We start from the raw sequence: 72,089 nt of genomic DNA, 5'->3' as shown, positions 1-72,089 counted from the left end.
GCTAGATGCTGCAGCTTCTAACAGAGATGGTTTCTTTGGAGTGACACATGTGTTTGTTGAACTGAGCTGAACAGCCCAATATGGAACAAACACAGCCTGTATACACCTTGAAAAACCTAAGTAGCAGGAAGTTTTCCTTTCAAAAATTCATTCAATTCTCACAGGGAAACAATGTGACTTTTGATCTGGCTTCCATGACAGATGGTTTTCTTTCTAGAGAAACATGTGTTCATTCAATTCACGTGAGTAGGCCTATTTGAAACAAAGACAGCCAATCTCCACTTTGAATCATCTAAGTTGAAGGTGGAGTTCCTATCAAAAATTACTCAATTCTCATAGGGAAACAATGTGCTAGATGATGAAGCTTTTAACACAGATGTTCTTCTTTGCAGTGATACATGGGTTTTTCAACTGAGGTGACTATGCCCCTTAGGACAACATGAGCTAATCTCCAACGTTCAAAATCTAAGTTGTAGGAGGAACACCTTTCAAAAAGTAACTCAATTTTCACTTGGAAACAAGGTGATAGATGGTACAGTCTGAAACATAGATGGTTTTCTTTAGAGTAGTACAGCTGTTTCTTCAACTCAGCTGAATAGGTGTATTTGGCACAAAGACAGCATATCTCAAGCATGAAAAGCATAAGTTGGAGGACGGATTACTTTCAGAAACTCATTTAGTTCTCACCGGGAAACAATGTGCTAGATGCTGCAGCTCTCACACATATGGTCTTCTTTGAAGTGATACATGTGTTTCTTCAACTGATCTGAATAGGGCTATTTGGAACAACCAGAGCCTACCTCCACCTCGAAAAGTCTAAGTTGCAAGAGTAATTCCTTTCAAAACTGACTCAATTCCAACAAGCAAACAATGTGCTCAATTCCGCAGCTTCTAACATAGATGGTTATCTTTGCAGTGGTATATGTGTTTCTTCAATCTGCTGAATAGGCCTATTTGGAATAAAGAGCGCCTACCACGACCTTGATATCCTCAAGTAGCATGAAGTTTTCCTTTCAAACAGTAGCTCAATTCTCACACAAATAAAAAACAATGTGATAGATGATCGTGCCTCTAACTCAGATGGTTTTCTGTCAATTGATACCTGTGTTTCTTCACCTCAGCTGAATAGGCTTATTTGGAACAATCAGAGCCATCCTCCATAGCAGGACATTTTCCTTTCAAAATCTAACTCCCTTTTCACAGGAAAACAATGTGCTAGGTTATCCTTCTTCTCACACAGATGTTTTTCTGCCTGTTGATACATGTGCTTCTTCAAATGAGGTGAGGATGACTACTTGGAACAAAGAAAGTCAAACGTCTTTTGGGAAAATCGAAGTTATGGGAGGAATTCCTTTCAAAAACGTACTCAATTCTCAGAGTGAAACAGTCTGCCAGATTCTGCAGCTTCTAACATAGACGGTTTTCCTTAGAGTGATCCAAGTGTTTCTTCAAGTGACCTGAACAGGGCAATTGGGAACAAACACAGCCTAACTTAACCATCAATTACCGAAGTAGCAGGAAGCTTTCTTCTCAAAAACTAATTCAATTCTCACTCTGAAACAATGTGCTTGATGATCCTGCTTCTAGCACAGATGATTTTCTTTCGATTGATACATACATTTCTTCAACTATGCTGAATAGGCCTATTTGGAACAACCCGAATCTATCTCCAGAAAGAAAATCCGAAGATGCAGGGAGTATTATATTCACAAATTCACTCAATTCTCACAAGGAACCAAGTGCTAGATGCACTGGCTTTGAACACAGATGGTACTCTTTGGAGAGATACATGTATTCCATCCACTCTAATCAATAGGCCTACAGGTGAGAAACTAAGCCTACATCTACTTAGAGAAACATAAGTAACAGGAAGTATTCCTTTCTAAACCTAACTCAATTCTCACAGGGAACCAATGTGCTAGATGCTGCAGCTTTCAACATAGATGGTTGTCTTGGAAGTGATATATGTCTTTCTTCAGGTCTGCTCAGTAGGCCTACTGGAAATAAAAAGAGCCTATCACTATCTTGAAATTCCTAAGTAGAAGGAACTTTTACTTTCAAAAAATAACTCAATTCTCACAGGGAATCAGTGTGATAGATGCCCCTGCTTCTAACACAGATGGTTTCCCTTTGAGAGATACATGTGTTTTTTCAACCCAGCCGAATAGGGATATTTGGAACGAAGAGAGACTAGCTCCAGCTGGAAAAACCTAAGTTGCAGGAAGTATTGCTATCAGAATATAACTGCATTCTCACAGGGAATCAATGTGCTAAATGCTGCAGCTTCTAACACAGATGGCCTTTTTTGCAGGGACATATGTGTTTCTTCCACTGAGCTGAATATGCCTATTTGAACATGCTAAGTAGCAGAAGGTTTTTCTTGGAAAAAATAACTGAAATCTAATAGGGAAACAGTAAGCTCAATGATCCTGCATCTAGGAACGGCGGGTTTTTTTCAATTGATATATGTGTTCTTTCAACTCAGCTGAATAGAGATATTTGGCACAAAGAGAGGTTAACTGCACCTTGAAAAACCTACGTTTCAGGATCGATTAATTTCAGAAATGAACTAAGTTCTCAGACAGAGACAATGTGCTAGGTACTCCTGCCTCTAATGTGGATTATTTTCTTTTGAGAGATTCATGTGTGTCATCACATCTTCTCAATAGGCATACTGGTAACAAAGTAAGCTCATCTCCACCTTGAGAAACCTAAGCTGCAGGAAGTACTCCTTTCTAAAATTAACTCAATATTCAGAGGGAAACATGGAGCTAGATGCTGCAGCTTCTAACCAAAATGATTTTCTTTGGTATGATACATGTGTTTCTTCACCTCAGCTACATAGTCCTCTATGGAACAAAAAGAGCCTATATCCACCTTGAAAAACATAAGTTGTAGGAAGTATTACTTTCAGAAAGTAACTCAGGTCTCATAGGGAAACCATGTGCTTGATGCTGCAGCTTCTAACACAGATGGCTTTCTTTGTTGTTCAACATCCGTTTCTCAACTAAGCTGAACAGGACTACATGGAACAAACAGATCATATCTACTCCTTGAAAATCCTAAGAAGCAGGAGGTTTTCCTTTCAAAAACTAATTCAATTCTGACAGGGAAATTAGGTGCTGGAAGATCCTGCTTCTAACACAGGTGGTTTTCTTTGGAGAGATACATGTGTTTCTTCATCTCATCTAAATAGGAATATTTGGAACAAGAGCTTACCTCCACCTTGAAAAACATAAGTTGCAAGAAGTATCACTTTAAGAAACTCACTCAATTCTGCAAGGAAAACAATGTACTAGATGTTGCAACTTCTAATATAGATGATTTTCTTTGCATGATACATGTGGTTCTTCAACTGTGCTTAAGAGGCCTAATTGGAAGAAAGTGAAGCGCCTCCTTGTCAAACCTAATGAGCAGGAAGTATTTCCATCAGAAACTGAATTCTCCTAAGGCAACAATGTGGTATGTGGTACAGCTTCTAACAGAGATGGTTTCTTTGGAGTGATACATGTGTATTTTCAACTGAGCTGAATAGAGCTTCTTGGAACAAACAGAGCCTAGGTCCGCCACGAACATTCCAGGGAGCAGGAGTTTTGCTTTCAATAAGTACATCACTTCTCACTGGGAAACAATGTGCTCCATGATTCTGCTTCTAACACAGATTGTTTTCTTTCGAGAGATACATGTGTTTCTTCAACTCAACAGTATAGGCCTACTTGAAACAAACAGAGCCTATCTCCACCTACAGAAAGCAAAGTTACAGGCAGTTTACGTTCCTAAACTAACTCATTTCTCACAGGCAAACCATGTGTTAGATACTGCAGCTTGTCACACACGTGGTCTTCTTTTTAGTGATACATGTGTTTCTTCAACTGAGATGAATAGGCCTATTTTGAACAAAGAGAGGCAACATTCACCTTGAAACGCTCAAGTTTCCGGCGCTTTTCCTTTCAAAAACTAACTCGATTCTCACAGGGAGCAGTGTGTCCGATGCTCAAATAGTTCACACAGATGGTTTTCTTTCGAGACATACATGTGTTACATCAACTCTGCTGCACACACATACTTCTAACAAAACCAGCCTTTCTACTCCTTGAGATACCTATGTTGCAGAAGTATTCCCTTCTAAAAAGAAATCAATTCTCACTGGGAAACAATTTGCTAGCTTTTCCAGCTTCTAACAAACATGGCTTTCTCGGCAGTGATATATGTGTTTCTTCAACTCTGATGAATAGGCCTATTTGGAACAAGAAAGCCAATCCCCACCTTGAGAAACCTAACTTGCAAGAAGTATTGCTTTCAGAAAGAATCTCAGTTCTCACAGGGAAACAATGTGCTAGATGCTGCAGCTTCTAACAGAGATGGTTTCTTTGGAGTGACACATGTGTTTGTTGAACTGAGCTGAACAGCCCAATATGGAACAAACACAGCCTGTATACACCTTGAAAAACCTAAGTAGCAGGAAGTTTTCCTTTCAAAAATTCATTCAATTCTCACAGGGAAACAATGTGACTTTTGATCTGGCTTCCATGACAGATGGTTTTCTTTCTAGAGAAACATGTGTTCATTCAATTCAGGTGAGTAGGCCTATTTGAAACAAAGACAGCCAATCTCCACTTTGAATCATCTAAGTTGAAGGTGGAGTTCCTATCAAAAATTACTCAATTCTCATAGGGAAACAATGTGCTAGATGATGAAGCTTTTAACACAGATGTTCTTCTTTGCAGTGATACATGGGTTTTTCAACTGAGGTGACTATGCCCCTTAGGACAACATGAGCTAATCTCCAACGTTCAAAATCTAAGTTGTAGGAGGAACACCTTTCAAAAAGTAACTCAATTTTCACTTGGAAACAAGGTGATGGATGGTACAGTCTGAAACATAGATGGTTTTCTTTAGAGTAGTACAGCTGTTTCTTCAACTCAGCTGAATAGGCCTATTTGGCACAAAGACAGCATATCTCAAGCATGAAAAGCATAAGTTGGAGGAAGGATTACTTTCAGAAACTCATTTAGTTCTCACCGGGAAACAATGTGCTAGATGCTGCAGCTCTCACACATATGGTCTTCTTTGAAGTGATACATGTGTTTCTTCAACTGATCTGAATAGGGCTATTTGGAACAACCAGAGCCTACCTCCACCTCGAAAAGTCTAAGTTGCAAGAGTAATTCCTTTCAAAACTGACTCAATGCCAACAAGCAAACAATGTGCTCAATTCCGCAGCTTCTAACATAGATGGTTATCTTTGCAGTGGTATATGTGTTTCTTCAATCTGCTGAATAGGCCTATTTGGAATAAAGAGCGCCTACCACGACCTTGATATCCTCAAGTAGCATGAAGTTTTCCTTTCAAACAGTAGCTCAATTCTCACACAAATAAAAAACAATGTGATAGATGATCGTGCCTCTAACTCAGATGGTTTTCTGTCAATTGATACCTGTGTTTCTTCACCTCAGCTGAATAGGCTTATTTGGAACAATCAGAGCCATCCTCCATAGCAGGACATTTTCCTTTCAAAATCTAACTCCCTTTTCACAGGAAAACAATGTGCTAGGTTATCCTTCTTCTCACACAGATGTTTTTCTGCCTGTTGATACATGTGCTTCTTCAAATGAGGTGAGGATGACTACTTGGAACAAAGAAAGTCAAACGTCTTTTGGGAAAATCGAAGTTATGGGAGGAATTCCTTTCAAAAACGTACTCAATTCTCAGAGTGAAACAGTCTGCCAGATTCTGCAGCTTCTAACATAGACGGTTTTCCTTAGAGTGATCCAAGTGTTTCTTCAAGTGACCTGAACAGGGCAATTGGGAACAAACACAGCCTAACTTAACCATCAATTACCGAAGTAGCAGGAAGCTTTCTTCTCAAAAACTAATTCAATTCTCACTCTGAAACAATGTGCTTGATGATCCTGCTTCTAGCACAGATGATTTTCTTTCGATTGATACATACATTTCTTCAACTACGCTGAATAGGCCTATTTGGAACAACCCGAATCTATCTCCAGAAAGAAAATCCGAAGATGCAGGGAGTATTATATTCACAAATTCACTCAATTCTCACAAGGAACCAAGTGCTAGATGCACTGGCTTTGAACACAGATGGTACTCTTTGGAGAGATACATGTATTCCATCCACTCTAATCAATAGGCCTACAGGTGAGAAACTAAGCCTACATCTACTTAGAGAAACATAAGTAACAGGAAGTATTCCTTTCTAAACCTAACTCAATTCTCACAGGGAACCAATGTGCTAGATGCTGCAGCTTTCAACATAGATGGTTGTCTTGGAAGTGATATATGTCTTTCTTCAGGTCTGCTCAGTAGGCCTACTGGAAATAAAAAGAGCCTATCACTATCTTGAAATTCCTAAGTAGAAGGAACTTTTACTTTCAAAAAATAACTCAATTCTCACAGGGAATCAGTGTGATAGATGCCCCTGCTTCTAACACAGATGGTTTCCCTTTGAGAGATACATGTGTTTTTTCAACCCAGCCGAATAGGGATATTTGGAACGAAGAGAGACTAGCTCCAGCTGGAAAAACCTAAGTTGCAGGAAGTATTGCTATCAGAATATAACTGCATTCTCACAGGGAATCAATGTGCTAAATGCTGTAGCTTCTAACACAGATGGCCTTTTTTGCAGGGACATATGTGTTTCTTCCACTGAGCTGAATATGCCTATTTGAACATGCTAAGTAGCAAAAGGTTTTTCTTGGAAAAAATAACTGAAATCTAATAGGGAAACAGTAAGCTCAATGATCCTGCATCTAGGAACGGCGGGTTTTTTTCAATTGATATATGTGTTCTTTCAACTCAGCTGAATAGAGATATTTGGCACAAAGAGAGGTTAACTGCACCTTGAAAAACCTACGTTTCAGGATCGATTAATTTCAGAAATGAACTAAGTTCTCAGACAGAGACAATGTGCTAGGTACTCCTGCCTCTAATGTGGATTATTTTCTTTTGAGAGATTCATGTGTGTCATCACATCTTCTCAATAGGCATACTGGTAACAAAGTAAGCTCATCTCCACCTTGAGAAACCTAAGCTGCAGGAAGTACTCCTTTCTAAAATTAAGTCAATATTCAGAGGGAAACATGGAGCTAGATGCTGCAGCTTCTAACCAAAATGGTTTTCTTTGGTATGATACATGTGTTTCTTCACCTCAGCTACATAGTCCTCTATGGAACAAAAAGAGCCTATATCCACCTTGAAAAACATAAGTTGTAGGAAGTATTACTTTCAGAAAGTAACTCAGGTCTCATAGGGAAACCATGTGCTTGATGCTGCAGCTTCTCACACAGATGGCTTTCTTTGTTGTTCAACATCCGTTTCTCAACTAAGCTGAACAGGACTACATGGAACAAACAGATCATATCTACTCCTTGAAAATCCTAAGAAGCAGGAGGTTTTCCTTTCAAAAACTAATTCAATTCTGACAGGGAAATTAGGTGCTGGAAGATCCTGCTTCTAACACAGGTGGTTTTCTTTGGAGAGATACATGTGTTTCTTCATCTCATCTAAATAGGAATATTTGGAACAAGAGCTTACCTCCACCTTGAAAAACATAAGTTGCAAGAAGTATCACTTTAAGAAACTCACTCAATTCTGCAAGGAAAACAATGTACTAGATGTTGCAACTTCTAATATAGATGATTTTCTTTGCATGATACATGTGGTTCTTCAACTGTGCTTAAGAGGCCTAATTGGAAGAAAGTGAAGCGCCTCCTTGTCAAACCTAATGAGCAGGAAGTATTTCCATCAGAAACTGAATTCTCCTAAGGCAACAATGTGGTATGTGGTACAGCTTCTAACAGAGATGGTTTCTTTGGAGTGATACATGTGTATTTTCAACTGAGCTGAATAGAGCTTCTTGGAACAAACAGAGCCTAGGTCCGCCACGAACATTCCAGGGAGCAGGAGTTTTGCTTTCAATAAGTACATCACTTCTCACTGGGAAACAATGTGCTCCATGATTCTGCTTCTAACACAGATTGTTTTCTTTCGAGAGATACATGTGTTTCTTCAACTCAACAGTATAGGCCTACTTGAAACAAACAGAGCCTATCTCCACCTACAGAAAGCAAAGTTGCAGGAAGTTTACGTTCCTAAACTAACTCATTTCTCACAGGCAAACCATGTGTTAGATACTGCAGCTTGTCACACACGTGGTCTTCTTTTTACTGATACATGTATTTCTTCAACTGAGATGAATAGGCCTATTTTGAACAAAGAGAGGCAACATTCACCTTGAAACGCTCAAGTTTCCGGCGCTTTTCCTTTCAAAAACTAACTCGATTCTCACAGGGAGCAGTGTGTCCGATGCTCAAATAGTTCACACAGATGGTTTTCTTTCGAGAGATACATGTGTTACATCAACTCTGCTGCACACACATACTTCTAACAAAACCAGCCTTTCTACACCTTGAGATACCTATGTTGCAGAAGTATTCCCTTCTAAAAAGAAATCAATTCTCACTGGGAAACAATTTGCTAGTTTTTGCAGCTTCTAACAAACATGGCTTTCTCTGCAGTGATATATGTGTTTCTTCAACTCTGATGAATAGGCCTATTTGGAACAAGAAAGCCAATCCCCACCTTGAGAAACCTAACTTGCAAGAAGTATTGCTTTCAGAAAGAATCTCAGTTCTCACAGGGAAACAATGTGCTAGATGCTGCAGCTTCTAACAGAGATGGTTTCTTTGGAGTGACACATGTGTTTGTTGAACTGAGCTGAACAGCCCAATATGGAACAAACACAGCCTGTATACACCTTGAAAAACCTAAGTAGCAGGAAGTTTTCCTTTCAAAAATTCATGCAATTCTCACAGGGAAACAATGTGACTTTTGATCTGGCTTCCATGACAGATGGTTTTCTTTCTAGAGAAACATGTGTTCATTCAATTCACGTGAGTAGGCCTATTTGAAACAAAGACAGCCAATCTCCACTTTGAATCATCTAAGTTGAAGGTGGAGTTCCTATCAAAAATTACTCAATTCTCATAGGGAAACAATGTGCTAGATGATGAAGCTTTTAACACAGATGTTCTTCTTTGCAGTGATACATGGGTTTTTCAACTGAGGTGACTATGCCCCTTAGGACAACATGAGCTAATCTCCAACGTTCAAAATCTAAGTTGTAGGAGGAACACCTTTCAAAAAGTAACTCAATTTTCACTTGGAAACAAGGTGATAGATGGTACAGTCTGAAACATAGATGGTTTTCTTTAGAGTAGTACAGCTGTTTCTTCAACTCAGCTGAATAGGCCTATTTAGCACAAAGACAGCATATCTCAAGCATGAAAAGCATAAGTTGGAGGAAGGATTACTTTCAGAAACTCATTTAGTTCTCACCGGGAAACAATGTGCTAGATGCTGCAGCTCTCACACATATGGTCTTCTTTGAAGTGATACATGTGTTTCTTCAACTGATCTGAATAGGGCTATTTGGAACAACCAGAGCCTACCTCCACCTCGAAAAGTCTAAGTTGCAAGAGTAATTCCTTTCAAAACTGACTCAATGCCAACAAGCAAACAATGTGCTCAATTCCGCAGCTTCTAACATAGATGGTTATCTTTGCAGTGGTATATGTGTTTCTTCAATCTGCTGAATAGGCCTATTTGGAATAAAGAGCGCCTACCACGACCTTGATATCCTCAAGTAGCATGAAGTTTTCCTTTCAAACAGTAGCTCAATTCTCACACAAATAAAAAACAATGTGATAGATGATCGTGCCTCTAACTCAGATGGTTTTCTGTCAATTGATACCTGTGTTTCTTCACCTCAGCTGAATAGGCTTATTTGGAACAATCAGAGCCATCCTCCATAGCAGGACATTTTCCTTTCAAAATCTAACTCCCTTTTCACAGGAAAACAATGTGCTAGGTTATCCTTCTTCTCACACAGATGTTTTTCTGCCTGTTGATACATGTGCTTCTTCAAATGAGGTGAGGATGACTACTTGGAACAAAGAAAGTCAAACGTCTTTTGGGAAAATCGAAGTCATGGGAGGAATTCCTTTCAAAAACGTACTCAATTCTCAGAGTGAAACAGTCTGCCAGATTCTGCAGCTTCTAACATAGACGGTTTTCCTTAGAGTGATCCAAGTGTTTCTTCAAGTGACCTGAACAGGGCAATTGGGAACAAACACAGCCTAACTTAACCATCAATTACCGAAGTAGCAGGAAGCTTTCTTCTCAAAAACTAATTCAATTCTCACTCTGAAACAATGTGCTTGATGATCCTGCTTCTAGCACAGATGATTTTCTTTCGATTGATACATACATTTCTTCAACTATGCTGAATAGGCCTATTTGGAACAACCCGAATCTATCTCCAGAAAGAAAATCCGAAGATGCAGGGAGTATTATATTCACAAATTCACTCAATTCTCACAAGGAACCAAGTGCTAGATGCACTGGCTTTGAACACAGATGGTACTCTTTGGAGAGATACATGTATTCCATCCACTCTAATCAATAGGCCTACAGGTGAGAAACTAAGCCTACATCTACTTAGAGAAACGTAAGTAACAGGAAGTATTCCTTTCTAAACCTAACTCAATTCTCACAGGGAACCAATGTGCTAGATGCTGCAGCTTTCAACATAGATGGTTGTCTTGGAAGTGATATATGTCTTTCTTCAGGTCTGCTCAGTAGGCCTACTGGAAATAAAAAGAGCCTATCACTATCTTGAAATTCCTAAGTAGAAGCAACTTTTACTTTCAAAAAATAACTCAATTCTCACAGTGAATCGGTGTGATAGATGCCCCTGCTTCTAACACAGATGGTTTCCCTTTGAGAGATACATGTGTTTTTTCAACCCAGCCGAATAGGGATATTTGGAACGAAGAGAGACTAGCTCCAGCTGGAAAAACCTAAGTTGCAGGAAGTATTGCTATCAGAATATAACTGCATTCTCACAGGGAATCAATGTGCTAAATGCTGTAGCTTCTAACACAGATGGCCTTTTTTGCAGGGACATATGTGTTTCTTCCACTGAGCTGAATATGCCTATTTGAACATGCTAAGTAGCAGAAGGTTTTTCTTGGAAAAAATAACTGAAATCTAATAGGGAAACAGTAAGCTCAATGATCCTGCATATAGGAACGGCGGGTTTTTTTCAATTGATATGTGTGTTCTTTCAACTCAGCTGAATAGAGATATTTGGCACAAAGAGAGGTTAACTGCACCTTGAAAAACCTACGTTTCAGGATCGATTAATTTCAGAAATGAACTAAGTTCTCAGACAGAGACAATGTGCTAGGTACTCCTGCCTCTAATGTGGATTATTTTCTTTTGAGAGATTCATGTGTGTCATCACATCTTCTCAATAGGCATACTGGTAACAAAGTAAGCTCATCTCCACCTTGAGAAACCTAAGCTGCAGGAAGTACTCCTTTCTAAAATTAACTCAATATTCAGAGGGAAACATGGAGCTAGATGCTGCAGCTTCTAACCAAAATGATTTTCTTTGGTATGATACATGTGTTTCTTCACCTCAGCTACATAGTCCTCTATGGAACAAAAAGAGCCTATATCCACCTTGAAAAACATAAGTTGTAGGAAGTATTACTTTCAGAAAGTAACTCAGGTCTCATACGGAAACCATGTGCTTGATGCTGCAGCTTCTAACACAGATGGCTTTCTTTGTTGTTCAACATCCGTTTCTCAACTAAGCTGAACAGGACTACATGGAACAAACAGATCATATCTACTCCTTGAAAATCCTAAGAAGCAGGAGGTTTTCCTTTCAAAAACTAATTCAATTCTGACAGGGAAATTAGGTGCTGGAAGATCCTGCTTCTAACACAGGTGGTTTTCTTTGGAGAGATACATGTGTTTCTTCATCTCATCTAAATAGGAATATTTGGAACAAGAGCTTACCTCCACCTTGAAAAACATAAGTTGCAAGAAGTATCACTTTAAGAAACTCACTCAATTCTGCAAGGAAAACAATGTACTAGATGTTGCAACTTCTAATATAGATGATTTTCTTTGCATGATACATGTGGTTCTTCAACTGTGCTTAAGAGGCCTAATTGGAAGAAAGTGAAGCGCCTCCTTGTCAAACCTAATGAGCAGGAAGTATTTCCATCAGAAACTGAATTCTCCTAAGGCAACAATGTGGTATGTGGTACAGCTTCTAACAGAGATGGTTTCTTTGGAGTGATACATGTGTATTTTCAACTGAGCTGAATAGAGCTTCTTGGAACAAACAGAGCCTAGGTCCGCCACGAACATTCCAGGGAGCAGGAGTTTTGCTTTCAATAAGTACATCACTTCTCACTGGGAAACAATGTGCTCCATGATTCTGCTTCTAACACAGATTGTTTTCTTTCGAGAGATACATGTGTTTCTTCAACTCAACAGTATAGGCCTACTTGAAACAAACAGAGCCTATCTCCACCTACAGAAAGCAAAGTTGCAGGAAGTTTACGTTCCTAAACTAACTCATTTCTCACAGGCAAACCATGTGTTAGATACTGCAGCTTGTCACACACGTGGTCTTCTTTTTACTGATACATGTATTTCTTCAACTGAGATGAATAGGCCTATTTTGAACAAAGAGAGGCAACATTCACCTTGAAACGCTCAAGTTTCCGGCGCTTTTCCTTTCAAAAACTAACTCGATTCTCACAGGGAGCAGTGTGTCTGATGCTCAAATAGTTCACACAGATGGTTTTCTTTCGAGAGATACATGTGTTACATCAACTCTGCTGCACACACATACTTCTAACAAAACCAGCCTTTCTACACCTTGAGATACCTATGTTGCAGAAGTATTCCCTTCTAAAAAGAAATCAATTCTCACTGGGAAACAATTTGCTAGCTTTTGCAGCTTCTAACAAACATGGCTTTCTCTGCAGTGATATATGTGTTTCTTCAACTCTGATGAATAGGCCTATTTGGAACAAGAAAGCCAATCCCCACCTTGAGAAACCTAACTTGCAAGAAGTATTGCTTTCAGAAAGAATCTCAGTTCTCACAGGGAAACAATGTGCTAGATGCTGCAGCTTCTAACAGAGATGGTTTCTTTGGAGTGACACATGTGTTTGTTGAACTGAGCTGAACAGCCCAATATGGAACAAACACAGCCTGTATACACCTTGAAAAACCTAAGTAGCAGGAAGTTTTCCTTTCAAAAATTCATGCAATTCTCACAGGGAAACAATTTGACTTTTGATCTGGCTTCCATGACAGATGGTTTTCTTTCTAGAGAAACATGTGTTCATTCAATTCACGTGAGTAGGCCTATTTGAAACAAAGACAGCCAATCTCCACTTTGAATCATCTAAGTTGAAGGTGGAGTTCCTATCAAAAATTACTCAATTCTCATAGGGAAACAATGTGCTAGATGATGAAGCTTTTAACACAGATGTTCTTCTTTGCAGTGATACATGGGTTTTTCAACTGAGGTGACTATGCCCCTTAGGACAACATGAGCTAATCTCCAACGTTCAAAATCTAAGTTGTAGGAGGAACACCTTTCAAAAAGTAACTCAATTTTCACTTGGAAACAAGGTGATGGATGGTACAGTCTGAAACATAGATGGTTTTCTTTAGAGTAGTACAGCTGTTTCTTCAACTCAGCTGAATAGGCCTATTTGGCACAAAGACAGCATATCTCAAGCATGAAAAGCATAAGTTGGAGGAAGGATTACTTTCAGAAACTCATTTAGTTCTCACCGGGAAACAATGTGCTAGATGCTGCAGTTCTCACACATATGGTCTTCTTTGAAGTGATACATGTGTTTCTTCAACTGATCTGAATAGGGCTATTTGGAACAACCAGAGCCTACCTCCACCTCAAAAAGTCTAAGTTGCAAGAGTAATTCCTTTCAAAACTGACTCAATGCCAACAAGCAAACAATGTGCTCAATTCCGCAGCTTCTAACATAGATGGTTATCTTTGCAGTGGTATATGTGTTTCTTCAATCTGCTGAATAGGCCTATTTGGAATAAAGAGCGCCTACCACGACCTTGATATCCTCAAGTAGCATGAAGTTTTCCTTTCAAACAGTAGCTCAATTCTCACACAAATAAAAAACAATGTGATAGATGATCGTGCCTCTAACTCAGATGGTTTTCTGTCAATTGATACCTGTGTTTCTTCACCTCAGCTGAATAGGCTTATTTGGAACAATCAGAGCCATCCTCCATAGCAGGACATTTTCCTTTCAAAATCTAACTCCCTTTTCACAGGAAAACAATGTGCTAGGTTATCCTTCTTCTCACACAGATGTTTTTCTGCCTGTTGATACATGTGCTTCTTCAAATGAGGTGAGGATGACTACTTGGAACAAAGAAAGTCAAACGTCTTTTGGGAAAATCGAAGTCATGGGAGGAATTCCTTTCAAAAACGTACTCAATTCTCAGAGTGAAACAGTCTGCCAGATTCTGCAGCTTCTAACATAGACGGTTTTCCTTAGAGTGATCCAAGTGTTTCTTCAAGTGACCTGAACAGGGCAATTGGGAACAAACACAGCCTAACTTAACCATCAATTACCGAAGTAGCAGGAAGCTTTCTTCTCAAAAACTAATTCAATTCTCACTCTGAAACAATGTGCTTGATGATCCTGCTTCTAGCACAGATGATTTTCTTTCGATTGATACATACATTTCTTCAACTACGCTGAATAGGCCTATTTGGAACAACCCGAATCTATCTCCAGAAAGAAAATCCGAAGATGCAGGGAGTATTATATTCACAAATTCACTCAATTCTCACAAGGAACCAAGTGCTAGATGCACTGGCTTTGAACACAGATGGTACTCTTTGGAGAGATACATGTATTCCATCCACTCTAATCAATAGGCCTACAGGTGAGAAACTAAGCCTACATCTACTTAGAGAAACATAAGTAACAGGAAGTATTCCTTTCTAAACCTAACTCAATTCTCACAGGGAACCAATGTGCTAGATGCTGCAGCTTTCAACATAGATGGTTGTCTTGGAAGTGATATATGTCTTTCTTCAGGTCTGCTCAGTAGGCCTACTGGAAATAAAAAGAGCCTATCACTATCTTGAAATTCCTAAGTAGAAGGAACTTTTACTTTCAAAAAATAACTCAATTCTCACAGTGAATCGGTGTGATAGATGCCCCTGCTTCTAACACAGATGGTTTCCCTTTGAGAGATACATGTGTTTTTTCAACCCAGCCGAATAGGGATATTTGGAACGAAGAGAGACTAGCTCCAGCTGGAAAAACCTAAGTTGCAGGAAGTATTGCTATCAGAATATAACTGCATTCTCACAGGGAATCAATGTGCTAAATGCTGTAGCTTCTAACACAGATGGCCTTTTTTGCAGGGACATATGTGTTTCTTCCACTGAGCTGAATATGCCTATTTGAACATGCTAAGTAGCAGAAGGTTTTTCTTGGAAAAAATAACTGAAATCTAATAGGGAAACAGTAAGCTCAATGATCCTGCATATAGGAACGGCGGGTTTTTTTCAATTGATATGTGTGTTCTTTCAACTCAGCTGAATAGAGATATTTGGCACAAAGAGAGGTTAACTGCACCTTGAAAAACCTACGTTTCAGGATCGATTAATTTCAGAAATGAACTAAGTTCTCAGACAGAGACAATGTGCTAGGTACTCCTGCCTCTAATGTGGATTATTTTCTTTTGAGAGATTCATGTGTGTCATCACATCTTCTCAATAGGCATACTGGTAACAAAGTAAGCTCATCTCCACCTTGAGAAACCTAAGCTGCAGGAAGTACTCCTTTCTAAAATTAACTCAATATTCAGAGGGAAACATGGAGCTAGATGCTGCAGCTTCTAACCAAAATGATTTTCTTTGGTATGATACATGTGTTTCTTCACCTCAGCTACATAGTCCTCTATGGAACAAAAAGAGCCTATATCCACCTTGAAAAACATAAGTTGTAGGAAGTATTACTTTCAGAAAGTAACTCAGGTCTCATACGGAAACCATGTGCTTGATGCTGCAGCTTCTAACACAGATGGCTTTCTTTGTTGTTCAACATCCGTTTCTCAACTAAGCTGAACAGGACTACATGGAACAAACAGATCATATCTACTCCTTGAAAATCCTAAGAAGCAGGAGGTTTTCCTTTCAAAAACTAATTCAATTCTGACAGGGAAATTAGGTGCTGGAAGATCCTGCTTCTAACACAGGTGGTTTTCTTTGGAGAGATACATGTGTTTCTTCATCTCATCTAAATAGGAATATTTGGAACAAGAGCTTACCTCCACCTTGAAAAACATAAGTTGCAAGAAGTATCACTTTAAGAAACTCACTCAATTCTGCAAGGAAAACAATGTACTAGATGTTGCAACTTCTAATATAGATGATTTTCTTTGCATGATACATGTGGTTCTTCAACTGTGCTTAAGAGGCCTAATTGGAAGAAAGTGAAGCGCCTCCTTGTCAAACCTAATGAGCAGGAAGTATTTCCATCAGAAACTGAATTCTCCTAAGGCAACAATGTGGTATGTGGTACAGCTTCTAACAGAGATGGTTTCTTTGGAGTGATACATGTGTATTTTCAACTGAGCTGAATAGAGCTTCTTGGAACAAACAGAGCCTAGGTCCGCCACGAACATTCCAGGGAGCAGGAGTTTTGCTTTCAATAAGTACATCACTTCTCACTGGGAAACAATGTGCTCCATGATTCTGCTTCTAACACAGATTGTTTTCTTTCGAGAGATACATGTGTTTCTTCAACTCAACAGTATAGGCCTACTTGAAACAAACAGAGCCTATCTCCACCTACAGAAAGCAAAGTTGCAGGAAGTTTACGTTCCTAAACTAACTCATTTCTCACAGGCAAACCATGTGTTAGATACTGCAGCTTGTCACACACGTGGTCTTCTTTTTACTGATACATGTATTTCTTCAACTGAGATGAATAGGCCTATTTTGAACAAAGAGAGGCAACATTCACCTTGAAACGCTCAAGTTTCCGGCGCTTTTCCTTTCAAAAACTAACTCGATTCTCACAGGGAGCAGTGTGTCTGATGCTCAAATAGTTCACACAGATGGTTTTCTTTCGAGAGATACATGTGTTACATCAACTCTGCTGCACACACATACTTCTAACAAAACCAGCCTTTCTACACCTTGAGATACCTATGTTGCAGAAGTATTCCCTTCTAAAAAGAAATCAATTCTCACTGGGAAACAATTTGCTAGCTTTTGCAGCTTCTAACAAACATGGCTTTCTCTGCAGTGATATATGTGTTTCTTCAACTCTGATGAATAGGCCTATTTGGAACAAGAAAGCCAATCCCCACCTTGAGAAACCTAACTTGCAAGAAGTATTGCTTTCAGAAAGAATCTCAGTTCTCACAGGGAAACAATGTGCTAGATGCTGCAGCTTCTAACAGAGATGGTTTCTTTGGAGTGACACATGTGTTTGTTGAACTGAGCTGAACAGCCCAATATGGAACAAACACAGCCTGTATACACCTTGAAAAACCTAAGTAGCAGGAAGTTTTCCTTTCAAAAATTCATGCAATTCTCACAGGGAAACAATGTGACTTTTGATCTGGCTTCCATGACAGATGGTTTTCTTTCTAGAGAAACATGTGTTCATTCAATTCACGTGAGTAGGCCTATTTGAAACAAAGACAGCCAATCTCCACTTTGAATCATCTAAGTTGAAGGTGGAGTTCCTATCAAAAATTACTCAATTCTCATAGGGAAACAATGTGCTAGATGATGAAGCTTTTAACACAGATGTTCTTCTTTGCAGTGATACATGGGTTTTTCAACTGAGGTGACTATGCCCCTTAGGACAACATGAGCTAATCTCCAACGTTCAAAATCTAAGTTGTAGGAGGAACACCTTTCAAAAAGTAACTCAATTTTCACTTGGAAACAAGGTGATGGATGGTACAGTCTGAAACATAGATGGTTTTCTTTAGAGTAGTACAGCTGTTTCTTCAACTCAGCTGAATAGGCCTATTTGGCACAAAGACAGCATATCTCAAGCATGAAAAGCATAAGTTGGAGGAAGGATTACTTTCAGAAACTCATTTAGTTCTCACCGGGAAACAATGTGCTAGATGCTGCAGTTCTCACACATATGGTCTTCTTTGAAGTGATACATGTGTTTCTTCAACTGATCTGAATAGGGCTATTTGGAACAACCAGAGCCTACCTCCACCTCAAAAAGTCTAAGTTGCAAGAGTAATTCCTTTCAAAACTGACTCAATGCCAACAAGCAAACAATGTGCTCAATTCCGCAGCTTCTAACATAGATGGTTATCTTTGCAGTGGTATATGTGTTTCTTCAATCTGCTGAATAGGCCTATTTGGAATAAAGAGCGCCTACCACGACCTTGATATCCTCAAGTAGCATGAAGTTTTCCTTTCAAACAGTAGCTCAATTCTCACACAAATAAAAAACAATGTGATAGATGATCGTGCCTCTAACTCAGATGGTTTTCTGTCAATTGATACCTGTGTTTCTTCACCTCAGCTGAATAGGCTTATTTGGAACAATCAGAGCCATCCTCCATAGCAGGACATTTTCCTTTCAAAATCTAACTCCCTTTTCACAGGAAAACAATGTGCTAGGTTATCCTTCTTCTCACACAGATGTTTTTCTGCCTGTTGATACATGTGCTTCTTCAAATGAGGTGAGGATGACTACTTGGAACAAAGAAAGTCAAACGTCTTTTGGGAAAATCGAAGTCATGGGAGGAATTCCTTTCAAAAACGTACTCAATTCTCAGAGTGAAACAGTCTGCCAGATTCTGCAGCTTCTAACATAGACGGTTTTCCTTAGAGTGATCCAAGTGTTTCTTCAAGTGACCTGAACAGGGCAATTGGGAACAAACACAGCCTAACTTAACCATCAATTACCGAAGTAGCAGGAAGCTTTCTTCTCAAAAACTAATTCAATTCTCACTCTGAAACAATGTGCTTGATGATCCTGCTTCTAGCACAGATGATTTTCTTTCGATTGATACATACATTTCTTCAACTACGCTGAATAGGCCTATTTCGAACAACCCGAATCTATCTCCAGAAAGAAAATCCGAAGATGCAGGGAGTATTATATTCACAAATTCACTCAATTCTCACAAGGAACCAAGTGCTAGATGCACTGGCTTTGAACACAGATGGTACTCTTTGGAGAGATACATGTATTCCATCCACTCTAATCAATAGGCCTACAGGTGAGAAACTAAGCCTACATCTACTTAGAGAAACATAAGTAACAGGAAGTATTCCTTTCTAAACCTAACTCAATTCTCACAGGGAACCAATGTGCTAGATGCTGCAGCTTTCAACATAGATGGTTGTCTTGGAAGTGATATATGTCTTTCTTCAGGTCTGCTCAGTAGGCCTACTGGAAATAAAAAGAGCCTATCACTATCTTGAAATTCCTAAGTAGAAGGAACTTTTACTTTCAAAAAATAACTCAATTCTCACAGGGAATCAGTGTGATAGATGCCCCTGCTTCTAACACAGATGGTTTCCCTTTGAGAGATACATGTGTTTTTTCAACCCAGCCGAATAGGGATATTTGGAACGAAGAGAGACTAGCTCCAGCTGGAAAAACCTAAGTTGCAGGAAGTATTGCTATCAGAATATAACTGCATTCTCACAGGGAATCAATGTGCTAAATGCTGTAGCTTCTAACACAGATGGCCTTTTTTGCAGGGACATATGTGTTTCTTCCACTGAGCTGAATATGCCTATTTGAACATGCTAAGTAGCAAAAGGTTTTTCTTGGAAAAAATAACTGAAATCTAATAGGGAAACAGTAAGCTCAATGATCCTGCATCTAGGAACGGCGGGTTTTTTTCAATTGATATATGTGTTCTTTCAACTCAGCTGAATAGAGATATTTGGCACAAAGAGAGGTTAACTGCACCTTGAAAAACCTACGTTTCAGGATCGATTAATTTCAGAAATGAACTAAGTTCTCAGACAGAGACAATGTGCTAGGTACTCCTGCCTCTAATGTGGATTATTTTCTTTTGAGAGATTCATGTGTGTCATCACATCTTCTCAATAGGCATACTGGTAACAAAGTAAGCTCATCTCCACCTTGAGAAACCTAAGCTGCAGGAAGTACTCCTTTCTAAAATTAACTCAATATTCAGAGGGAAACATGGAGCTAGATGCTGCAGCTTCTAACCAAAATGGTTTTCTTTGGTATGATACATGTGTTTGTTCACCTCAGCTACATAGTCCTCTATGGAACAAAAAGAGCCTATATCCACCTTGAAAAACATAAGTTGTAGGAAGTATTACTTTCAGAAAGTAACTCAGGTCTCATAGGGAAACCATGTGCTTGATGCTGCAGCTTCTCACACAGATGGCTTTCTTTGTTGTTCAACATCCGTTTCTCAACTAAGCTGAACAGGACTACATGGAACAAACAGATCATATCTACTCCTTGAAAATCCTAAGAAGCAGGAGGTTTTCCTTTCAAAAACTAATTCAATTCTGACAGGGAAATTAGGTGCTGGAAGATCCTGCTTCTAACACAGGTGGTTTTCTTTGGAGAGATACATGTGTTTCTTCATCTCATCTAAATAGGAATATTTGGAACAAGAGCTTACCTCCACCTTGAAAAACATAAGTTGCAAGAAGTATCACTTTAAGAAACTCACTCAATTCTGCAAGGAAAACAATGTACTAGATGTTGCAACTTCTAATATAGATGATTTTCTTTGCATGATACATGTGGTTCTTCAACTGTGCTTAAGAGGCCTAATTGGAAGAAAGTGAAGCGCCTCCTTGTCAAACCTAATGAGCAGGAAGTATTTCCATCAGAAACTGAATTCTCCTAAGGCAACAATGTGGTATGTGGTACAGCTTCTAACAGAGATGGTTTCTTTGGAGTGATACATGTGTATTTTCAACTGAGCTGAATAGAGCTTCTTGGAACAAACAGAGCCTAGGTCCGCCACGAACATTCCAGGGAGCAGGAGTTTTGCTTTCAATAAGTACATCACTTCTCACTGGGAAACAATGTGCTCCATGATTCTGCTTCTAACACAGATTGTTTTCTTTCGAGAGATACATGTGTTTCTTCAACTCAACAGTATAGGCCTACTTGAAACAAACAGAGCCTATCTCCACCTACAGAAAGCAAAGTTACAGGAAGTTTACGTTCCTAAACTAACTCATTTCTCACAGGCAAACCATGTGTTAGATACTGCAGCTTGTCACACACGTGGTCTTCTTTTTACTGATACATGTATTTCTTCAACTGAGATGAATAGGCCTATTTTGAACAAAGAGAGGCAACATTCACCTTGAAACGCTCAAGTTTCCGGTGCTTTTCCTTTCAAAAACTAACTCGATTCTCACAGGGAGCAGTGTGTCCGATGCTCAAATAGTTCACACAGATGGTTTTCTTTCGAGAGATACATGTGTTACATCAACTCTGCTGCACACACATACTTCTAACAAAACCAGCCTTTCTACACCTTGAGATACCTATGTTGCAGAAGTATTCCCTTCTAAAAAGAAATCAATTCTCACTGGGAAACAATTTGCTAGTTTTTGCAGCTTCTAACAAACATGGCTTTCTCTGCAGTGATATATGTGTTTCTTCAACTCTGATGAATAGGCCTATTTGGAACAAGAAAGCCAATCCCCACCTTGAGAAACCTAACTTGCAAGAAGTATTGCTTTCAGAAAGAATCTCAGTTCTCACAGGGAAACAATGTGCTAGATGCTGCAGCTTCTAACAGAGATGGTTTCTTTGGAGTGACACATGTGTTTGTTGAACTGAGCTGAACAGCCCAATATGGAACAAACACAGCCTGTATACACCTTGAAAAACCTAAGTAGCAGGAAGTTTTCCTTTCAAAAATTCATGCAATTCTCACAGGGAAACAATGTGACTTTTGATCTGGCTTCCATGACAGATGGTTTTCTTTCTAGAGAAACATGTGTTCATTCAATTCACGTGAGTAGGCCTATTTGAAACAAAGACAGCCAATCTCCACTTTGAATCATCTAAGTTGAAGGTGGAGTTCCTATCAAAAATTACTCAATTCTCATAGGGAAACAATGTGCTAGATGATGAAGCTTTTAACACAGATGTTCTTCTTTGCAGTGATACATGGGTTTTTCAACTGAGGTGACTTTGCCCCTTAGGACAACATGAGCTAATCTCCAACGTTCAAAATCTAAGTTGTAGGAGGAACACCTTTCAAAAAGTAACTCAATTTTCACTTGGAAACAAGGTGATAGATGGTACAGTCTGAAACATAGATGGTTTTCTTTAGAGTAGTACAGCTGTTTCTTCAACTCAGCTGAATAGGCCTATTTGGCACAAAGACAGCATATCTCAAGCATGAAAAGCATAAGTTGGAGGAAGGATTACTTTCAGAAACTCATTTAGTTCTCACCGGGAAACAATGTGCCAGATGCTGCAGCTCTCACACATATGGTCTTCTTTGAAGTGATACATGTGTTTCTTCAACTGATCTGAATAGGGCTATTTGGAACAACCAGAGCCTACCTCCACCTCGAAAAGTCTAAGTTGCAAGAGTAATTCCTTTCAAAACTGACTCAATGCCAACAAGCAAACAATGTGCTCAATTCCGCAGCTTCTAACATAGATGGTTATCTTTGCAGTGGTATATGTGTTTCTTCAATCTGCTGAATAGGCCTATTTGGAATAAAGAGCGCCTACCACGACCTTGATATCCTCAAGTAGCATGAAGTTTTCCTTTCAAACAGTAGCTCAATTCTCACACAAATAAAAAACAATGTGATAGATGATCGTGCCTCTAACTCAGATGGTTTTCTGTCAATTGATACCTGTGTTTCTTCACCTCAGCTGAATAGGCTTATTTGGAACAATCAGAGCCATCCTCCATAGCAGGACATTTTCCTTTCAAAATCTAACTCCCTTTTCACAGGAAAACAATGTGCTAGGTTATCCTTCTTCTCACACAGATGTTTTTCTGCCTGTTGATACATGTGCTTCTTCAAATGAGGTGAGGATGACTACTTGGAACAAAGAAAGTCAAACGTCTTTTGGGAAAATCGAAGTCATGGGAGGAATTCCTTTCAAAAACGTACTCAATTCTCAGAGTGAAACAGTCTGCCAGATTCTGCAGCTTCTAACATAGACGGTTTTCCTTAGAGTGATCCAAGTGTTTCTTCAAGTGACCTGAACAGGGCAATTGGGAACAAACACAGCCTAACTTAACCATCAATTACCGAAGTAGCAGGAAGCTTTCTTCTCAAAAACTAATTCAATTCTCACTCTGAAACAATGTGCTTGATGATCCTGCTTCTAGCACAGATGATTTTCTTTCGATTGATACATACATTTCTTCAACTATGCTGAATAGGCCTATTTGGAACAACCCGAATCTATCTCCAGAAAGAAAATCCGAAGATGCAGGGAGTATTATATTCACAAATTCACTCAATTCTCACAAGGAACCAAGTGCTAGATGCACTGGCTTTGAACACAGATGGTACTCTTTGGAGAGATACATGTATTCCATCCACTCTAATCAATAGGCCTACAGGTGAGAAACTAAGCCTACATCTACTTAGAGAAACGTAAGTAACAGGAAGTATTCCTTTCTAAACCTAACTCAATTCTCACAGGGAACCAATGTGCTAGATGCTGCAGCTTTCAACATAGATGGTTGTCTTGGAAGTGATATATGTCTTTCTTCAGGTCTGCTCAGTAGGCCTACTGGAAATAAAAAGAGCCTATCACTATCTTGAAATTCCTAAGTAGAAGCAACTTTTACTTTCAAAAAATAACTCAATTCTCACAGTGAATCGGTGTGATAGATGCCCCTGCTTCTAACACAGATGGTTTCCCTTTGAGAGATACATGTGTTTTTTCAACCCAGCCGAATAGGGATATTTGGAACGAAGAGAGACTAGCTCCAGCTGGAAAAACCTAAGTTGCAGGAAGTATTGCTATCAGAATATAACTGCATTCTCACAGGGAATCAATGTGCTAAATGCTGTAGCTTCTAACACAGATGGCCTTTTTTGCAGGGACATATGTGTTTCTTCCACTGAGCTGAATATGCCTATTTGAACATGCTAAGTAGCAGAAGGTTTTTCTTGGAAAAAATAACTGAAATCTAATAGGGAAACAGTAAGCTCAATGATCCTGCATCTAGGAACGGCGGGTTTTTTTCAATTGATATGTGTGTTCTTTCAACTCAGCTGAATAGAGATATTTGGCACAAAGAGAGGTTAACTGCACCTTGAAAAACCTACGTTTCAGGATCGATTAATTTCAGAAATGAACTAAGTTCTCAGACAGAGACAATGTGCTAGGTACTCCTGCCTCTAATGTGGATTATTTTCTTTTGAGAGATTCATGTGTGTCATCACATCTTCTCAATAGGCATACTGGTAACAAAGTAAGCTCATCTCCACCTTGAGAAACCTAAGCTGCAGGAAGTACTCCTTTCTAAAATTAACTCAATATTCAGAGGGAAACATGGAGCTAGATGCTGCAGCTTCTAACCAAAATGATTTTCTTTGGTATGATACATGTGTTTCTTCACCTCAGCTACATAGTCCTCTATGGAACAAAAAGAGCCTATATCCACCTTGAAAAACATAAGTTGTAGGAAGTATTACTTTCAGAAAGTAACTCAGGTCTCATACGGAAACCATGTGCTTGATGCTGCAGCTTCTAACACAGATGGCTTTCTTTGTTGTTCAACATCCGTTTCTCAACTAAGCTGAACAGGACTACATGGAACAAACAGATCATATCTACTCCTTGAAAATCCTAAGAAGCAGGAGGTTTTCCTTTCAAAAACTAATTCAATTCTGACAGGGAAATTAGGTGCTGGAAGATCCTGCTTCTAACACAGGTGGTTTTCTTTGGAGAGATACATGTGTTTCTTCATCTCATCTAAATAGGAATATTTGGAACAAGAGCTTACCTCCACCTTGAAAAACATAAGTTGCAAGAAGTATCACTTTAAGAAACTCACTCAATTCTGCAAGGAAAACAATGTACTAGATGTTGCAACTTCTAATATAGATGATTTTCTTTGCATGATACATGTGGTTCTTCAACTGTGCTTAAGAGGCCTAATTGGAAGAAAGTGAAGCGCCTCCTTGTCAAACCTAATGAGCAGGAAGTATTTCCATCAGAAACTGAATTCTCCTAAGGCAACAATGTGGTATGTGGTACAGCTTCTAACAGAGATGGTTTCTTTGGAGTGATACATGTGTATTTTCAACTGAGCTGAATAGAGCTTCTTGGAACAAACAGAGCCTAGGTCCGCCACGAACATTCCAGGGAGCAGGAGTTTTGCTTTCAATAAGTACATCACTTCTCACTGGGAAACAATGTGCTCCATGATTCTGCTTCTAACACAGATTGTTTTCTTTCGAGAGATACATGTGTTTCTTCAACTCAACAGTATAGGCCTACTTGAAACAAACAGAGCCTATCTCCACCTACAGAAAGCAAAGTTGCAGGAAGTTTACGTTCCTAAACTAACTCATTTCTCACAGGCAAACCATGTGTTAGATACTGCAGCTTGTCACACACGTGGTCTTCTTTTTACTGATACATGTATTTCTTCAACTGAGATGAATAGGCCTATTTTGAACAAAGAGAGGCAACATTCACCTTGAAACGCTCAAGTTTCCGGCGCTTTTCCTTTCAAAAACTAACTCGATTCTCACAGGGAGCAGTGTGTCTGATGCTCAAATAGTTCACACAGATGGTTTTCTTTCGAGAGATACATGTGTTACATCAACTCTGCTGCACACACATACTTCTAACAAAACCAGCCTTTCTACACCTTGAGATACCTATGTTGCAGAAGTATTCCCTTCTAAAAAGAAATCAATTCTCACTGGGAAACAATTTGCTAGCTTTTGCAGCTTCTAACAAACATGGCTTTCTCTGCAGTGATATATGTGTTTCTTCAACTCTGATGAATAGGCCTATTTGGAACAAGAAAGCCAATCCCCACCTTGAGAAACCTAACTTGCAAGAAGTATTGCTTTCAGAAAGAATCTCAGTTCTCACAGGGAAACAATGTGCTAGATGCTGCAGCTTCTAACAGAGATGGTTTCTTTGGAGTGACACATGTGTTTGTTGAACTGAGCTGAACAGCCCAATATGGAACAAACACAGCCTGTATACACCTTGAAAAACCTAAGTAGCAGGAAGTTTTCCTTTCAAAAATTCATGCAATTCTCACAGGGAAACAATGTGACTTTTGATCTGGCTTCCATGACAGATGGTTTTCTTTCTAGAGAAACATGTGTTCATTCAATTCACGTGAGTAGGCCTATTTGAAACAAAGACAGCCAATCTCCACTTTGAATCATCTAAGTTGAAGGTGGAGTTCCTATCAAAAATTACTCAATTCTCATAGGGAAACAATGTGCTAGATGATGAAGCTTTTAACACAGATGTTCTTCTTTGCAGTGATACATGGGTTTTTCAACTGAGGTGACTATGCCCCTTAGGACAACATGAGCTAATCTCCAACGTTCAAAATCTAAGTTGTAGGAGGAACACCTTTCAAAAAGTAACTCAATTTTCACTTGGAAACAAGGTGATGGATGGTACAGTCTGAAACATAGATGGTTTTCTTTAGAGTAGTACAGCTGTTTCTTCAACTCAGCTGAATAGGCCTATTTGGCACAAAGACAGCATATCTCAAGCATGAAAAGCATAAGTTGGAGGAAGGATTACTTTCAGAAACTCATTTAGTTCTCACCGGGAAACAATGTCCTAGATGCTGCAGTTCTCACACATATGGTCTTCTTTGAAGTGATACATGTGTTTCTTCAACTGATCTGAATAGGGCTATTTGGAACAACCAGAGCCTACCTCCACCTCAAAAAGTCTAAGTTGCAAGAGTAATTCCTTTCAAAACTGACTCAATGCCAACAAGCAAACAATGTGCTCAATTCCGCAGCTTCTAACATAGATGGTTATCTTTGCAGTGGTATATGTGTTTCTTCAATCTGCTGAATAGGCCTATTTGGAATAAAGAGCGCCTACCACGACCTTGATATCCTCAAGTAGCATGAAGTTTTCCTTTCAAACAGTAGCTCAATTCTCACACAAATAAAAAACAATGTGATAGATGATCGTGCCTCTAACTCAGATGGTTTTCTGTCAATTGATACCTGTGTTTCTTCACCTCAGCTGAATAGGCTTATTTGGAACAATCAGAGCCATCCTCCATAGCAGGACATTTTCCTTTCAAAATCTAACTCCCTTTTCACAGGAAAACAATGTGCTAGGTTATCCTTCTTCTCACACAGATGTTTTTCTGCCTGTTGATACATGTGCTTCTTCAAATGAGGTGAGGATGACTACTTGGAACAAAGAAAGTCAAACGTCTTTTGGGAAAATCGAAGTCATGGGAGGAATTCCTTTCAAAAACGTACTCAATTCTCAGAGTGAAACAGTCTGCCAGATTCTGCAGCTTCTAACATAGACGGTTTTCCTTAGAGTGATCCAAGTGTTTCTTCAAGTGACCTGAACAGGGCAATTGGGAACAAACACAGCCTAACTTAACCATCAATTACCGAAGTAGCAGGAAGCTTTCTTCTCAAAAACTAATTCAATTCTCACTCTGAAACAATGTGCTTGATGATCCTGCTTCTAGCACAGATGATTTTCTTTCGATTGATACATACATTTCTTCAACTACGCTGAATAGGCCTATTTGGAACAACCCGAATCTATCTCCAGAAAGAAAATCCGAAGATGCAGGGAGTATTATATTCACAAATTCACTCAATTCTCACAAGGAACCAAGTGCTAGATGCACTGGCTTTGAACACAGATGGTACTCTTTGGAGAGATACATGTATTCCATCCACTCTAATCAATAGGCCTACAGGTGAGAAACTAAGCCTACATCTACTTAGAGAAACATAAGTAACAGGAAGTATTCCTTTCTAAACCTAACTCAATTCTCACAGGGAACCAATGTGCTAGATGCTGCAGCTTTCAACATAGATGGTTGTCTTGGAAGTGATATATGTCTTTCTTCAGGTCTGCTCAGTAGGCCTACTGGAAATAAAAAGAGCCTATCACTATCTTGAAATTCCTAAGTAGAAGGAACTTTTACTTTCAAAAAATAACTCAATTCTCACAGTGAATCGGTGTGATAGATGCCCCTGCTTCTAACACAGATGGTTTCCCTTTGAGAGATACATGTGTTTTTTCAACCCAGCCGAATAGGGATATTTGGAACGAAGAGAGACTAGCTCCAGCTGGAAAAACCTAAGTTGCAGGAAGTATTGCTATCAGAATATAACTGCATTCTCACAGGGAATCAATGTGCTAAATGCTGTAGCTTCTAACACAGATGGCCTTTTTTGCAGGGACATATGTGTTTCTTCCACTGAGCTGAATATGCCTATTTGAACATGCTAAGTAGCAGAAGGTTTTTCTTGGAAAAAATAACTGAAATCTAATAGGGAAACAGTAAGCTCAATGATCCTGCATCTAGGAACGGCGGGTTTTTTTCAATTGATATATGTGTTCTTTCAACTCAGCTGAATAGAGATATTTGGCACAAAGAGAGGTTAACTGCACCTTGAAAAACCTACGTTTCAGGATCGATTAATTTCAGAAATGAACTAAGTTCTCAGACAGAGACAATGTGCTAGGTACTCCTGCCTCTAATGTGGATTATTTTCTTTTGAGAGATTCATGTGTGTCATCACATCTTCTCAATAGGCATACTGGTAACAAAGTAAGCTCATCTCCACCTTGAGAAACCTAAGCTGCAGGAAGTACTCCTTTCTAAAATTAACTCAATATTCAGAGGGAAACATGGAGCTAGATGCTGCAGCTTCTAACCAAAATGGTTTTCTTTGGTATGATACATGTGTTTCTTCACCTCAGCTACATAGTCCTCTATGGAACAAAAAGAGCCTATATCCACCTTGAAAAACATAAGTTGTAGGAAGTATTACTTTCAGAAAGTAACTCAGGTCTCATAGGGAAACCATGTGCTTGATGCTGCAGCTTCTCACACAGATGGCTTTCTTTGTTGTTCAACATCCGTTTCTCAACTAAGCTGAACAGGACTACATGGAACAAACAGATCATATCTACTCCTTGAAAATCCTAAGAAGCAGGAGGTTTTCCTTTCAAAAACTAATTCAATTCTGACAGGGAAATTAGGTGCTGGAAGATCCTGCTTCTAACACAGGTGGTTTTCTTTGGAGAGATACATGTGTTTCTTCATCTCATCTAAATAGGAATATTTGGAACAAGAGCTTACCTCCACCTTGAAAAACATAAGTTGCAAGAAGTATCACTTTAAGAAACTCACTCAATTCTGCAAGGAAAACAATGTACTAGATGTTGCAACTTCTAATATAGATGATTTTCTTTGCATGATACATGTGGTTCTTCAACTGTGCTTAAGAGGCCTAATTGGAAGAAAGTGAAGCGCCTCCTTGGCAAACCTAATGAGCAGGAAGTATTTCCATCAGAAACTGAATTCTCCTAAGGCAACAATGTGGTATGTGGTACAGCTTCTAACAGAGATGGTTTCTTTGGAGTGATACATGTGTATTTTCAACTGAGCTGAATAGAGCTTCTTGGAACAAACAGAGCCTAGGTCCGCCACGAACATTCCAGGGAGCAGGAGTTTCCCTTTGAATAAGTACATCACTTCTCACTGGGAAACAATGTGCTCCATGATTCTGCTTCTAACACAGATTGTTTTCTTTCGAGAGATACATGTGTTTCTTCAACTCAACAGTATAGGCCTACTTGAAACAAACAGAGCCTATCTCCACCTACAGAAAGCAAAGTTGCAGGAAGTTTACGTTCCTAAACTAACTCATTTCTCACAGGCAAACCATGTGTTAGATACTGCAGCTTGTCACACACGTGGTCTTCTTTTTAGTGATACATGTATTTCTTCAACTGAGATGAATAGGCCTATTTTGAACAAAGAGAGGCAACATTCACCTTGAAACGCTCAAGTTTCCGGCGCTTTTCCTTTCAAAAACTAACTCGATTCTCACAGGGAGCAGTGTGTCCGATGCTCAAATAGTTCACACAGATGGTTTTCTTTCGAGAGATACATGTGTTACATCAACTCTGCTGCACACACATACTTCTAACAAAACCAGCCTTTCTACACCTTGAGATACCTATGTTGCAGAAGTATTCCCTTCTAAAAAGAAATCAATTCTCACTGGGAAACAATTTGCTAGTTTTTGCAGCTTCTAACAAACATGGCTTTCTCTGCAGTGATATATGTGTTTCTTCAACTCTGATGAATAGGCCTATTTGGAACAAGAAAGCCAATCCCCACCTTGAGAAACCTAACTTGCAAGAAGTATTGCTTTCAGAAAGAATCTCAGTTCTCACAGGGAAACAATGTGCTAGATGCTGCAGCTTCTAACAGAGATGGTTTCTTTGGAGTGACACATGTGTTTGTTGAACTGAGCTGAACAGCCCAATATGGAACAAACACAGCCTGTATACACCTTGAAAAACCTAAGTAGCAGGAAGTTTTCCTTTCAAAAATTCATGCAATTCTCACAGGGAAACAATGTGACTTTTGATCTGGCTTCCATGACAGATGGTTTTCTTTCTAGAGAAACATGTGTTCATTCAATTCACGTGAGTAGGCCTATTTGAAACAAAGACAGCCAATCTCCACTTTGAATCATCTAAGTTGAAGGTGGAGTTCCTATCAAAAATTACTCAATTCTCATAGGGAAACAATGTGCTAGATGATGAAGCTTTTAACACAGATGTTCTTCTTTGCAGTGATACATGGGTTTTTCAACTGAGGTGACTATGCCCCTTAGGACAACATGAGCTAATCTCCAACGTTCAAAATCTAAGTTGTAGGAGGAACACCTTTCAAAAAGTAACTCAATTTTCACTTGGAAACAAGGTGATGGATGGTACAGTCTGAAACATAGATGGTTTTCTTTAGAGTAGTACAGCTGTTTCTTCAACTCAGCTGAATAGGCCTATTTGGCACAAAGACAGCATATCTCAAGCATGAAAAGCATAAGTTGGAGGAAGGATTACTTTCAGAAACTCATTTAGTTCTCACCGGGAAACAATGTGCTAGATGCTGCAGCTCTCACACATATGGTCTTCTTTGAAGTGATACATGTGTTTCTTCAACTGATCTGAATAGGGCTATTTGGAACAACCAGAGCCTACCTCCACCTCGAAAAGTCTAAGTTGCAAGAGTAATTCCTTTCAAAACTGACTCAATGCCAACAAGCAAACAATGTGCTCAATTCCGCAGCTTCTAACATAGATGGTTATCTTTGCAGTGGTATATGTGTTTCTTCAATCTGCTGAATAGGCCTATTTGGAATAAAGAGCGCCTACCACGACCTTGATATCCTCAAGTAGCATGAAGTTTTCCTTTCAAACAGTAGCTCAATTCTCACACAAATAAAAAACAATGTGATAGATGATCGTGCCTCTAACTCAGATGGTTTTCTGTCAATTGATACCTGTGTTTCTTCACCTCAGCTGAATAGGCTTATTTGGAACAATCAGAGCCATCCTCCATAGCAGGACATTTTCCTTTCAAAATCTAACTCCCTTTTCACAGGAAAACAATGTGCTAGGTTATCCTTCTTCTCACACAGATGTTTTTCTGCCTGTTGATACATGTGCTTCTTCAAATGAGGTGAGGATGACTACTTGGAACAAAGAAAGTCAAACGTCTTTTGGGAAAATCGAAGTCATGGGAGGAATTCCTTTCAAAAACGTACTCAATTCTCAGAGTGAAACAGTCTGCCAGATTCTGCAGCTTCTAACATAGACGGTTTTCCTTAGAGTGATCCAAGTGTTTCTTCAAGTGACCTGAACAGGGCAATTGGGAACAAACACAGCCTAACTTAACCATCAATTACCGAAGTAGCAGGAAGCTTTCTTCTCAAAAACTAATTCAATTCTCACTCTGAAACAATGTGCTTGATGATCCTGCTTCTAGCACAGATGATTTTCTTTCGATTGATACATACATTTCTTCAACTACGCTGAATAGGCCTATTTGGAACAACCCGAATCTATCTCCAGAAAGAAAATCCGAAGATGCAGGGAGTATTATATTCACAAATTCACTCAATTCTCACAAGGAACCAAGTGCTAGATGCACTGGCTTTGAACACAGATGGTACTCTTTGGAGAGATACATGTATTCCATCCACTCTAATCAATAGGCCTACAGGTGAGAAACTAAGCCTACATCTACTTAGAGAAACATAAGTAACAGGAAGTATTCCTTTCTAAACCTAACTCAATTCTCACAGGGAACCAATGTGCTAGATGCTGCAGCTTTCAACATAGATGGTTGTCTTGGAAGTGATATATGTCTTTCTTCAGGTCTGCTCAGTAGGCCTACTGGAAATAAAAAGAGCCTATCACTATCTTGAAATTCCTAAGTAGAAGGAACTTTTACTTTCAAAAAATAACTCAATTCTCACAGTGAATCGGTGTGATAGATGCCCCTGCTTCTAACACAGATGGTTTCCCTTTGAGAGATACATGTGTTTTTTCAACCCAGCCGAATAGGGATATTTGGAACGAAGAGAGACTAGCTCCAGCTGGAAAAACCTAAGTTGCAGGAAGTATTGCTATCAGAATATAACTGCATTCTCACAGGGAATCAATGTGCTAAATGCTGTAGCTTCTAACACAGATGGCCTTTTTTGCAGGGACATATGTGTTTCTTCCACTGAGCTGAATATGCCTATTTGAACATGCTAAGTAGCAGAAGGTTTTTCTTGGAAAAAATAACTGAAATCTAATAGGGAAACAGTAAGCTCAATGATCCTGCATCTAGGAACGGCGGGTTTTTTTCAATTGATATATGTGTTCTTTCAACTCAGCTGAATAGAGATATTTGGCACAAAGAGAGGTTAACTGCACCTTGAAAAACCTACGTTTCAGGATCGATTAATTTCAGAAATGAACTAAGTTCTCAGACAGAGACAATGTGCTAGGTACTCCTGCCTCTAATGTGGATTATTTTCTTTTGAGAGATTCATGTGTGTCATCACATCTTCTCAATAGGCATACTGGTAACAAAGTAAGCTCATCTCCACCTTGAGAAACCTAAGCTGCAGGAAGTACTCCTTTCTAAAATTAACTCAATATTCAGAGGGAAACATGGAGCTAGATGCTGCAGCTTCTAACCAAAATGGTTTTCTTTGGTATGATACATGTGTTTCTTCACCTCAGCTACATAGTCCTCTATGGAACAAAAAGAGCCTATATCCACCTTGAAAAACATAAGTTGTAGGAAGTATTACTTTCAGAAAGTAACTCAGGTCTCATAGGGAAACCATGTGCTTGATGCTGCAGCTTCTCACACAGATGGCTTTCTTTGTTGTTCAACATCCGTTTCTCAACTAAGCTGAACAGGACTACATGGAACAAACAGATCATATCTACTCCTTGAAAATCCTAAGAAGCAGGAGGTTTTCCTTTCAAAAACTAATTCAATTCTGACAGGGAAATTAGGTGCTGGAAGATCCTGCTTCTAACACAGGTGGTTTTCTTTGGAGAGATACATGTGTTTCTTCATCTCATCTAAATAGGAATATTTGGAACAAGAGCTTACCTCCACCTTGAAAAACATAAGTTGCAAGAAGTATCACTTTAAGAAACTCACTCAATTCTGCAAGGAAAACAATGTACTAGATGTTGCAACTTCTAATATAGATGATTTTCTTTGCATGATACATGTGGTTCTTCAACTGTGCTTAAGAGGCCTAATTGGAAGAAAGTGAAGCGCCTCCTTGGCAAACCTAATGAGCAGGAAGTATTTCCATCAGAAACTGAATTCTCCTAAGGCAACAATGTGGTATGTGGTACAGCTTCTAACAGAGATGGTTTCTTTGGAGTGATACATGTGTATTTTCAACTGAGCTGAATAGAGCTTCTTGGAACAAACAGAGCCTAGGTCCGCCACGAACATTCCAGGGAGCAGGAGTTTCCCTTTGAATAAGTACATCACTTCTCACTGGGAAACAATGTGCTCCATGATTCTGCTTCTAACACAGATTGTTTTCTTTCGAGAGATACATGTGTTTCTTCAACTCAACAGTATAGGCCTACTTGAAACAAACAGAGCCTATCTCCACCTACAGAAAGCAAAGTTGCAGGAAGTTTACGTTCCTAAACTAACTCATTTCTCACAGGCAAACCATGTGTTAGATACTGCAGCTTGTCACACACGTGGTCTTCTTTTTAGTGATACATGTATTTCTTCAACTGAGATGAATAGGCCTATTTTGAACAAAGAGAGGCAACATTCACCTTGAAACGCTCAAGTTTCCGGCGCTTTTCCTTTCAAAAACTAACTCGATTCTCACAGGGAGCAGTGTGTCCGATGCTCAAATAGTTCACACAGATGGTTTTCTTTCGAGAGATACATGTGTTACATCAACTCTGCTGCACACACATACTTCTAACAAAACCAGCCTTTCTACACCTTGAGATACCTATGTTGCAGAAGTATTCCCTTCTAAAAAGAAATCAATTCTCACTGGGAAACAATTTGCTAGTTTTTGCAGCTTCTAACAAACATGGCTTTCTCTGCAGTGATATATGTGTTTCTTCAACTCTGATGAATAGGCCTATTTGGAACAAGAAAGCCAATCCCCACCTTGAGAAACCTAACTTGCAAGAAGTATTGCTTTCAGAAAGAATCTCAGTTCTCACAGGGAAACAATGTGCTAGATGCTGCAGCTTCTAACAGAGATGGTTTCTTTGGAGTGACACATGTGTTTGTTGAACTGAGCTGAACAGCCCAATATGGAACAAACACAGCCTGTATACACCTTGAAAAACCTAAGTAGCAGGAAGTTTTCCTTTCAAAAATTCATTCAATTCTCACAGGGAAACAATGTGACTTTTGATCTGGCTTCCATGACAGATGGTTTTCTTTCTAGAGAAACATGTGTTCATTCAATTCACGTGAGTAGGCCTATTTGAAACAAAGACAGCCAATCTCCACTTTGAATCATCTAAGTTGAAGGTGGAGTTCCTATCAAAAATTACTCAATTCTCATAGGGAAACAATGTGCTAGATGATGAAGCTTTTAACACAGATGTTCTTCTTTGCAGTGATACATGGGTTTTTCAACTGAGGTGACTATGCCCCTTAGGACAACATGAGCTAATCTCCAACGTTCAAAATCTAAGTTGTAGGAGGAACACCTTTCAAAAAGTAACTCAATTTTCACTTGGAAACAAGGTGATGGATGGTACAGTCTGAAACATAGATGGTTTTCTTTAGAGTAGTACAGCTGTTTCTTCAACTCAGCTGAATAGGCCTATTTGGCACAAAGACAGCATATCTCAAGCATGAAAAGCATAAGTTGGAGGAAGGATTACTTTCAGAAACTCATTTAGTTCTCACCGGGAAACAATGTGCTAGATGCTGCAGCTCTCACACATATGGTCTTCTTTGAAGTGATACATGTGTTTCTTCAACTGATCTGAATAGGGCTATTTGGAACAACCAGAGCCTACCTCCACCTCGAAAAGTCTAAGTTGCAAGAGTAATTCCTTTCAAAACTGACTCAATGCCAACAAGCAAACAATGTGCTCAATTCCGCAGCTTCTAACATAGATGGTTATCTTTGCAGTGGTATATGTGTTTCTTCAATCTGCTGAATAGGCCTATTTGGAATAAAGAGCGCCTACCACGACCTTGATATCCTCAAGTAGCATGAAGTTTTCCTTTCAAACAGTAGCTCAATTCTCACACAAATAAAAAACAATGTGATAGATGATCGTGCCTCTAACTCAGATGGTTTTCTGTCAATTGATACCTGTGTTTCTTCACCTCAGCTGAATAGGCTTATTTGGAACAATCAGAGCCATCCTCCATAGCAGGACATTTTCCTTTCAAAATCTAACTCCCTTTTCACAGGAAAACAATGTGCTAGGTTATCCTTCTTCTCACACAGATGTTTTTCTGCCTGTTGATACATGTGCTTCTTCAAATGAGGTGAGGATGACTACTTGGAACAAAGAAAGTCAAACGTCTTTTGGGAAAATCGAAGTTATGGGAGGAATTCCTTTCAAAAACGTACTCAATTCTCAGAGTGAAACAGTCTGCCAGATTCTGCAGCTTCTAACATAGACGGTTTTCCTTAGAGTGATCCAAGTGTTTCTTCAAGTGACCTGAACAGGGCAATTGGGAACAAACACAGCCTAACTTAACCATCAATTACCGAAGTAGCAGGAAGCTTTCTTCTCAAAAACTAATTCAATTCTCACTCTGAAACAATGTGCTTGATGATCCTGCTTCTAGCACAGATGATTTTCTTTCGATTGATACATACATTTCTTCAACTATGCTGAATAGGCCTATTTGGAACAACCCGAATCTATCTCCAGAAAGAAAATCCGAAGATGCAGGGAGTATTATATTCACAAATTCACTCAATTCTCACAAGGAACCAAGTGCTAGATGCACTGGCTTTGAACACAGATGGTACTCTTTGGAGAGATACATGTATTCCATCCACTCTAATCAATAGGCCTACAGGTGAGAAACTAAGCCTACATCTACTTAGAGAAACATAAGTAACAGGAAGTATTCCTTTCTAAACCTAACTCAATTCTCACAGGGAACCAATGTGCTAGATGCTGCAGCTTTCAACATAGATGGTTGTCTTGGAAGTGATATATGTCTTTCTTCAGGTCTGCTCAGTAGGCCTACTGGAAATAAAAAGAGCCTATCACTATCTTGAAATTCCTAAGTAGAAGGAACTTTTACTTTCAAAAATAACTCAATTCTCACAGGGAATCAGTGTGATAGATGCCCCTGCTTCTAACACAGATGGTTTCCCTTTGAGAGATACATGTGTTTTTTCAACCCAGCCGAATAGGGATATTTGGAATGAAGAGAGACTAGCTCCAGCTGGAAAAACCTAAGTTGCAGGAAGTATTGCTATCAGAATATAACTGCATTCTCACAGGGAATCAATGTGCTAAATGCTGTAGCTTCTAACACAGATGGCCTTTTTTGCAGGGACATATGTGTTTCTTCCACTGAGCTGAATATGCCTATTTGAACATGCTAAGTGGCAGAAGGTTTTTCTTGGAAAAAATAACTGAAATCTAATAGGGAAACAGTAAGCTCAATGATCCTGCATCTAGGAATGGCGGGTTTTTTTCAATTGATATATGTGTTCTTTCAACTCAGCTGAATAGAGATATTTGGCACAAAGAGAGGTTAACTGCACCTTGAAAAACCTACGTTTCAGGATCGATTAATTTCAGAAATGAACTAAGTTCTCAGACAGAGACAATGTGCTAGGTACTCCTGCTCTAATGTGGATTATTTTCTTTTGAGAGATTCATGTGTGTCATCACATCTTCTCAATAGGCATACTGGTAACAAAGTAAGCTCATCTCCACCTTGAGAAACCTAAGCTGCAGGAAGTACTCCTTTCTAAAATTAACTCAATATTCAGAGGGAAACATGGAGCTAGATGCTGCAGCTTCTAAACAAAATGGTTTTCTTTGGTATGATACATGTGTTTCTTCACCTCAGCTACATAGTCCTCTATGGAACAAAAAGAGCCTATATCCACCTTGAAAAACATAAGTTGTAGGAAGTATTACTTTCAGAAAGTAACTCAGGTCTCATAGGGAAACCATGTGCTTGATGCTGCAGCTTCTAACACAGATGGCTTTCTTTGTTGTTCAACATCCGTTTCTCAACTAAGCTGAACAGGACTACATGGAACAAACAGATCATATCTACTCCTTGAAAATCCTAAGAAGCAGGAGGTTTTCCTTTCAAAAACTAATTCAATTCTGACAGGGAAATTAGGTGCTGGAAGATCCTGCTTCTAACACAGGTGGTTTTCTTTGGAGAGATACATGTGTTTCTTCATCTCATCTAAATAGGAATATTTGGAACAAGAGCTTACCTCCACCTTGAAAAACATAAGTTGCAAGAAGTATCACTTTAAGAAACTCACTCAATTCTGCAAGGAAAACAATGTACTAGATGTTGCAACTTCTAATATAGATGATTTTCTTTGCATGATACATGTGGTTCTTCAACTGTGCTTAAGAGGCCTAATTGGAAGAAAGTGAAGCGCCTCCTTGTCAAACCTAATGAGCAGGAAGTATTTCCATCAGAAACTGAATTCTCCTAAGGCAACAATGTGGTATGTGGTACAGCTTCTAACAGAGATGGTTTCTTTGGAGTGATACATGTGTATTTTCAACTGAGCTGAATAGAGCTTCTTGGAACAAACAGAGCCTAGGTCCGCCACGAACATTCCAGGGAGCAGGAGTTTTGCTTTCAATAAGTACATCACTTCTCACTGGGAAACAATGTGCTCCATGATTCTGCTTCTAACACAGATTGTTTTCTTTCGAGAGATACATGTGTTTCTTCAACTCAACAGTATAGGCCTACTTGAAACAAACAGAGCCTATCTCCACCTACAGAAAGCAAAGTTACAGGAAGTTTACGTTCCTAAACTAACTCATTTCTCACAGGCAAACCATGTGTTAGATACTGCAGCTTGTCACACACGTGGTCTTCTTTTTACTGATACATGTATTTCTTCAACTGAGATGAATAGGCCTATTTTGAACAAAGAGAGGCAACATTCACCTTGAAACGCTCAAGTTTCCGGCGCTTTTCCTTTCAAAAACTAACTCGATTCTCACAGGGAGCAGTGTGTCCGATGCTCAAATAGTTCACACAGATGGTTTTCTTTCGAGAGATACATGTGTTACATCAACTCTGCTGCACACACATACTTCTAACAAAACCACCCTTTCTACACCTTGAGATACCTATGTTGCAGAAGTATTCCCTTCTAAAAAGAAATCAATTCTCACTGGGAAACAATTTGCTAGTTTTTGCAGCTTCTAACAAACATGGCTTTCTCTGCAGTGATATATGTGTTTCTTCAACTCTGATGAATAGGCCTATTTGGAACAAGAAAGCCAATCCCCACCTTGAGAAACCTAACTTGCAAGAAGTATTGCTTTCAGAAAGAATCTCAGTTCTCACAGGGAAACAATGTGCTAGATGCTGCAGCTTCTAACAGAGATGGTTTCTTTGGAGTGACACATGTGTTTGTTGAACTGAGCTGAACAGCCCAATATGGAACAAACACAGCCTGTATACACCTTGAAAAACCTAAGTAGCAGGAAGTTTTCCTTTCAAAAATTCATTCAATTCTCACAGGGAAACAATGTGACTTTTGATCTGGCTTCCATGACAGATGGTTTTCTTTCTAGAGAAACATGTGTTCATTCAATTCACGTGAGTAGGCCTATTTGAAACAAAGACAGCCAATCTCCACTTTGAATCATCTAAGTTGAAGGTGGAGTTCCTATCAAAAATTACTCAATTCTCATAGGGAAACAATGTGCTAGATGATGAAGCTTTTAACACAGATGTTCTTCTTTGCAGTGATACATGGGTTTTTCAACTGAGGTGACTATGCCCCTTAGGACAACATGAGCTAATCTCCAACGTTCAAAATCTAAGTTGTAGGAGGAACACCTTTCAAAAAGTAACTCAATTTTCACTTGGAAACAAGGTGATGGATGGTACAGTCTGAAACATAGATGGTTTTCTTTAGAGTAGTACAGCTGTTTCTTCAACTCAGCTGAATAGGCCTATTTGGCACAAAGACAGCATATCTCAAGCATGAAAAGCATAAGTTGGAGGAAGGATTACTTTCAGAAACTCATTTAGTTCTCACCGGGAAACAATGTGCTAGATGCTGCAGCTCTCACACATATGGTCTTCTTTGAAGTGATACATGTGTTTCTTCAACTGATCTGAATAGGGCTATTTGGAACAACCAGAGCCTACCTCCACCTCGAAAAGTCTAAGTTGCAAGAGTAATTCCTTTCAAAACTGACTCAATTCCAACAAGCAAACAATGTGCTCAATTCCGCAGCTTCTAACATAGATGGTTATCTTTGCAGTGGTATATGTGTTTCTTCAATCTGCTGAATAGGCCTATTTGGAATAAAGAGCGCCTACCACGACCTTGATATCCTCAAGTAGCATGAAGTTTTCCTTTCAAACAGTAGCTCAATTCTCACACAAATAAAAAACAATGTGATAGATGATCGTGCCTCTAACTCAGATGGTTTTCTGTCAATTGATACCTGTGTTTCTTCACCTCAGCTGAATAGGCTTATTTGGAACAATCAGAGCCATCCTCCATAGCAGGACATTTTCCTTTCAAAATCTAACTCCCTTTTCACAGGAAAACAATGTGCTAGGTTATCCTTCTTCTCACACAGATGTTTTTCTGCCTGTTGATACATGTGCTTCTTCAAATGAGGTGAGGATGACTACTTGGAACAAAGAAAGTCAAACGTCTTTTGGGAAAATCGAAGTTATGGGAGGAATTCCTTTCAAAAACGTACTCAATTCTCAGAGTGAAACAGTCTGCCAGATTCTGCAGCTTCTAACATAGACGGTTTTCCTTAGAGTGATCCAAGTGTTTCTTCAAGTGACCTGAACAGGGCAATTGGGAACAAACACAGCCTAACTTAACCATCAATTACCGAAGTAGCAGGAAGCTTTCTTCTCAAAAACTAATTCAATTCTCACTCTGAAACAATGTGCTTGATGATCCTGCTTCTAGCACAGATGATTTTCTTTCGATTGATACATACATTTCTTCAACTATGCTGAATAGGCCTATTTGGAACAACCCGAATCTATCTCCAGAAAGAAAATCCGAAGATGCAGGGAGTATTATATTCACAAATTCACTCAATTCTCACAAGGAACCAAGTGCTAGATGCACTGGCTTTGAACACAGATGGTACTCTTTGGAGAGATACATGTATTCCATCCACTCTAATCAATAGGCCTACAGGTGAGAAACTAAGCCTACATCTACTTAGAGAAACATAAGTAACAGGAAGTATTCCTTTCTAAACCTAACTCAATTCTCACAGGGAACCAATGTGCTAGATGCTGCAGCTTTCAACATAGATGGTTGTCTTGGAAGTGATATATGTCTTTCTTCAGGTCTGCTCAGTAGGCCTACTGGAAATAAAAAGAGCCTATCACTATCTTGAAATTCCTAAGTAGAAGGAACTTTTACTTTCAAAAATAACTCAATTCTCACAGGGAATCGGTGTGATAGATGCCCCTGCTTCTAACACAGATGGTTTCCCTTTGAGAGATACATGTGTTTTTTCAACCCAGCCGAATAGGGATATTTGGAATGAAGAGAGACTAGCTCCAGCTGGAAAAACCTAAGTTGCAGGAAGTATTGCTATCAGAATATAACTGCATTCTCACAGGGAATCAATGTGCTAAATGCTGTAGCTTCTAACACAGATGGCCTTTTTTGCAGGGACATATGTGTTTCTTCCACTGAGCTGAATATGCCTATTTGAACATGCTAAGTAGCAGAAGGTTTTTCTTGGAAAAAATAACTGAAATCTAATAGGGAAACAGTAAGCTCAATGATCCTGCATCTAGGAATGGCGGGTTTTTTTCAATTGATATATGTGTTCTTTCAACTCAGCTGAATAGAGATATTTGGCACAAAGAGAGGTTAACTGCACCTTGAAAAACCTACGTTTCAGGATCGATTAATTTCAGAAATGAACTAAGTTCTCAGACAGAGACAATGTGCTAGGTACTCCTGCCTCTAATGTGGATTATTTTCTTTTGAGAGATTCATGTGTGTCATCACATCTTCTCAATAGGCATACTGGTAACAAAGTAAGCTCATCTCCACCTTGAGAAACCTAAGCTGCAGGAAGTACTCCTTTCTAAAATTAACTCAATATTCAGAGGGAAACATGGAGCTAGATGCTGCAGCTTCTAAACAAAATGGTTTTCTTTGGTATGATACATGTGTTTCTTCACCTCAGCTACATAGTCCTCTATGGAACAAAAAGAGCCTATATCCACCTTGAAAAACATAAGTTGTAGGAAGTATTACTTTCAGAAAGTAACTCAGGTCTCATAGGGAAACCATGTGCTTGATGCTGCAGCTTCTAACACAGATGGCTTTCTTTGTTGTTCAACATCCGTTTCTCAACTAAGCTGAACAGGACTACATGGAACAAACAGATCATATCTACTCCTTGAAAATCCTAAGAAGCAGGAGGTTTTCCTTTCAAAAACTAATTCAATTCTGACAGGGAAATTAGGTGCTGGAAGATCCTGCTTCTAACACAGGTGGTTTTCTTTGGAGAGATACATGTGTTTCTTCATCTCATCTAAATAGGAATATTTGGAACAAGAGCTTACCTCCACCTTGAAAAACATAAGTTGCAAGAAGTATCACTTTAAGAAACTCACTCAATTCTGCAAGGAAAACAATGTACTAGATGTTGCAACTTCTAATATAGATGATTTTCTTTGCATGATACATGTGGTTCTTCAACTGTGCTTAAGAGGCCTAATTGGAAGAAAGTGAAGCGCCTCCTTGTCAAACCTAATGAGCAGGAAGTATTTCCATCAGAAACTGAATTCTCCTAAGGCAACAATGTGGTATGTGGTACAGCTTCTAACAGAGATGGTTTCTTTGGAGTGATACATGTGTATTTTCAACTGAGCTGAATAGAGCTTCTTGGAACAAACAGAGCCTAGGTCCGCCACGAACATTCCAGGGAGCAGGAGTTTTGCTTTCAATAAGTACATCACTTCTCACTGGGAAACAATGTGCTCCATGATTCTGCTTCTAACACAGATTGTTTTCTTTCGAGAGATACATGTGTTTCTTCAACTCAACAGTATAGGCCTACTTGAAACAAACAGAGCCTATCTCCACCTACAGAAAGCAAAGTTACAGGAAGTTTACGTTCCTAAACTAACTCATTTCTCACAGGCAAACCATGTGTTAGATACTGCAGCTTGTCACACACGTGGTCTTCTTTTTACTGATACATGTATTTCTTCAACTGAGATGAATAGGCCTATTTTGAACAAAGAGAGGCAACATTCACCTTGAAACGCTCAAGTTTCCGGCGCTTTTCCTTTCAAAAACTAACTCGATTCTCACAGGGAGCAGTGTGTCCGATGCTCAAATAGTTCACACAGATGGTTTTCTTTCGAGAGATACATGTGTTACATCAACTCTGCTGCACACACATACTTCTAACAAAACCACCCTTTCTACACCTTGAGATACCTATGTTGCAGAAGTATTCCCTTCTAAAAAGAAATCAATTCTCACTGGGAAACAATTTGCTAGTTTTTGCAGCTTCTAACAAACATGGCTTTCTCTGCAGTGATATATGTGTTTCTTCAACTCTGATGAATAGGCCTATTTGGAACAAGAAAGCCAATCCCCACCTTGAGAAACCTAACTTGCAAGAAGTATTGCTTTCAGAAAGAATCTCAGTTCTCACAGGGAAACAATGTGCTAGATGCTGCAGCTTCTAACAGAGATGGTTTCTTTGGAGTGACACATGTGTTTGTTGAACTGAGCTGAACAGCCCAATATGGAACAAACACAGCCTGTATACACCTTGAAAAACCTAAGTAGCAGGAAGTTTTCCTTTCAAAAATTCATGCAATTCTCACAGGGAAACAATGTGACTTTTGATCTGGCTTCCATGACAGATGGTTTTCTTTCTAGAGAAACATGTGTTCATTCAATTCACGTGAGTAGGCCTATTTGAAACAAAGACAGCCAATCTCCACTTTGAATCATCTAAGTTGAAGGTGGAGTTCCTATCAAAAATTACTCAATTCTCATAGGGAAACAATGTGCTAGATGATGAAGCTTTTAACACAGATGTTCTTCTTTGCAGTGATACATGGGTTTTTCAACTGAGGTGACTATGCCCCTTAGGACAACATGAGCTAATCTCCAACGTTCAAAATCTAAGTTGTAGGAGGAACACCTTTCAAAAAGTAACTCAATTTTCACTTGGAAACAAGGTGATGGATGGTACAGTCTGAAACATAGATGGTTTTCTTTAGAGTAGTACAGCTGTTTCTTCAACTCAGCTGAATAGGCCTATTTGGCACAAAGACAGCATATCTCAAGCATGAAAAGCATAAGTTGGAGGAAGGATTACTTTCAGAAACTCATTTAGTTCTCACCGGGAAACAATGTGCTAGATGCTGCAGCTCTCACACATATGGTCTTCTTTGAAGTGATACATGTGTTTCTTCAACTGATCTGAATAGGGCTATTTGGAACAACCAGAGCCTACCTCCACCTCGAAAAGTCTAAGTTGCAAGAGTAATTTCTTTCAAAACTGACTCAATGCCAACAAGCAAACAATGTGCTCAATTCCGCAGCTTCTAACATAGATGGTTATCTTTGCAGTGGTATATGTGTTTCTTCAATCTGCTGAATAGGCCTATTTGGAATAAAGAGCGCCTACCACGACCTTGATATCCTCAAGTAGCATGAAGTTTTCCTTTCAAACAGTAGCTCAATTCTCACACAAATAAAAAACAATGTGATAGATGATCGTGCCTCTAACTCAGATGGTTTTCTGTCAATTGATACCTGTGTTTCTTCACCTCAGCTGAATAGGCTTATTTGGAACAATCAGAGCCATCCTCCATAGCAGGACATTTTCCTTTCAAAATCTAACTCCCTTTTCACAGGAAAACAATGTGCTAGGTTATCCTTCTTCTCACACAGATGTTTTTCTGCCTGTTGATACATGTGCTTCTTCAAATGAGGTGAGGATGACTACTTGGAACAAAGAAAGTCAAACGTCTTTTGGGAAAATCGAAGTCATGGGAGGAATTCCTTTCAAAAACGTACTCAATTCTCAGAGTGAAACAGTCTGCCAGATTCTGCAGCTTCTAACATAGACGGTTTTCCTTAGAGTGATCCAAGTGTTTCTTCAAGTGACCTGAACAGGGCAATTGGGAACAAACACAGCCTAACTTAACCATCAATTACCGAAGTAGCAGGAAGCTTTCTTCTCAAAAACTAATTCAATTCTCACTCTGAAACAATGTGCTTGATGATCCTGCTTCTAGCACAGATGATTTTCTTTCGATTGATACATACATTTCTTCAACTATGCTGAATAGGCCTATTTGGAACAACCCGAATCTATCTCCAGAAAGAAAATCCGAAGATGCAGGGAGTATTATATTCACAAATTCACTCAATTCTCACAAGGAACCAAGTGCTAGATGCACTGGCTTTGAACACAGATGGTACTCTTTGGAGAGATACATGTATTCCATCCACTCTAATCAATAGGCCTACAGGTGAGAAACTAAGCCTACATCTACTTAGAGAAACATAAGTAACAGGAAGTATTCCTTTCTAAACCTAACTCAATTCTCACAGGGAACCAATGTGCTAGATGCTGCAGCTTTCAACATAGATGGTTGTCTTGGAAGTGATATATGTCTTTCTTCAGGTCTGCTCAGTAGGCCTACTGGAAATAAAAAGAGCCTATCACTATCTTGAAATTCCTAAGTAGAAGGAACTTTTACTTTCAAAAAATAACTCAATTCTCACAGTGAATCGGTGTGATAGATGCCCCTGCTTCTAACACAGATGGTTTCCCTTTGAGAGATACATGTGTTTTTTCAACCCAGCCGAATAGGGATATTTGGAACGAAGAGAGACTAGCTCCAGCTGGAAAAACCTAAGTTGCAGGAAGTATTGCTATCAGAATATAACTGCATTCTCACAGGGAATCAATGTGCTAAATGCTGTAGCTTCTAACACAGATGGCCTTTTTTGCAGGGACATATGTGTTTCTTCCACTGAGCTGAATATGCCTATTTGAACATGCTAAGTAGCAGAAGGTTTTTCTTGGAAAAAATAACTGAAATCTAATAGGGAAACAGTAAGCTCAATGATCCTGCATCTAGGAACGGCGGGTTTTTTTCAATTGATATATGTGTTCTTTCAACTCAGCTGAATAGAGATATTTGGCACAAAGAGAGGTTAACTGCACCTTGAAAAACCTACGTTTCAGGATCGATTAATTTCAGAAATGAACTAAGTTCTCAGACAGAGACAATGTGCTAGGTACTCCTGCCTCTAATGTGGATTATTTTCTTTTGAGAGATTCATGTGTGTCATCACATCTTCTCAATAGGCATACTGGTAACAAAGTAAGCTCATCTCCACCTTGAGAAACCTAAGCTGCAGGAAGTACTCCTTTCTAAAATTAACTCAATATTCAGAGGGAAACATGGAGCTAGATGCTGCAGCTTCTAACCAAAATGGTTTTCTTTGGTATGATACATGTGTTTCTTCACCTCAGCTACATAGTCCTCTATGGAACAAAAAGAGCCTATATCCACCTTGAAAAACATAAGTTGTAGGAAGTATTACTTTCAGAAAGTAACTCAGGTCTCATAGGGAAACCATGTGCTTGATGCTGCAGCTTCTCACACAGATGGCTTTCTTTGTTGTTCAACATCCGTTTCTCAACTAAGCTGAACAGGACTACATGGAACAAACAGATCATATCTACTCCTTGAAAATCCTAAGAAGCAGGAGGTTTTCCTTTCAAAAACTAATTCAATTCTGACAGGGAAATTAGGTGCTGGAAGATCCTGCTTCTAACACAGGTGGTTTTCTTTGGAGAGATACATGTGTTTCTTCATCTCATCTAAATAGGAATATTTGGAACAAGAGCTTACCTCCACCTTGAAAAACATAAGTTGCAAGAAGTATCACTTTAAGAAACTCACTCAATTCTGCAAGGAAAACAATGTACTAGATGTTGCAACTTCTAATATAGATGATTTTCTTTGCATGATACATGTGGTTCTTCAACTGTGCTTAAGAGGCCTAATTGGAAGAAAGTGAAGCGCCTCCTTGGCAAACCTAATGAGCAGGAAGTATTTCCATCAGAAACTGAATTCTCCTAAGGCAACAATGTGGTATGTGGTACAGCTTCTAACAGAGATGGTTTCTTTGGAGTGATACATGTGTATTTTCAACTGAGCTGAATAGAGCTTCTTGGAACAAACAGAGCCTAGGTCCGCCACGAACATTCCAGGGAGCAGGAGTTTCCCTTTGAATAAGTACATCACTTCTCACTGGGAAACAATGTGCTCCATGATTCTGCTTCTAACACAGATTGTTTTCTTTCGAGAGATACATGTGTTTCTTCAACTCAACAGTATAGGCCTACTTGAAACAAACAGAGCCTATCTCCACCTACAGAAAGCAAAGTTGCAGGAAGTTTACGTTCCTAAACTAACTCATTTCTCACAGGCAAACCATGTGTTAGATACTGCAGCTTGTCACACACGTGGTCTTCTTTTTAGTGATACATGTATTTCTTCAACTGAGATGAATAGGCCTATTTTGAACAAAGAGAGGCAACATTCACCTTGAAACGCTCAAGTTTCCGGCGCTTTTCCTTTCAAAAACTAACTCGATTCTCACAGGGAGCAGTGTGTCCGATGCTCAAATAGTTCACACAGATGGTTTTCTTTCGAGAGATACATGTGTTACATCAACTCTGCTGCACACACATACTTCTAACAAAACCAGCCTTTCTACACCTTGAGATACCTATGTTGCAGAAGTATTCCCTTCTAAAAAGAAATCAATTCTCACTGGGAAACAATTTGCTAGTTTTTGCAGCTTCTAACAAACATGGCTTTCTCTGCAGTGATATATGTGTTTCTTCAACTCTGATGAATAGGCCTATTTGGAACAAGAAAGCCAATCCCCACCTTGAGAAACCTAACTTGCAAGAAGTATTGCTTTCAGAAAGAATCTCAGTTCTCACAGGGAAACAATGTGCTAGATGCTGCAGCTTCTAACAGAGATGGTTTCTTTGGAGTGACACATGTGTTTGTTGAACTGAGCTGAACAGCCCAATATGGAACAAACACAGCCTGTATACACCTTGAAAAACCTAAGTAGCAGGAAGTTTTCCTTTCAAAAATTCATTCAATTCTCACAGGGAAACAATGTGACTTTTGATCTGGCTTCCATGACAGATGGTTTTCTTTCTAGAGAAACATGTGTTCATTCAATTCACGTGAGTAGGCCTATTTGAAACAAAGACAGCCAATCTCCACTTTGAATCATCTAAGTTGAAGGTGGAGTTCCTATCAAAAATTACTCAATTCTCATAGGGAAACAATGTGCTAGATGATGAAGCTTTTAACACAGATGTTCTTCTTTGCAGTGATACATGGGTTTTTCAACTGAGGTGACTATGCCCCTTAGGACAACATGAGCTAATCTCCAACGTTCAAAATCTAAGTTGTAGGAGGAACACCTTTCAAAAAGTAACTCAATTTTCACTTGGAAACAAGGTGATGGATGGTACAGTCTGAAACATAGATGGTTTTCTTTAGAGTAGTACAGCTGTTTCTTCAACTCAGCTGAATAGGCCTATTTGGCACAAAGACAGCATATCTCAAGCATGAAAAGCATAAGTTGGAGGAAGGATTACTTTCAGAAACTCATTTAGTTCTCACCGGGAAACAATGTGCTAGATGCTGCAGCTCTCACACATATGGTCTTCTTTGAAGTGATACATGTGTTTCTTCAACTGATCTGAATAGGGCTATTTGGAACAACCAGAGCCTACCTCCACCTCGAAAAGTCTAAGTTGCAAGAGTAATTTCTTTCAAAACTGACTCAATGCCAACAAGCAAACAATGTGCTCAATTCCGCAGCTTCTAACATAGATGGTTATCTTTGCAGTGGTATATGTGTTTCTTCAATCTGCTGAATAGGCCTATTTGGAATAAAGAGCGCCTACCACGACCTTGATATCCTCAAGTAGCATGAAGTTTTCCTTTCAAACAGTAGCTCAATTCTCACACAAATAAAAAACAATGTGATAGATGATCGTGCCTCTAACTCAGATGGTTTTCTGTCAATTGATACCTGTGTTTCTTCACCTCAGCTGAATAGGCTTAGTTGGAACAATCAGAGCCATCCTCCATAGCAGGACATTTTCCTTTCAAAATCTAACTCCCTTTTCACAGGAAAACAATGTGCTAGGTTATCCTTCTTCTCACACAGATGTTTTTCTGCCTGTTGATACATGTGCTTCTTCAAATGAGGTGAGGATGACTACTTGGAACAAAGAAAGTCAAACGTCTTTTGGGAAAATCGAAGTTATGGGAGGAATTCCTTTCAAAAACGTACTCAATTCTCAGAGTGAAACAGTCTGCCAGATTCTGCAGCTTCTAACATAGACGGTTTTCCTTAGAGTGATCCAAGTGTTTCTTCAAGTGACCTGAACAGGGCAATTGGGAACAAACACAGCCTAACTTAACCATCAATTACCGAAGTAGCAGGAAGCTTTCTTCTCAAAAACTAATTCAATTCTCACTCTGAAACAATGTGCTTGATGATCCTGCTTCTAGCACAGATGATTTTCTTTCAATTGATACATACATTTCTTCAACTATGCTGAATAGGCCTATTTGGAACAACCCGAATCTATCTCCAGAAAGAAAATCCGAAGATGCAGGGAGTATTATATTCACAAATTCACTCAATTCTCACAAGGAACCAAGTGCTAGATGCACTGGCTTTGAACACAGATGGTACTCTTTGGAGAGATACATGTATTCCATCCACTCTAATCAATAGGCCTACAGGTGAGAAACTAAGCCTACATCTACTTAGAGAAACATAAGTAACAGGAAGTATTCCTTTCTAAACCTAACTCAATTCTCACAGGGAACCAATGTGCTAGATGCTGCAGCTTTCAACATAGATGGTTGTCTTGGAAGTGATATATGTCTTTCTTCAGGTCTGCTCAGTAGGCCTACTGGAAATAAAAAGAGCCTATCACTATCTTGAAATTCCTAAGTAGAAGGAACTTTTACTTTCAAAAAATAACTCAATTCTCACAGGGAATCAGTGTGATAGATGCCCCTGCTTCTAACACAGATGGTTTCCCTTTGAGAGATACATGTGTTTTTTCAACCCAGCCGAATAGGGATATTTGGAACGAAGAGAGACTAGCTCCAGCTGGAAAAACCTAAGTTGCAGGAAGTATTGCTATCAGAATATAACTGCATTCTCACAGGGAATCAATGTGCTAAATGCTGTAGCTTCTAACACAGATGGCCTTTTTTGCAGGGACATATGTGTTTCTTCCACTGAGCTGAATATGCCTATTTGAACATGCTAAGTAGCAGAAGGTTTTTCTTGGAAAAAATAACTGAAATCTAATAGGGAAACAGTAAGCTCAATGATCCTGCATCTAGGAACGGCGGGTTTTTTTCAATTGATATATGTGTTCTTTCAACTCAGCTGAATAGAGATATTTGGCACAAAGAGAGGTTAACTGCACCTTGAAAAACCTACGTTTCAGGATCGATTAATTTCAGAAATGAACTAAGTTCTCAGACAGAGACAATGTGCTAGGTACTCCTGCCTCTAATGTGGATTATTTTCTTTTGAGAGATTCATGTGTGTCATCACATCTTCTCAATAGGCATACTGGTAACAAAGTAAGCTCATCTCCACCTTGAGAAACCTAAGCTGCAGGAAGTACTCCTTTCTAAAATTAACTCAATATTCAGAGGGAAACATGGAGCTAGATGCTGCAGCTTCTAACCAAAATGATTTTCTTTGGTATGATACATGTGTTTCTTCACCTCAGCTACATAGTCCTCTATGGAACAAAAAGAGCCTATATCCACCTTGAAAAACATAAGTTGTAGGAAGTATTACTTTCAGAAAGTAACTCAGGTCTCATAGGGAAACCATGTGCTTGATGCTGCAGCTTCTAACACAGATGGCTTTCTTTGTTGTTCAACATCCGTTTCTCAACTAAGCTGAACAGGACTACATGGAACAAACAGATCATATCTACTCCTTGAAAATCCTAAGAAGCAGGAGGTTTTCCTTTCAAAAACTAATTCAATTCTGACAGGGAAATTAGGTGCTGGAAGATCCTGCTTCTAACACAGGTGGTTTTCTTTGGAGAGATACATGTGTTTCTTCATCTCATCTAAATAGGAATATTTGGAACAAGAGCTTACCTCCACCTTGAAAAACATAAGTTGCAAGAAGTATCACTTTAAGAAACTCACTCAATTCTGCAAGGAAAACAATGTACTAGATGTTGCAACTTCTAATATAGATGATTTTCTTTGCATGATACATGTGGTTCTTCAACTGTGCTTAAGAGGCCTAATTGGAAGAAAGTGAAGCGCCTCCTTGTCAAACCTAATGAGCAGGAAGTATTTCCATCAGAAACTGAATTCTCCTAAGGCAACAATGTGGTATGTGGTACAGCTTCTAACAGAGATGGTTTCTTTGGAGTGATACATGTGTATTTTCAACTGAGCTGAATAGAGCTTCTTGGAACAAACAGAGCCTAGGTCCGCCACGAACATTCCAGGGAGCAGGAGTTTTGCTTTCAATAAGTACATCACTTCTCACTGGGAAACAATGTGCTCCATGATTCTGCTTCTAACACAGATTGTTTTCTTTCGAGAGATACATGTGTTTCTTCAACTCAACAGTATAGGCCTACTTGAAACAAATAGAGCCTATCTCCACTTACAGAAAGCAAAGTTGCAGGAAGTTTACGTTCCTAAACTAACTCATTTCTCACAGGCAAACCATGTGTTAGATACTGCAGCTTGTCACACACGTGGTCTTCTTTTTACTGATACATGTATTTCTTCAACTGAGATGAATAGGCCTATTTTGAACAAAGAGAGGCAACATTCACCTTGAAACGCTCAAGTTTCCGGCGCTTTTCCTTTCAAAAACTAACTCGATTCTCACAGGGAGCAGTGTGTCCGATGCTCAAATAGTTCACACAGATGGTTTTCTTTCGAGAGATACATGTGTTACATCAACTCTGCTGCACACACATACTTCTAACAAAACCAGCCTTTCTACACCTTGAGATACCTATGTTGCAGAAGTATTCCCTTCTAAAAAGAAATCAATTCTCACTGGGAAACAATTTGCTAGTTTTTGCAGCTTCTAACAAACATGGCTTTCTCTGCAGTGATATATGTGTTTCTTCAACTCTGATGAATAGGCCTATTTGGAATAAGAAAGCCAATCCCCACCTTGAGAAACCTAACTTGCAAGAAGTATTGCTTTCAGAAAGAATCTCAGTTCTCACAGGGAAACAATGTGCTAGATGCTGCAGCTTCTATCAGAGATCTTTTCTTTGGAGTGACACATGTGTTTGTTGAACTGAGCTGAACAGCCCAATATGGAACAAACACAGCCTGTATACACCTTGAAAAACCTAAGTAGCAGGAAGTTTTCCGTTCAAAAATTCATGCAATTCTCACAGGGAAACAATGTGACTTTTGATCTGGCTTCCATGACAGATGGTTTTCTTTCTAGAGAAACATGTGTTCATTCAATTCAGGTGAGTAGGCCTATTTGAAACAAAGACAGCCAATCTCCACTTTGAATCATCTAAGTTGAAGGTGGAGTTCCTATCAAAAATTACTCAATTCTCATAGGGAAACAATGTGCTAGATGATGAAGCTTTTAACACAGATGTTCTTCTTTGCAGTGATACATGGGTTTTTCAACTGAGGTGACTATGCCCCTTAGGACAACATGAGCTAATCTCCAACGTTCAAAATCTAAGTTGTAGGAGGAACACCTTTCAAAAAGTAACTCAATTTTCACTTGGAAACAAGGTGATAGATGGTACAGTCTGAAACATAGATGGTTTTCTTTAGAGTAGTACAGCTGTTTCTTCAACTCAGCTGAATAGGCCTATTTGGCACAAAGACAGCATATCTCAAGCATGAAAAGCATAAGTTGGAGGAAGGATTACTTTCAGAAACTCATTTAGTTCTCACCGGGAAACAATGTGCTAGATGCTGCAGCTCTCACACATATGGTCTTCTTTGAAGTGATACATGTGTTTCTTCAACTGATCTGAATAGGGCTATTTGGAACAACCAGAGCCTACCTCCACCTCGAAAAGTCTAAGTTGCAAGAGTAATTCCTTTCAAAACTGACTCAATTCCAACAAGCAAACAATGTGCTCAATTCTGCAGCTTCTAACATAGATGGTTATCTTTGCAGTGGTATATGTGTTTCTTCAATCTGCTGAATAGGCCTATTTGGAATAAAGAGCGCCTACCACGACCTTGATATCCTCAAGTAGCATGAAGTTTTCCTTTCAAACAGTAGCTCAATTCTCACACAAATAAAAAACAATGTGATAGATGATCGTGCCTCTAACTCAGATGGTTTTCTGTCAATTGATACCTGTGTTTCTTCACCTCAGCTGAATAGGCTTATTTGGAACAATCAGAGCCATCCTCCATAGCAGGACATTTTCCTTTCAAAATCTAACTCCCTTTTCACAGGAAAACAATGTGCTAGGTTATCCTTCTTCTCACACAGATGTTTTTCTGCCTGTTGATACATGTGCTTCTTCAAATGAGGTGAGGATGACTACTTGGAACAAAGAAAGTCAAACGTCTTTTGGGAAAATCGAAGTTATGGGAGGAATTCCTTTCAAAAACGTACTCAATTCTCAGAGTGAAACAGTCTGCCAGATTCTGCAGCTTCTAACATAGACGGTTTTCCTTAGAGTGATCCAAGTGTTTCTTCAAGTGACCTGAACAGGGCAATTGGGAACAAACACAGCCTAACTTAACCATCAATTACCGAAGTAGCAGGAAGCTTTCTTCTCAAAAACTAATTCAATTCTCACTCTGAAACAATGTGCTTGATGATCCTGCTTCTAGCACAGATGATTTTCTTTCGATTGATACATACATTTCTTCAACTATGCTGAATAGGCCTATTTGGAACAACCCGAATCTATCTCCAGAAAGAAAATCCGAAGATGCAGGGAGTATTATATTCACAAATTCACTCAATTCTCACAAGGAACCAAGTGCTAGATGCACTGGCTTTGAACACAGATGGTACTCTTTGGAGAGATACATGTATTCCATCCACTCTAATCAATAGGCCTACAGGTGAGAAACTAAGCCTACATCTACTTAGAGAAACATAAGTAACAGGAAGTATTCCTTTCTAAACCTAACTCAATTCTCACAGGGAACCAATGTGCTAGATGCTGCAGCTTTCAACATAGATGGTTGTCTTGGAAGTGATATATGTCTTTCTTCAGGTCTGCTCAGTAGGCCTACTGGAAATAAAAAGAGCCTATCACTATCTTGAAATTCCTAAGTAGAAGGAACTTTTACTTTCAAAAAATAACTCAATTCTCACAGGGAATCAGTGTGATAGATGCCCCTGCTTCTAACACAGATGGTTTCCCTTTGAGAGATACATGTGTTTTTTCAACCCAGCCGAATAGGGATATTTGGAACGAAGAGAGACTAGCTCCAGCTGGAAAAACCTAAGTTGCAGGAAGTATTGCTATCAGAATATAACTGCATTCTCACAGGGAATCAATGTGCTAAATGCTGTAGCTTCTAACACAGATGGCCTTTTTTGCAGGGACATATGTGTTTCTTCCACTGAGCTGAATATGCCTATTTGAACATGCTAAGTAGCAGAAGGTTTTTCTTGGAAAAAATAACTGAAATCTAATAGGGAAACAGTAAGCTCAATGATCCTGCATCTAGGAACGGCGGGTTTTTTTCAATTGATATGTGTGTTCTTTCAACTCAGCTGAATAGAGATATTTGGCACAAAGAGAGGTTAACTGCACCTTGAAAAACCTACGTTTCAGGATCGATTAATTTCAGAAATGAACTAAGTTCTCAGACAGAGACAATGTGCTAGGTACTCCTGCCTCTAATGTGGATTATTTTCTTTTGAGAGATTCATGTGTGTCATCACATCTTCTCAATAGGCATACTGGTAACAAAGTAAGCTCATCTCCACCTTGAGAAACCTAAGCTGCAGGAAGTACTCCTTTCTAAAATTAACTCAGTATTCAGAGGGAAACATGGAGCTAGATGCTGCAGCTTCTAACCAAAATGGTTTTCATTGGTATGATACATGTGTTTCTTCACCTCAGCTACATAGTCCTCTATGGAACAAAAAGAGCCTATATCCACCTTGAAAAACATAAGTTGTAGGAAGTATTACTTTCAGAAAGTAACTCAGGTCTCATAGGGAAACCATGTGCTTGATGCTGCAGCTTCTAACACAGATGGCTTTCTTTGTTGTTCAACATCCGTTTCTCAACTAAGCTGAACAGGACTACATGGAACAAACAGATCATATCTACTCCTTGAAAATCCTAAGAAGCAGGAGGTTTTCCTTTCAAAAACTAATTCAATTCTGACAGGGATATTAGGTGCTGGAAGATCCTGCTTCTAACACAGGTGGATTTCTTTGGAGAGATACATGTGTTTCTTCATCTCATCTAAATAGGAATATTTGGAACAAGAGCTTACCTCCACCTTGAAAAACATAAGTTGCAAGAAGTATCACTTTAAGAAACTCACTCAATTCTGCAAGGAAAACAATGTACTAGATGTTGCAACTTCTAATATAGATGATTTTCTTTGCATGATACATGTGGTTCTTCAACTGTGCTTAAGAGGCCTAATTGGAAGAAAGTGAAGCGCCTCCTTGTCAAACCTAATGAGCAGGAAGTATTTCCATCAGAAACTGAATTCTCCTAAGGCAACAATGTGGTATGTGGTACAGCTTCTAACAGAGATGGTTTCTTTGGAGTGATACATGTGTATTTTCAACTGAGCTGAATAGAGCTTCTTGGAACAAACAGAGCCTAGGTCCGCCACGAACATTCCAGGGAGCAGGAGTTTTGCTTTCAATAAGTACATCACTTCTCACTGGGAAACAATGTGCTCCATGATTCTGCTTCTAACACAGATTGTTTTCTTTCGAGAGATACATGTGTTTCTTCAACTCAACAGTATAGGCCTACTTGAAACAAACAGAGCCTATCTCCACCTACAGAAAGCAAAGTTGCAGGAAGTTTACGTTCCTAAACTAACTCATTTCTCAAAGGCAAACCATGTGTTAGATACTGCAGCTTGTCACACACGTGGTCTTCTTTTTACTGATACATGTATTTCTTCAACTGAGATGAATAGGCCTATTTTGAACAAAGAGAGGCAACATTCACCTTGAAACGCTCAAGTTTCCGGCGCTTTTCCTTTCAAAAACTAACTCGATTCTCACAGGGAGCAGTGTGTCCGATGCTCAAATAGTTCACACAGATGGTTTTCTTTCGAGAGATACATGTGTTACATCAACTCTGCTGCACACACATACTTCTAACAAAACCAGCCTTTCTACACCTTGAGATACCTATGTTGCAGAAGTATTCCCTTCTAAAAAGAAATCAATTCTCACTGGGAAACAATTTGCTAGCTTTTGCAGCTTCTAACAAACATGGCTTTCTCTGCAGTGATATATGTGTTTCTTCAACTCTGATGAATAGGCCTATTTGGAACAAGAAAGCCAATCCCCACCTTGAGAAACCTAACTTGCAAGAAGTATTGCTTTCAGAAAGAATCTCAGTTCTCACAGGGAAACAATGTGCTAGATGCTGCAGCTTCTAACAGAGATGGTTTCTTTGGAGTGACACATGTGTTTGTTGAACTGAGCTGAACAGCCCAATATGGAACAAACACAGCCTGTATACACCTTGAAAAACCTAAGTAGCAGGAAGTTTTCCGTTCAAAAATTCATGCAATTCTCACAGGGAAACAATGTGACTTTTGATCTGGCTTCCATGACAGATGGTTTTCTTTCTAGAGAAACATGTGTTCATTCAATTCAGGTGAGTAGGCCTATTTGAAACAAAGACAGCCAATCTCCACTTTGAATCATCTAAGTTGAAGGTGGAGTTCCTATCAAAAATTACTCAATTCTCATAGGGAAACAATGTGCTAGATGATGAAGCTTTTAACACAGATGTTCTTCTTTGCAGTGATACATGGGTTTTTCAACTGAGGTGACTATGCCCCTTAGGACAACATGAGCTAATCTCCAACGTTCAAAATCTAAGTTGTAGGAGGAACACCTTTCAAAAAGTAACTCAATTTTCACTTGGAAACAAGGTGATAGATGGTACAGTCTGAAACATAGATGGTTTTCTTTAGAGTAGTACAGCTGTTTCTTCAACTCAGCTGAATAGGCCTATTTGGCACAAAGACAGCATATGTCAAGCATGAAAAGCATAAGTTGGAGGAAGGATTACTTTCAGAAACTCATTTAGTTCTCACCGGGAAACAATGTGCTAGATGCTGCAGCTCTCACACATATGGTCTTCTTTGAAGTGATACATGTGTTTCTTCAACTGATCTGAATAGGGCTATTTGGAACAACCAGAGCCTACCTCCACCTCGAAAAGTCTAAGTTGCAAGAGTAATTCCTTTCAAAACTGACTCAATGCCAACAAGCAAACAATGTGCTCAATTCTGCAGCTTCTAACATAGATGGTTATCTTTGCAGTGGTATATGTGTTTCTTCAATCTGCTGAATAGGCCTATTTGGAATAAAGAGCGCCTACCACGACCTTGATATCCTCAAGTAGCATGAAGTTTTCCTTTCAAACAGTAGCTCAATTCTCACACAAATAAAAAACAATGTGATAGATGATCATGCCTCTAACTCAGATGGTTTTCTGTCAATTGATACCTGTGTTTCTTCACCTCAGCTGAATAGGCTTAGTTGGAACAATCAGAGCCATCCTCCATAGCAGGACATTTTCCTTTCAAAATCTAACTCCCTTTTCACAGGAAAACAATGTGCTAGGTTATCCTTCTTCTCACACAGATGTTTTTCTGCCTGTTGATACATGTGCTTCTTCAAATGAGGTGAGGATGACTACTTGGAACAAAGAAAGTCAAACGTCTTTTGGGAAAATCGAAGTTATGGGAGGAATTCCTTTCAAAAACGTACTCAATTCTCAGAGTGAAACAGTCTGCCAGATTCTGCAGCTTCTAACATAGACGGTTTTCCTTAGAGTGATCCAAGTGTTTCTTCAAGTGACCTGAACAGGGCAATTGGGAACAAACACAGCCTAACTTAACCATCAATTACCGAAGTAGCAGGAAGCTTTCTTCTCAAAAACTAATTCAATTCTCACTCTGAAACAATGTGCTTGATGATCCTGCTTCTAGCACAGATGATTTTCTTTCGATTGATACATACATTTCTTCAACTATGCTGAATAGGCCTATTTGGAACAACCCGAATCTATCTCCAGAAAGAAAATCCGAAGATGCAGGGAGTATTATATTCACAAATTCACTCAATTCTCACAAGGAACCAAGTGCTAGATGCACTGGCTTTGAACACAGATGGTACTCTTTGGAGAGATACATGTATTCCATCCACTCTAATCAATAGGCCTACAGGTGAGAAACTAAGCCTACATCTACTTAGAGAAACATAAGTAACAGGAAGTATTCCTTTCTAAACCTAACTCAATTCTCACAGGGAACCAATGTGCTAGATGCTGCAGCTTTCAACATAGATGGTTGTCTTGGAAGTGATATATGTCTTTCTTCAGGTCTGCTCAGTAGGCCTACTGGAAATAAAAAGAGCCTATCACTATCTTGAAATTCCTAAGTAGAAGGAACTTTTACTTTCAAAAAATAACTCAATTCTCACAGGGAATCAGTGTGATAGATGCCCCTGCTTCTAACACAGATGGTTTCCCTTTGAGAGATACATGTGTTTTTTCAACCCAGCCGAATAGGGATATTTGGAACGAAGAGAGACTAGCTCCAGCTGGAAAAACCTAAGTTGCAGGAAGTATTGCTATCAGAATATAACTGCATTCTCACAGGGAATCAATGTGCTAAATGCTGTAGCTTCTAACACAGATGGCCTTTTTTGCAGGGACATATGTGTTTCTTCCACTGAGCTGAATATGCCTATTTGAACATGCTAAGTAGCAGAAGGTTTTTCTTGGAAAAAATAACTGAAATCTAATAGGGAAACAGTAAGCTCAATGATCCTGCATCTAGGAACGGCGGGTTTTTTTCAATTGATATATGTGTTCTTTCAACTCAGCTGAATAGAGATATTTGGCACAAAGAGAGGTTAACTGCACCTTGAAAAACCTACGTTTCAGGATCGATTAATTTCAGAAATGAACTAAGTTCTCAGACAGAGACAATGTGCTAGGTACTCCTGCCTCTAATGTGGATTATTTTCTTTTGAGAGATTCATGTGTGTCATCACATCTTCTCAATAGGCATACTGGTAACAAAGTAAGCTCATCTCCACCTTGAGAAACCTAAGCTGCAGGAAGTACTCCTTTCTAAAATTAACTCAATATTCAGAGGGAAACATGGAGCTAGATGCTGCAGCTTCTAACCAAAATGATTTTCTTTGGTATGATACATGTGTTTCTTCACCTCAGCTACATAGTCCTCTATGGAACAAAAAGAGCCTATATCCACCTTGAAAAACATAAGTTGTAGGAAGTATTACTTTCAGAAAGTAACTCAGGTCTCATAGGGAAACCATGTGCTTGATGCTGCAGCTTCTAACACAGATGGCTTTCTTTGTTGTTCAACATCCGTTTCTCAACTAAGCTGAACAGGACTACATGGAACAAACAGATCATATCTACTCCTTGAAAATCCTAAGAAGCAGGAGGTTTTCCTTTCAAAAACTAATTCAATTCTGACAGGGAAATTAGGTGCTGGAAGATCCTGCTTCTAACACAGGTGGTTTTCTTTGGAGAGATACATGTGTTTCTTCATCTCATCTAAATAGGAATATTTGGAACAAGAGCTTACCTCCACCTTGAAAAACATAAGTTGCAAGAAGTATCACTTTAAGAAACTCACTCAATTCTGCAAGGAAAACAATGTACTAGATGTTGCAACTTCTAATATAGATGATTTTCTTTGCATGATACATGTGGTTCTTCAACTGTGCTTAAGAGGCCTAATTGGAAGAAAGTGAAGCGCCTCCTTGTCAAACCTAATGAGCAGGAAGTATTTCCATCAGAAACTGAATTCTCCTAAGGCAACAATGTGGTATGTGGTACAGCTTCTAACAGAGATGGTTTCTTTGGAGTGATACATGTGTATTTTCAACTGAGCTGAATAGAGCTTCTTGGAACAAACAGAGCCTAGGTCCGCCACGAACATTCCAGGGAGCAGGAGTTTTGCTTTCAATAAGTACATCACTTCTCACTGGGAAACAATGTGCTCCATGATTCTGCTTCTAACACAGATTGTTTTCTTTCGAGAGATACATGTGTTTCTTCAACTCAACAGTATAGGCCTACTTGAAACAAACAGAGCCTATCTCCACTTACAGAAAGCAAAGTTGCAGGAAGTTTACGTTCCTAAACTAACTCATTTCTCACAGGCAAACCATGTGTTAGATACTGCAGCTTGTCACACACGTGGTCTTCTTTTTACTGATACATGTATTTCTTCAACTGAGATGAATAGGCCTATTTTGAACAAAGAGAGGCAACATTCACCTTGAAACGCTCAAGTTTCCGGCGCTTTTCCTTTCAAAAACTAACTCGATTCTCACAGGGAGCAGTGTGTCCGATGCTCAAATAGTTCACACAGATGGTTTTCTTTCGAGAGATACATGTGTTACATCAACTCTGCTGCACACACATACTTCTAACAAAACCAGCCTTTCTACACCTTGAGATACCTATGTTGCAGAAGTATTCCCTTCTAAAAAGAAATCAATTCTCACTGGGAAACAATTTGCTAGCTTTTGCAGCTTCTAACAAACATGGCTTTCTCTGCAGTGATATATGTGTTTCTTCAACTCTGATGAATAGGCCTATTTGGAACAAGAAAGCCAATCCCCACCTTGAGAAACCTAACTTGCAAGAAGTATTGCTTTCAGAAAGAATCTCAGTTCTCACAGGGAAACAATGTGCTAGATGCTGCAGCTTCTAACAGAGATGGTTTCTTTGGAGTGACACATGTGTTTGTTGAACTGAGCTGAACAGCCCAATATGGAACAAACACAGCCTGTATACACCTTGAAAAACCTAAGTAGCAGGAAGTTTTCCTTTCAAAAATTCATGCAATTCTCACAGGGAAACAATGTGACTTTTGATCTGGCTTCCATGACAGATGGTTTTCTTTCTAGAGAAACATGTGTTCATTCAATTCAGGTGAGTAGGCCTATTTGAAACAAAGACAGCCAATCTCCACTTTGAATCATCTAAGTTGAAGGTGGAGTTCCTATCAAAAATTACTCAATTCTCATAGGGAAACAATGTGCTAGATGATGAAGCTTTTAACACAGATGTTCTTCTTTGCAGTGATACATGGGTTTTTCAACTGAGGTGACTGTGCCCCTTAGGACAACATGAGCTAATCTCCAACGTTCAAAATCTAAGTTGTAGGAGGAACACCTTTCAAAAAGTAACTCAATTTTCACTTGGAAACAAGGTGATGGATGGTACAGTCTGAAACATAGATGGTTTTCTTTACAGTAGTACAGCTGTTTCTTCAACTCAGCTGAATAGGCCTATTTGGCACAAAGACAGCATATCTCAAGCATGAAAAGCATAAGTTGGAGGAAGGATTACTTTCAGAAACTCATTTAGTTCTCACCGGGAAACAATGTGCTAGATGCTGCAGCTCTCACACATATGGTCTTCTTTGAAGTGATACATGTGTTTCTTCAACTGATCTGAATAGGGCTATTTGGAACAACCAGAGCCTACCTCCACCTCGAAAAGTGTCAGTTGCAAGAGTAATTCCTTTCAAAACTGACTCAATTCCAACAAGCAAACAATGTGCTCAATTCCGCAGCTTCTAACATAGATGGTTATCTTTGCAGTGGTATATGTGTTTCTTCAATCTGCTGAATAGGCCTATTTGGAATACAGAGCGCCTACCACGACCTTGATATCCTCAAGTAGCATGAAGTTTTCCTTTCAAACAGTAGCTCAATTCTCACACAAATAAAAAACAATGTGATAGATGATCGTGCCTCTAACTCAGATGGTTTTCTGTCAATTGATACCTGTGTTTCTTCACCTCAGCTGAATAGGCTTATTTGGAACAATCAGAGCCATCCTCCATAGCAGGACATTTTCCTTTCAAAATCTAACTCCCTTTTCACAGGAAAACAATGTGCTAGGTTATCCTTCTTCTCACACAGATGTTTTTCTGCCTGTTGATACATGTGCTTCTTCAAATGAGGTGAGGATGACTACTTGGAACAAAGAAAGTCAAACGTCTTTTGGGAAAATCGAAGTTATGGGAGGAATTCCTTTCAAAAACGTACTCAATTCTCAGAGTGAAACAGTCTGCCAGATTCTGCAGCTTCTAACATAGACGGTTTTCCTTAGAGTGATCCAAGTGTTTCTTCAAGTGACCTGAACAGGGCAATTGGGAACAAACACAGCCTAACTTAACCATCAATTACCGAAGTAGCAGGAAGCTTTCTTCTCAAAAACTAATTCAATTCTCACTCTGAAACAATGTGCTTGATGATCCTGCTTCTAGCACAGATGATTTTCTTTCGATTGATACATACATTTCTTCAACTATGCTGAATAGGCCTATTTGGAACAACCCGAATCTATCTCCAGAAAGAAAATCCGAAGATGCAGGGAGTATTATATTCACAAATTCACTCAATTCTCACAAGGAACCAAGTGCTAGATGCACTGGCTTTGAACACAGATGGTACTCTTTGGAGAGATACATGTATTCCATCCACTCTAATCAATAGGCCTACAGGTGAGAAACTAAGCCTACATCTACTTAGAGAAACATAAGTAACAGGAAGTATTCCTTTCTAAACCTAACTCAATTCTCACAGGGAACCAATGTGCTAGATGCTGCAGCTTTCAACATAGATGGTTGTCTTGGAAGTGATATATGTCTTTCTTCAGGTCTGCTCAGTAGGCCTACTGGAAATAAAAAGAGCCTATCACTATCTTGAAATTCCTAAGTAGAAGGAACTTTTACTTTCAAAAAATAACTCAATTCTCACAGGGAATCAGTGTGATAGATGCCCCTGCTTCTAACACAGATGGTTTCCCTTTGAGAGATACATGTGTTTTTTCAACCCAGCCGAATAGGGATATTTGGAACGAAGAGAGACTAGCTCCAGCTGGAAAAACCTAAGTTGCAGGAAGTATTGCTATCAGAATATAACTGCATTCTCACAGGGAATCAATGTGCTAAATGCTGTAGCTTCTAACACAGATGGCCTTTTTTGCAGGGACATATGTGTTTCTTCCACTGAGCTGAATATGCCTATTTGAACATGCTAAGTAGCAGAAGGTTTTTCTTGGAAAAAATAACTGAAATCTAATAGGGAAACAGTAAGCTCAATGATCCTGCATCTAGGAACGGCGGGTTTTTTTCAATTGATATGTGTGTTCTTTCAACTCAGCTGAATAGAGATATTTGGCACAAAGAGAGGTTAACTGCACCTTGAAAAACCTACGTTTCAGGATCGATTAATTTCAGAAATGAACTAAGTTCTCAGACAGAGACAATGTGCTAGGTACTCCTGCCTCTAATGTGGATTATTTTCTTTTGAGAGATTCATGTGTGTCATCACATCTTCTCAATAGGCATACTGGTAACAAAGTAAGCTCATCTCCACCTTGAGAAACCTAAGCTGCAGGAAGTACTCCTTTCTAAAATTAACTCAATATTCAGAGGGAAACATGGAGCTAGATGCTGCAGCTTCTAACCAAAATGGTTTTCTTTGGTATGATACATGTGTTTCTTCACCTCAGCTACATAGTCCTCTATGGAACAAAAAGAGCCTATATCCACCTTGAAAAACATAAGTTGTAGGAAGTATTACTTTCAGAAAGTAACTCAGGTCTCATAGGGAAACCATGTGCTTGATGCTGCAGCTTCTAACACAGATGGCTTTCTTTGTTGTTCAACATCCGTTTCTCAACTAAGCTGAACAGGACTACATGGAACAAACAGATCATATCTACTCCTTGAAAATCCTAAGAAGCAGGAGGTTTTCCTTTCAAAAACTAATTCAATTCTGACAGGGAAATTAGGTGCTGGAAGATCCTGCTTCTAACACAGGTGGTTTTCTTTGGAGAGATACATGTGTTTCTTCATCTCATCTAAATAGGAATATTTGGAACAAGAGCTTACCTCCACCTTGAAAAACATAAGTTGCAAGAAGTATCACTTTAAGAAACTCACTCAATTCTGCAAGGAAAACAATGTACTAGATGTTGCAACTTCTAATATAGATGATTTTCTTTGCATGATACATGTGGTTCTTCAACTGTGCTTAAGAGGCCTAATTGGAAGAAAGTGAAGCGCCTCCTTGTCAAACCTAATGAGCAGGAAGTATTTCCATCAGAAACTGAATTCTCCTAAGGCAACAATGTGGTATGTGGTACAGCTTCTAACAGAGATGGTTTCTTTGGAGTGATACATGTGTATTTTCAACTGAGCTGAATAGAGCTTCTTGGAAAAAACAGAGCCTAGGTCCGCCACGAACATTCCAGGGAGCAGGAGTTTTGCTTTCAATAAGTACATCACTTCTCACTGGGAAACAATGTGCTCCATGATTCTGCTTCTAACACAGATTGTTTTCTTTCGAGAGATACATGTGTTTCTTCAACTCAACAGTATAGGCCTACTTGAAACAAACAGAGCCTATCTCCACCTACAGAAAGCAAAGTTGCAGGAAGTTTACGTTCCTAAACTAACTCATTTCTCACAGGCAAACCATGTGTTAGATACTGCAGCTTGTCACACACGTGGTCTTCTTTTTACTGATACATGTATTTCTTCAACTGAGATGAATAGGCCTATTTTGAACAAAGAGAGGCAACATTCACCTTGAAACGCTCAAGTTTCCGGCGCTTTTCCTTTCAAAAACTAACTCGATTCTCACAGGGAGCAGTGTGTCCGATGCTCAAATAGTTCACACAGATGGTTTTCTTTCGAGAGATACATGTGTTACATCAACTCTGCTGCACACACATACTTCTAACAAAACCAGCCTTTCTACACCTTGAGATACCTATGTTGCAGAAGTATTCCCTTCTAAAAAGAAATCAATTCTCACTGGGAAACAATTTGCTAGTCTTTGCAGCTTCTAACAAACATGGCTTTCTCTGCAGTGATATATGTGTTTCTTCAACTCTGATGAATAGGTCTATTTGGAACAAGAAAGCCAATCCCCACTTTGAGAAACCTAACTTGCAAGAAGTATTGCTTTCAGAAAGAATCTCAGTTCTCACAGGGAAACAATGTGCTAGATGCTGCAGCTTCTAACAGAGATGGTTTCTTTGGAGTGACACATGTGTTTGTTGAACTGAGCTGAACAGCCCAATATGGAACAAACACAGCCTGTATACACCTTGAAAAACCTAAGTAGCAGGAAGTTTTCCTTTCAAAAATTCATGCAATTCTCACAGGGAAACAATGTGACTTTTGATCTGGCTTCCATGACAGATGGTTTTCTTTCTAGAGAAACATGTGTTCATTCAATTCAGGTGAGTAGGCCTATTTGAAACAAAGACAGCCAATCTCCACTTTGAATCATCTAAGTTGAAGGTGGAGTTCCTATCAAAAATTACTCAATTCTCATAGGGAAACAATGTGCTAGATGATGAAGCTTTTAACACAGATGTTCTTCTTTGCAGTGATACATGGGTTTTTCAACTGAGGTGACTATGCCCCTTAGGACAACATGAGCTAATCTCCAACGTTCAAAATCTAAGTTGTAGGAGGAACACCTTTCAAAAAGTAACTCAATTTTCACTTGGAAACAAGGTGATGGATGGTACAGTCTGAAACATAGATGGTTTTCTTTAGAGTAGTACAGCTGTTTCTTCAACTCAGCTGAATAGGCCTATTTGGCACAAAGACAGCATATCTCAAGCATGAAAAGCATAAGTTGGAGGAAGGATTACTTTCAGAAACTCATTTAGTTCTCACCGGGAAACAATGTGCTAGATGCTGCAGCTCTCACACATATGGTCTTCTTTGAAGTGATACATGTGTTTCTTCAACTGATCTGAATAGGGCTATTTGGAACAACCAGAGCCTACCTCCACCTCGAAAAGTGTAAGTTGCAAGAGTAATTCCTTTCAAAACTGACTCAATTCCAACAAGCAAACAATGTGCTCAATTCCGCAGCTTCTAACATAGATGGTTATCTTTGCAGTGGTATATGTGTTTCTTCAATCTGCTGAATAGGCCTATTTGGAATACAGAGCGCCTACCACGACCTTGATATCCTCAAGTAGCATGAAGTTTTCCTTTCAAACAGTAGCTCAATTCTCACACAAATAAAAAACAATGTGATAGATGATCGTGCCTCTAACTCAGATGGTTTTCTGTCAATTGATACCTGTGTTTCTTCACCTCAGCTGAATAGGCTTATTTGGAACAATCAGAGCCATCCTCCATAGCAGGACATTTTCCTTTCAAAATCTAACTCCCTTTTCTCAGGAAAACAATGTGCTAGGTTATCCTTCTTCTCACACAGATGTTTTTCTGCCTGTTGATACATGTGCTTCTTCAAATGAGGTGAGGATGACTACTTGGAACAAAGAAAGTCAAACGTCTTTTGGGAAAATCGAAGTTATGGGAGGAATTCCTTTCAAAAACGTACTCAATTCTCAGAGTGAAACAGTCTGCCAGATTCTGCAGCTTCTAACATAGACGGTTTTCCTTAGAGTGATCCAAGTGTTTCTTCAAGTGACCTGAACAGGGCAATTGGGAACAAACACAGCCTAACTTAACCATCAATTACCGAAGTAGCAGGAAGCTTTCTTCTCAAAAACTAATTCAATTCTCACTCTGAAACAATGTGCTTGATGATCCTGCTTCTAGCACAGATGATTTTCTTTCGATTGATACATACATTTCTTCAACTATGCTGAATAGGCCTATTTGGAACAACCCGAATCTATCTCCAGAAAGAAAATCCGAAGATGCAGGGAGTATTATATTCACAAATTCACTCAATTCTCACAAGGAACCAAGTGCTAGATGCACTGGCTTTGAACACAGATGGTACTCTTTGGAGAGATACATGTATTCCATCCACTCTAATCAATAGGCCTACAGGTGAGAAACTAAGCCTACATCTACTTAGAGAAACATAAGTAACAGGAAGTATTCCTTTCTAAACCTAACTCAATTCTCACAGGGAACCAATGTGCTAGATGCTGCAGCTTTCAACATAGATGGTTGTCTTGGAAGTGATATATGTCTTTCTTCAGGTCTGCTCAGTAGGCCTACTGGAAATAAAAAGAGCCTATCACTATCTTGAAATTCCTAAGTAGAAGGAACTTTTACTTTCAAAAAATAACTCAATTCTCACAGGGAATCAGTGTGATAGATGCCCCTGCTTCTAACACAGATGGTTTCCCTTTGAGAGATACATGTGTTTTTTCAACCCAGCCGAATAGGGATATTTGGAACGAAGAGAGACTAGCTCCAGCTGGAAAAACCTAAGTTGCAGGAAGTATTGCTATCAGAATATAACTGCATTCTCACAGGGAATCAATGTGCTAAATGCTGTAGCTTCTAACACAGATGGCCTTTTTTGCAGGGACATATGTGTTTCTTCCACTGAGCTGAATATGCCTATTTGAACATGCTAAGTAGCAGAAGGTTTTTCTTGGAAAAAATAACTGAAATCTAATAGGGAAACAGTAAGCTCAATGATCCTGCATCTAGGAACGGCGGGTTTTTTTCAATTGATATGTGTGTTCTTTCAACTCAGCTGAATAGAGATATTTGGCACAAAGAGAGGTTAACTGCACCTTGAAAAACCTACGTTTCAGGATCGATTAATTTCAGAAATGAACTAAGTTCTCAGACAGAGACAATGTGCTAGGTACTCCTGCCTCTAATGTGGATTATTTTCTTTTGAGAGATTCATGTGTGTCATCACATCTTCTCAATAGGCATACTGGTAACAAAGTAAGCTCATCTCCACCTTGAGAAACCTAAGCTGCAGGAAGTACTCCTTTCTAAAATTAACTCAATATTCAGAGGGAAACATGGAGCTAGATGCTGCAGCTTCTAACCAAAATGGTTTTCTTTGGTATGATACATGTGTTTCTTCACCTCAGCTACATAGTCCTCTATGGAACAAAAAGAGCCTATATCCACCTTGAAAAACATAAGTTGTAGGAAGTATTACTTTCAGAAAGTAACTCAGGTCTCATAGGGAAACCATGTGCTTGATGCTGCAGCTTCTAACACAGATGGCTTTCTTTGTTGTTCAACATCCGTTTCTCAACTAAGCTGAACAGGACTACATGGAACAAACAGATCATATCTACTCCTTGAAAATCCTAAGAAGCAGGAGGTTTTCCTTTCAAAAACTAATTCAATTCTGACAGGGAAATTAGGTGCTGGAAGATCCTGCTTCTAACACAGGTGGTTTTCTTTGGAGAGATACATGTGTTTCTTCATCTCATCTAAATAGGAATATTTGGAACAAGAGCTTACCTCCACCTTGAAAAACATAAGTTGCAAGAAGTATCACTTTAAGAAACTCACTCAATTCTGCAAGGAAAACAATGTACTAGATGTTGCAACTTCTAATATAGATGATTTTCTTTGCATGATACATGTGGTTCTTCAACTGTGCTTAAGAGGCCTAATTGGAAGAAAGTGAAGCGCCTCCTTGTCAAACCTAATGAGCAGGAAGTATTTCCATCAGAAACTGAATTCTCCTAAGGCAACAATGTGGTATGTGGTACAGCTTCTAACAGAGATGGTTTCTTTGGAGTGATACATGTGTATTTTCAACTGAGCTGAATAGAGCTTCTTGGAACAAACAGAGCCTAGGTCCGCCACGAACATTCCAGGGAGCAGGAGTTTTGCTTTCAATAAGTACATCACTTCTCACTGGGAAACAATGTGCTCCATGATTCTGCTTCTAACACAGATTGTTTTCTTTCGAGAGATACATGTGTTTCTTCAACTCAACAGTATAGGCCTACTTGAAACAAACAGAGCCTATCTCCACCTACAGAAAGCAAAGTTGCAGGAAGTTTACGTTCCTAAACTAACTCATTTCTCACAGGCAAACCATGTGTTAGATACTGCAGCTTGTCACACACGTGGTCTTCTTTTTAGTGATACATGTATTTCTTCAACTGAGATGAATAGGCCTATTTTGAACAAAGAGAGGCAACATTCACCTTGAAACGCTCAAGTTTCCGGCGCTTTTCCTTTCAAAAACTAACTCGATTCTCACAGGGAGCAGTGTGTCCGATGCTCAAATAGTTCACACAGATGGTTTTCTTTCGAGAGATACATGTGTTACATCAACTCTGCTGCACACACATACTTCTAACAAAACCAGCCTTTCTACACCTTGAGATACCTATGTTGCAGAAGTATTCCCTTCTAAAAAGAAATCAATTCTCACTGGGAAACAATTTGCTAGTTTTTGCAGCTTCTAACAAACATGGCTTTCTCTGCAGTGATATATGTGTTTCTTCAACTCTGATGAATAGGTCTATTTGGAACAAGAAAGCCAATCCCCACTTTGAGAAACCTAACTTGCAAGAAGTATTGCTTTCAGAAAGAATCTCAGTTCTCACAGGGAAACAATGTGCTAGATGCTGCAGCTTCTAACAGAGATGGTTTCTTTGGAGTGACACATGTGTTTGTTGAACTGAGCTGAACAGCCCAATATGGAACAAACACAGCCTGTATACACCTTGAAAAACCTAAGTAGCAGGAAGTTTTCCTTTCAAAAATTCATGCAATTCTCACAGGGAAACAATGTGACTTTTGATCTGGCTTCCATGACAGATGGTTTTCTTTCTAGAGAAACATGTGTTCATTCAATTCAGGTGAGTAGGCCTATTTGAAACAAAGACAGCCAATCTCCACTTTGAATCATCTAAGTTGAAGGTGGAGTTCCTATCAAAAATTACTCAATTCTCATAGGGAAACAATGTGCTAGATGATGAAGCTTTTAACACAGATGTTCTTTGCAGTGATACATGGGTTTTTCAACTGAGGTGACTATGCCCCTTAGGACAACATGAGCTAATCTCCAACGTTCAAAATCTAAGTTGTAGGAGGAACACCTTTCAAAAAGTAACTCAATTTTCACTTGGAAACAAGGTGATGGATGGTACAGTCTGAAACATAGATGGTTTTCTTTAGAGTAGTACAGCTGTTTCTTCAACTCAGCTGAATAGGCCTATTTGGCACAAAGACAGCATATCTCAAGCATGAAAAGCATAAGTTGGAGGAAGGATTACTTTCAGAAACTCATTTAGTTCTCACCGGGAAACAATGTGCTAGATGCTGCAGCTCTCACACATATGGTCTTCTTTGAAGTGATACATGTGTTTCTTCAACTGATCTGAATAGGGCTATTTGGAACAACCAGAGCCTACCTCCACCTCGAAAAGTCTAAGTTGCAAGAGTAATTCCTTTCAAAACTGACTCAATTCCAACAAGCAAACAATGTGCTCAATTCTGCAGCTTCTAACATAGATGGTTATCTTTGCAGTGGTATATGTGTTTCTTCAATCTGCTGAATAGGCCTATTTGGAATAAAGAGCGCCTACCACGACCTTGATATCCTCAAGTAGCATGAAGTTTTCCTTTCAAACAGTAGCTCAATTCTCACACAAATAAAAAACAATGTGATAGATGATCATGCCTCTAACTCAGATGGTTTTCTGTCAATTGATACCTGTGTTTCTTCACCTCAGCTGAATAGGCTTATTTGGAACAATCAGAGCCATCCTCCATAGCAGGACATTTTCCTTTCAAAATCTAACTCCCTTTTCACAGGAAAACAATGTGCTAGGTTATCCTTCTTCTCACACAGATGTTTTTCTGCCTGTTGATACATGTGCTTCTTCAAATGAGGTGAGGATGACTACTTGGAACAAAGAAAGTCAAACGTCTTTTGGGAAAATCGAAGTTATGGGAGGAATTCCTTTCCAAAACGTACTCAATTCTCAGAGTGAAACAGTCTGCCAGATTCTGCAGCTTCTAACATAGACGGTTTTCCTTAGAGTGATCCAAGTGTTTCTTCAAGTGACCTGAACAGGGCAATTGGGAACAAACACAGCCTAACTTAACCATCAATTACCGAAGTAGCAGGAAGCTTTCTTCTCAAAAACTAATTCAATTCTCACTCTGAAACAATGTGCTTGATGATCCTGCTTCTAGCACAGATGATTTTCTTTCGATTGATACATACATTTCTTCAACTATGCTGAATAGGCCTATTTGGAACAACCCGAATCTATCTCCAGAAAGAAAATCCGAAGATGCAGGGAGTATTATATTCACAAATTCACTCAATTCTCACAAGGAACCAAGTGCTAGATGCACTGGCTTTGAACACAGATGGTACTCTTTGGAGAGATACATGTATTCCATCCACTCTAATCAATAGGCCTACAGGTGAGAAACTAAGCCTACATCTACTTAGAGAAACATAAGTAACAGGAAGTATTCCTTTCTAAACCTAACTCAATTCTCACAGGGAACCAATGTGCTAGATGCTGCAGCTTTCAACATAGATGGTTGTCTTGGAAGTGATATATGTCTTTCTTCAGGTCTGCTCAGTAGGCCTACTGGAAATAAAAAGAGCCTATCACTATCCTGAAATTCCTAAGTACAAGGAACTTTTACTTTCAAAAAATAACTCAATTCTCACAGGGAATCAGTGTGATAGATGCCCCTGCTTCTAACACAGATGGTTTCCCTTTGAGAGATACATGTGTTTTTTCAACCCAGCCGAATAGGGATATTTGGAACGAAGAGAGACTAGCTCCAGCTGGAAAAACCTAAGTTGCAGGAAGTATTGCTATCAGAATATAACTGCATTCTCACAGGGAATCAATGTGCTAAATGCTGTAGCTTCTAACACAGATGGCCTTTTTTGCAGGGACATATGTGTTTCTTCCACTGAGCTGAATATGCCTATTTAAACATGCTAAGTAGCAGAAGGTTTTTCTTGGAAAAAATAACTGAAATCTAATAGGGAAACAGTAAGCTCAATGATCCTGCATCTAGGAACGGCGGGTTTTTTTCAATTGATATGTGTGTTCTTTCAACTCAGCTGAATAGAGATATTTGGCACAAAGAGAGGTTAACTGCACCTTGAAAAACCTACGTTTCAGGATCGATTAATTTCAGAAATGAACTAAGTTCTCAGACAGAGACAATGTGCTAGGTACTCCTGCCTCTAATGTGGATTATTTTCTTTTGAGAGATTCATGTGTGTCATCACATCTTCTCAATAGGCATACTGGTAACAAAGTAAGCTCATCTCCACCTTGAGAAACCTAAGCTGCAGGAAGTACTCCTTT

This window comes from Castor canadensis, chromosome 6, assembly GCF_047511655.1.
Source record: "Castor canadensis chromosome 6, mCasCan1.hap1v2, whole genome shotgun sequence".
NCBI lineage: Eukaryota > Metazoa > Chordata > Mammalia > Rodentia > Castoridae > Castor > Castor canadensis.
This window is presented reverse-complemented; position numbering follows the sequence as displayed.